The 54,518-nt window shown below is 32.7% G+C and overlaps 1 protein-coding gene across 1 annotated transcript; it reads right to left on the bottom strand.

Moving 5' to 3' along the window:
• Window positions 1-4,385: 4,385 nt before the first annotated feature.
• Window positions 4,386-7,148, bottom strand: LOC118037591 (putative receptor protein kinase ZmPK1). Its single transcript, XM_035043634.2, has one exon. The coding sequence runs from the start codon at window positions 6,968-6,970 to the stop codon at window positions 4,514-4,516; it is 2,457 nt and encodes an 818-aa protein (XP_034899525.1). The 5' UTR covers window positions 6,971-7,148; the 3' UTR covers window positions 4,386-4,513.
• Between the last annotated feature and the right edge of the window lie 47,370 nt (window positions 7,149-54,518).

The following is a 54,518-nucleotide window of genomic DNA, read 5'->3' as shown; positions in this document are numbered from 1 at the left end:
GTCTCTCTTTTCTTACCAGCTTTTCATGCATTCTTGGTTGCATTGTTACTGTTCAAGTGAAATTTAATTCAATTAAATAGTAACCAACCAAGGCAAGCGTGAGGAAAGCCACGCATGCCTTTGTGCCTAGCCAGGTCACTGGTTTGGGCTAGTGACCTGGTTAGGCATGCTGGGTTTAGCCCAGCCACATGGGCTAAGTTGGACCCAACCCCTAAAAAACGAGTAATATCATTTTTTTTTGTGTATTTACTTTGTAGTTTTTGTGTTTTTATATTGTAAAAATATAAATCTTGTATTTAGAATACTTGGTTTTCAACGCAATGAGACACACACACACACACACACACACACACACACACATATATGTTTTCATGCATACGGCCAATACCCTAACATGTTTTGAATGTGTTTTTTTTATATATAAAATATATTGGAAGTTTTTTTGAAAATGTGTTTCACATGGATTTCTTAAACACAACAAAATTATTTTCTTGCATTTCTGGATTTTACAACATGTTTGTAAAACTCCAAAGGGTATTAGCCAATATTCCAAAAGATATAAAAATCTTATTTTGTGGGGAATTCATCTATTATTCACCGTTAATGTTTAGATAAAGAAATCCCAAAAGGATGAATATCCAAAATATTATTGGGAATAATTGGTTATTATTCACTGTTAATATTTGGATAAAGAAACCATAAGTGGTAAATATCCAAAATAATTTCCTAGAAATAATAAGTCATTACACATCTTTGAAAGAAGCCTTGATTATAATCAAGGACATTTCAATTTTTTTACTCTATGGTTTAGAGCCGTGAGAGCATGAAACACTAGGGCAGAAATAGGTTTTTAAAGCGCTCTGAATTTCCTTTGATTTCTAATTTTTTATCCGTCCTCCTTGCGATTTACGAGTCACAAACTCTTGAAATACTAAGGGAAAAATGAGCTTTTAAAGCACGTGAAATCTCCTTGGATTTCTATCTTAATAAGTTTAGTCTGAATTAAACACAAATTTCAAGAGATCTGCATTGGTTCTCCTTGGTACTTTATAAACACATCTAAGGGTGTGATCCACATTGACCAAGGTTTCTTTCTTTTTAGACTTTTAGTTCGAGTTTGTTCATCATAGCAAAATGTATCCTAGGAAACTGATAAGTTTAGAAAACACCAATACCATAGCAATTATAAGGCCAACCAAACACCAAGCAACTTACTTTAGGTAGGGCGTACTAGAGGTGCTAATACCTTCCTTTTACACAACCAATCCCTTGCTTTAGAATCCCTGAAAGACCAGTTAGGTTTTCTAGTGACCAGAATACTAGGTGGCGACTCTTTTACAAAAAAAAAAAAAAAACCCGAAATCAATCGAGGATCGCCGCGCTCCACCGCAAGGGTGCGACAAGTAAAAAAAGCCTCAAATTCAAAATTCTAAAATCCCTAAAATCAGAACAGACGGGCACGTTTCTCTTCTTCTCTCTTCCTCTGCAACTAAACTTAAGGAAGGAAATAGAACAAAACTTGAAGATGCTATAATGTTATTTTGAAGTCAATGGAGTGAGAGGTCTTTTTCAATTTTGCTATAGGATACGACATTGGTAGTGGAACTTTATACATACACCCAGGGAAAGGGCGGAACAAGAAGCTTATAAATGCTTCATCCAAGAAAAATAAGAACTCAGGTAAGGCACTTTTAAGTCACTTTTTGTATTAGTGTCACTTTCTGATGGCAACAAAATTATGTTCTGTAAATATGTTCAATGACTAACTCCGTTTGTTTGCTGGAAAGTAGTTTCCTTTTGGAAAGTGAATTCCAGGGAAAGTGAATTCTGAAAAAGTATTTTCTGATGTTTGGTAGTGTAATAGAAAATGAGTTGAAAAACACTTTCCAGTGTTTGGTTATGTCATGGAAAATGAGCTGGAAAATAATTTATTAATATTTTATTTTTCTCAAGTTTATTAAAATAATGAGGAACAAATCTTACAAATTAAAAAGTTGAATGAGAATGAAATTGAAAAAAAAAATATAATTTCATAAATTATCTCAAATAAAATAAATAATAATCAAACAAATAGAGATCAAATTTAAAAAATTAAAAAAAAATGAAAGATGAAGAAATTAAAATAATAATAATCAACATTTCATAAATCATTTCAAATAAAATAAGTAACAATCAAAAGAATGAGGACCAAATTTGATAGATAAAAAATTTCAATAAAAATATGATAAGGAAAAAGCAAATAGCAATTATAAAAATAAGGACCAAAGTTAATATAAAAATAAAATTTTAAGAGATAAAATTGAAAAATAAATATTCAAAACAAAATATATATAGCAATCAAAAGCTTAAGGATCAAATTTGATATAATCAGCAAATTAATGACATTTCTAAATTTTTCACAACTTCCGGAAAGTGTTTCCCCCCCAAATTTTTCAGGAAAACACTTTCCTGGAAACTAAGCCAAATTTTCCTTTTACTGGAAAATGTTTTCTATTGACCAACTTTCCTACTGGCAAACAAACACAAGAAAGTTTGGAAAGTGATTTCCCGGAAACCACTTTCCGGAAAACAAACACAGCTAAAGGGAAAACACTTTCCTGAAAATTAAGTTAAATTTTTCTTTGACTGAAATTGACCAGAAAGTGTTTTCCGTTGACCAACTTTTCTAATGACAAACAAACACATGAAAGTTTGGAAAATGGTTTCCCGGAAACTACTTTCCGGGAAACAAACATGTCCTAAAAGGAAAAAACAAAGTAATTGTTGAAATTAATGTTCTGAACACAGTATTTCTTTAGCCTGTGATTGTCTTTGTGTTTTTCAATTAGAGTGTATATGATCACTGATGTTTTTGCCCTCTGGTGCTGGAACAAATAACATCATTTAGCTTCTATATACACAAAGCGCGCGCACATATTTCAATTCAGTCTTCAAACCTCCTAACTCACTTCCAATCACGGAAAATTGAATACACTGATGGTTCGTAATATGTACAAGATCTTTGCAAGTTTTTTGTGATCGCAAGTTTTGCAAGTTTGACGACTGAATTGAATATCATAAATTAATGGATGGGGACTAAACTAGACTATTGAGTTTGACATTTCAAGGCCTGAAAATATGGTCTTGCCAGTTTTGGTCCTTTGGGTGGGTTGGATTATCAAACCCAGCTCAACCTTGACCTGGCCAAGGGCCTGGAAGGTTCACTGGGTACCATGGTCTTTCAAATGAAAATATATTATTTATTTACTTTCAAAACATTTATTGGATTATTACATGTAAAATACTAAAACAGGTCATAATAAGATGTATACAAATCATTTGGTATCATGTAACATCCTCCAAATACTAATTAGAGATGGGTTATTAAGGTATCCACAGTTTGTTTTCTCGTGCTTTTCTGGATAAAACTAACATTTCTTTATTGTCACTTGCAATACTGTGGAAAACCCTTTCTCTAATTGAACCTGAGAAGCATTTGATATTTTGATTGGTTTTTTTGTGGCGTTTGATCTTTTCCAAAGCTAGATGATTTTGATGATATTATTAAAAAACTTGTGCTCCATATGAGGTTCCAAGCGCTATTAAAGACATGATATTCATAAGTTGCCAAACACACATATGTATCTATGTGTATATGTCTTCCATATGTTCCTAGAAATGAGCCTGGTCGTATGGTCTGTTTGTATCTGTGATAAGTAATGTATATCCTGGTGTGTACATATTTCAAATCTGGAACTGAGCCAGAACTCTGTGCTCAGCCTCAGGACACCAAATCTGTTGATTTTCATGTCCGCAAATTCATCTGCTTCAATGAGTGATCTTTTTATGTTGATGATAGAAAAATTAAAATGCTTTTGCCTCTTATGATTCAGAGAAGCCAAAAAATGAATCTGCTTCAGATACGCTTGCTGATGCTGTGGATGACAAAAAGTTAAGTCAAAGTTTATCAGAACATTGCAGATAACGTTGTCCCCCGAATGTCTGTAACTGTGTCCTTTACATTGGAGAAACCTTTGCAAGATAATTTTGGCCACTGGAGCTGTTTGTTTAATTCTTTGCTGCACCAATGTGGAATTAGAGGTTAGTGTGGCAAGGAGGATAAATATCATTTTGTTTGTTCAGTCATCTTGTGGGAAGTGAGAACTATACTAATATTTTCCTTTACCATGGTAGCCACAGCTGCACTGTGTTTTTTCCTTCTTTTAGGTTCGACGCAGAGCTAAAGCCACGGTTGCCTCAAGCAAACACCAGCCCGAACTCCGTCAGTGAGTACTAAACAATTTTGTTTATTTCCGGTTGAGACATTTTCAAATTCAACAGAAAATCATAGTAATTTGAGGTTGACATTTTCAAACTAAATCATGTCAGGTGTGTGATGCTGTAGGTAAAATTTTAACAACATGAATGTTATTCGATTACAGAAGCACAAAATTACCTTAGAGCCAAAACTCCATAAGGAAACTACTTCACAAATTACAATTTGAAGCAATTACCGACTGTCCAAAAGCTGGGTTTAAGATTCATCTAGACATTCTAAGAGAGCTTGGACTACTGAATCCATTGTTGGTCTCATGCTTCTATCTTCCTCTACACAAGACATGCCAAGTTCAACAATCGTTGTTGCTTGGCTCCAGCTAAACTGACCATTCAATCTTGGATCCACTACTTCTTCTATCCACGAGGTCTCTCCGCACTGAATTTTCCTTTTCACAACTCTGACAAACCTTGTTAGAACTGATTCATCATGCTCTTCCCTGCCCTCTATGACCCAATTTGAGAGTGGGATTCCTTTCACTATCTCTAGAACCACAACTCCATAACTATAAACATCAACTTTTGCAGTGATAGGAAGATTTGTAGCCCACTCTGGAGCCATGTAACCCTTGGTTCCTCGAATCTGAGAGAAGTCGGAGCTATTATCACCCCTCTGAGACAACTTGGCAAGCCCAAAATCTGCAATCTTAGGTTCAAATTCACTGTCCAAAAGAATATTTCCTGGCTTCACATCACAATGCATGACCCATTCTAAACACTCGTGATGAAGATAAGCCAAGCCCTTAGCTATCCCTAAGGCCGCTTTAAACCTGTCTTTCCATTCAAGAAACGTTGGGGAGAAGAATAGATGCTTGTCCAGTGATTGATATTCCATGTACTCATAGACTAGGAGTCTGTGTTTGCCCTCTGAACAGAACCCCCACATTCTCACCAGGTTCATGTGATTCATTTTTCCAATTGTGCTCACTTCTGCCCAAAATACATCTTCCCCTTGGTACATGTTTTCTAGTCTCTTCACAGCTACAACCCTTTCATCTGTCAAATTGCCCTTATATACTGCTCCAGAACCTCCCCTTCCCAGCTCTTCCTTGAAGTTATTCGTCGCCTTCTTGAGCTCAGTGTAAGTAAACCTCCTAAATGGACTTAATACCAGATGATATCCGTCTTCCGCCAAATTTGGCGAACCACGCTTTCTGAAAAGAAACCACCAACCTGAAACTACAAAGAGAATTTCAACAAATCCAATGGCAAAAGCAAATGAGTAGAAATAAACCCATCTCGTCCTCTTGGTGTTGAATTTATACATAGAAGGAGAACCGATCGTTGTTTCTGATTCAGCAGACTGGCAAATGAGGTCAGTGCCATTAAGAATACCTAGTTGAGATGTCTCAAAACTAACTGGCAATCTCAGATATATGTTGCCTGGAAAACTTGGGGACTGGTAACCATTGAAAAGCACGCCTTTTGCGTAGCAACGTCCTAACCCATCTAGCCTATAGCTAAATGCTTTACACCGATAATCCCCCAAGCAGAGCTTCATGCAGGAGTCGAATGTAGTGGATGCACTGAAATTAAGATCAAATCCCCAGAAATCTACATGGGGCAACAGCACAAACTTCACTTGCTGAGACTGTGAAAGAGTGCTGTTGAACATAGGCTTGCAGCCTTTATTCCAATTACCAGGCTCAGTGATCTCATAGCCAGGTGGGCATGAACACTTGGGGTCTGGTGTATATACACAAATCGAGTTTATCCCACAAATTCCATGAACATTACAAAGCTGAGAAAGAGCTTGCCATGATATCACCCACAATCCAGTTTCATTGTTCAGGCTATAAAGCCTGAGATTCCCATCATGATCCATTGTTAGCCTCCTTTTGATCCTTAATAAACCCGTGTCTGGAGCGCTGAACTGGAGCTGATCACTTGATATAAAATGGCCCATTTCATCAAAAACTGCAGTTCTGCTGCTATTATAATTTGTTCTACCATTTCCGAACACATCAAAATCAGGATTAGGCCAGTATATGCTTGAAATATCAGGACCATCATATATCAACCTCAGCACATTATCATTATCAAAAAAGAAACTAAAATATCCAGAGGCATAAGACCCGCTATGCAATCTAGCAACCAGCTTTGTCCTCTTTGTAAATAACTGGTTTGGAAGAAGTGTATCCGTAGGAAAATCAAAGCTTTGCCATAGAATCTTACCACCAGGGTCTTTAAGAACAAGGTTACCAGTGTCCAGAAGCTCTGCTCTTCCAACATCAGTGGAGGTGGTGTTAGTCTCCCATATGATGGAGCCATCAACATCTGTCAAGACCATTGCACCGTCTCGTCGTAGAGAAACTCTTGAACCTCGGCCATTAGCAGGTCTGTCTCTGTTGGCCATCCAAACCACAGTCCTGTCCTTGGAATTGGTGAACCAAATAGAGAACCAATAAGCATTTTGTCCCATCCCATAGAATCCACAAGAGAATGTTTTATCTGGTGAGATAAGGATGTCTGAATCATCTTCTACTGATAGAGATGAACCACTTCGCAAAACGTTCTGGGCACTTGAAGTTGAAAGAAACAAGAACAAAACAGTGAGGAAACATTTTTTTTTTGGAGGGATTGAAGTTTGAGAACTCCCCATGAGGCCCAGGATTGGCGTGCAACTTGTATGTTGTTTGGTAAGAACAATTATCATCTATAGGCCTCCCCAGGGGGGCAAAGTCATCCTCTCTTGAATGATTTTTTTTTTTTATGAGCAATTTGACAGCTTAGAAGGCTATCATGTCTATTATGCATTGGCTGAATCATATTATTGTAAGCACATGTTCAAATATGCAGGTGGGAGCATTTAATTCCTTCCGTATTGTCTACGGGTGAGAGAAAATATGAGTCAGATATTTGTTTAGATGTGAAACATGGACCAGTTTTTCTGAGAATTACAGTGATGGTTTGTTTTTGCATTTGCACTTATTTATAATAAGTGGTTTAAAAATTTTATTTAAAAAATATTAAATTAATATTTTTAAAATTTTAAAATAATTTTAATATACTAATATAAAAAAATCAATATAAATTAAAAAATACTTTTAAAAAATCACTCTACGCTGTAATACAATAAATCTGTTTGAGAGTATAATTGCGATTGTTTTTTAAAATGATTTTTACTTAGAAATGTATTAAAATAATTTTTTTTAAAATATTATTTTTAATAATAGCGCATCAAAATGATTTAAAAATACCAAAAACAAATTAATTTAAAATAAATAAAAAATTAAAAAAATTATTATTTTTTAAAAATACTCCTAACAAATAAAAACAAACTGCCAATACATTCATGGCCACAATTCCTATTTTCACATTGAAGTTTTGTGTCCACAGAGTTCTTACAAGCTAGAAGAAGGATCCAAGTCCAAGTCGACTCTGGGTCAGGGTGGAAAAAATCTATGCGCCAAACTTTGAATGATAACATGTATTGTCTTCCCTCGACTTGTAGCCCCCTAACATATTATGTAATAAAATACAATAATGATAAAATTATTTTCTCGCGTGTTATATTGCAAGTTGTTTTTAATATATTTAGGTATTATTAATGTGTTTTTATAGTTAAAAAATAATTTTAAAATAAATAAGGATGGATTTGATATGATTTTATTGGTTTAATAAGTTTAAAAGAAACACAAATAACTAGTAAAAATATGATTTATCTCATAATAAATATTAGAACAACAAAATATTAGATCGATTCGAGTCAAGTCGGGTTATTCAGCTAATCCATATGCCAAGTCATGATATATGATAATCTCGTGAAAAACAAATCAAAACGAATTATTAAATTTAATTTCCAACAAGCTCAATATTGAACGATGAAATTAAAAAAAAAAAATCTATTAAAAATAAAATAAAAAAATAACTCTAGTCAACTCGGGTTAATCTTCCAAGCTCGTGACCTAGATCATTAGACTGTGATAACCTAATAGAAAGAAAATTAAAACAAATTATGCAGTTCAATTCTTAATCAACCTAATATTTAAAGATGAAATTGAAAAAAAAAGATTAAAAAACCAGGAAAAAAAACTCTAGTCAACCCGGTTTGACCCGCCAAATCAGTAATCTAAGTCATGAGATGACAATAACATCATAAAAAACGAAACACGAAACCTAAATCCCAATTCACTAATTGTTGAAGAATGAAATTGAGAGAAAAAAAATTAGAAAAGTGAAAAAACCTGAGTCAACCGAGTTAACTCGTCAAACTTGCGGTTCGGGTCAAAATTAAAAAAATTATTAAAAAAAAAAATACTCCAAACAAATAAAAACAAACTGCCAATACATTCATGGCCACAATTCCAATTTTCACATTGAAGTTTTGTGTCCACAGAGTTCTTACAAGCTAGAAGAAGGATCCAAGTCCAAGTCGACTCCGGGTCAGGGTGGAAAAAATCTATGCTCCAAACTTTGAATGATACCAAGGGAAGAACATTCAGGACAAAAGCTAACATGTATTGTCTTCCCTCGACTTGTAGCCCCCTAAAATATTATGTAATAAAATACAATAATGATAAAATTATTTTCTCGCGTGTTATATTGCAAGTTGATTTTAATATATTTAGGTATTATTAATGTGTTTTTGTAGTTAAAAATAATTTTAAAATAAATAAGGATGGATTTGATATGATTTTATTGATTTAACAGGTTCAAAAAGCTACGCAAATGACTAGTAAAAATATGGTTTGTCTCATAATAAATATTCAAGATGATATTTTTTATATAAATATTAAGACAACAAAATATTAGATCCATTCGAGTCAAGTCGAGTTATTAAGCTAATCCATATGCCAAGTCATGATATATGATAATCTCATGAAAAACAAATCCAAACAAATTATAAAAATTAATTTCAAACAGGCTCAATATTGAACGATGAAATTGAAAAAAAATCAATTAAAATAGAACAAAAAATAACCTCAGTCAACTCTGGTTAACGTACCAAACTTGCGACTTAGATCATTAGATTGAGATAACCTAATAGAAAGAAAATTGAAACAAATTATGAAGTTCAATTCTTAATCAACCTAATATTTAAAGATAAATTGAAAAAAAATGATTAAAAAACAGGAAAAAAACTCTAGTCAACCTAGTTTGACCCACTAAACCAGTAACCTAAGTCATGAGATGAGGATAACCTCATAAAAAAAAATCACGAAACCTAAATCCCACTTCACTCATTTTTGAAGAATGAAATCGAGAGACAAAAAAACAATTAGAAAAGTGATAAAACCTGAGTCAACCGAGTTAACTCGTCAAACCTGCGGTTCGGGTCAAGAAACTGAGATGACAACATAAAAGTATATTGAAAGAAATTATAAAGTTCAGTCCCTAATAAACATAATGTTGAATAATGAAATTAAAATTAAGAATTCTATTAAAAAAAGATACAAAAAAATAACTCGAGTCAACCTAAGTTAATTCGCCAAACTCGTGACTCGAGTCATGAGACGATGATAATGTCATTAAATTCTCAATTAACCCAAAATTGAAGAATAAAATTGAGAAAAAAAAATGTTAATTAGAAAAGTGAAAAAACCTGAGTCAACCAACTTAACTCGTCAAACCCGCGGTTTTGGGTCAAGAAACTGGGATGACCTCATAAAACGTATATTTAAAGAAATTATGAAGTTCAGTCCCAAATAAACCTAATGTTAAATGATGAAATTGAAATTAAGAATTATGTTAAAAAAGACAAAAGAATAACTCGAGTCAGCCCAAGTTAACCCACCAAACTTGTGACCCGAGTCATGAGATGAGGGTAGTCTCATTGAATTCAAACTAAAACAAATCAAGAATCCTAATTTCGAATCAACTCAATATTGAAGGATAAAATTAAAAAAAAAATCAGGAAAAGGAAGAAAAACTTGAGTAAATTAAGTCAAACTCGTGGTCCGGGTTATGAGACTGACATAACCTCATAACAAATAAATTGAAAAAAATATGAAGCTCAATAACAAAGTATAATTCCCAAGAAACTCAATATTGAAATACAAAAATGAAAAAAAAAATAAAAAGAAAAGAGAAAAATAAAAGGAAAAAAAACATGTTACTTATGAATAATAATTTTCCTTTCATTTTTTATTTAATAGTATGATAGACCATTTTTTTATTTAAAAACATGATAGGAAAAAGTAGACAATTGTGAAACAAAGCATCAACCCAATTCCAGATTTTTTTCTTCTAAGAATATGATAACTCCATACAAAGAAAACCAAAATAAAGAATAAATTTTAATTTTCAATAAACCTAATATTTAATTATGATTTAAAAAAAAAAACCATGTTACTTTTCCAACTTTCCATAGTGACAAGAAAAGCTTGTAATCTATTCATTTGGGATTGAAGGTTACTAGGTTTGCAAATCATGCTAACTATGGATTCTATAAAAATCAATTCTATAATTCACTTATAATTTGTTTTAAACAAGTTAGTATTTCAAGTTAAAGTACTTTTATTACACCATAACATTTAATAGTTTTACCAACACAATTTTTTCGTTGGTGTAAGACACATATTCCGTCGATAATTAATTTACCAACAAAATCATCGACGAAAATGCTCCATTGGTGAATCTTTCATCGGTAGTTTTTTGTCTGTTGGTATTAAAAAAATATTATTACCGATGGATTTACTAATGGAATAGACGTGTAAAAAAAAATTACCCACTTCATTCCATCGGTATATCCCTCGAAAAATACCATTGGTAATTCCGTAGGTAATTATTTAAAAACATTTTAAAAAAAATCCATTTTATAAAATTATAAAATAAATAAATTAACGTAAATCAACACTCTATAATATATACTCAAAATGTTTGGAAAAAAGAAGAATAAAATCAACTTAAACAAATTTGCAACAAAATTAAATAAAGCAAAAACATAAATTGAACTAAAAAAATTCATATGAAAAAAAGAAAAAGTTGCGATTGCTAAAAATTTAAAAATCCTATAAATAAATCAACTAAAAATTGATCTCATATGAAAAAAAATCGCAAAACAGTATTCATACAATTATTAATAACAAAAACAATTAAAAATAAAATAAAAAACAAATATATATTGAAAACAATCATGAAAAAAGAAGAAAAAAGAAAACTCTTACCTTATTGTGGTTGCAAGTGAAGCTAAAGAGAGCGAGAAAAATTTCGTAAAGCATATTAATTAAACAAACTAAGAGGATAAAAGAAGAAAGAAGAAGAGGACATCCGAGCATGGAGAGTAAGAGAAGGAGATGAGGAGATAAGAGAAGAGAAAGAAATAGATATTGATGTTTTTTACATATAGGGAAGAAGAAGAAGAAGAAGAAGAGAAGAAGAAGAAGAAATGAGTCTATCTCTTGTGAAATAAGGGTTTAGGCTTTTTATTAGGGGGCGTTAACGATGATTTTACCGACGGATAATTAAATATTAATATTTTTTAATTATTCCGTCTGTAATTCCGTCTATAATATTTAATTAAAATTTTTAATTTCATAAAAAGTTTTTAGAAACTGCCAACAATCACCGACGATTTTTCAATTCGTCGGTGATTCTGTCTGTAATATTTAAATGAAAATTTTAAATTAATTGAATTTTTTCAGAAAACCGCCAAATAACATCGATGACTTTTCAATCTGTCGGTGATTTTATCCGTAAAGAATAACAATTAAGAATGCAATTGAAAAGTGAACAGTTCTGGAGCTCTCTGGAAAATACCGACGGAATTTTCCGTAGGTGATTCCCTTTGTAATTGACATGATGAACAGTGTTCACAGTTTACCAACGAATTTACCGATGAAATTTATTCCGTCAGTATTTTCATTGGTAAAAATGATACATCATCATTTTTTTTGCTTTGTTTTATTTTTTTTCTCGCTGTAATTCTCTCGGTATATACCAAGAGAATATTTTCGTTGGTAAAATCCCTCAGAAATTTACCGAAAAAAATATTTCCTTGGTATTTCTGTTTGTATTTATTAATTTTCTGGTAGTGTTAGAGCATAACTTCCATCAAAATCTTAACCTTAAAAGTGAATAAATCCCATTTTGAATTTGACTTCAAATATGTCCATTAACCATGTATTGTTAAAATAAATTTCTAATACATTAACTATATAGATAAATACTTTTACATGGTAAAATAAGGCAAGAAACCATGAAAAAATATACAAAGCATGGATTGTGGTGCGCATTATTGATCCACACAAACATCATTCTCACAAATAGAGTCAGTGTGGTGTTTTGCTATGTGTTGTGTTAACATTTTTGTTGTGTGAGAAAAAAAAACTGACCATACCATTGTATTCGAGCACATAATTCTTGATTCCATTTGTGCTCATGGTCATAGTAGGTTTCTTTTCTTTCAAATAGCATGAGCAACTACCTTCTATATTTAGATTGAAATGATTTTTTTTTCTATCTTTTAATCTATAAGTTTTGCCCTTTAATTTAAATGATTTTTCCTATTAGAAGTACTAAGTCAATATGGGAACTAAATATTTTTTTGATGATCCATTATATGTGCTCATGTTTGCATGTTAAATAAAATCTAAATACTTAATAAAAAATAACGTGAAAAAAATTGTAATTTTTGTTTCAAATATGTTAAGTTTCATGGTAATATATATTAATGGTAAAACATATATTTTTGTATTTTGAAGTTACTATCTTAAATTACTTCAAATAGAATGTTAATGTTCAATATAGGTTAAAGTGAAAAAAATCCGTAATTGTTGCTCCAAACATGTTAAGTTTCTCACACACACACACACACACACTACAAGATTTCACAGTTTTACCGACATAAATATTATGTTTGTGTCTGATTACGAGTTTTTCAATAATTTATTTACCGATGTCGTCACCAACAGAATATGTCCGTCGGATTTCCTTTCGTCGGTAATTTCATATTCTGTTGCTATATCGGTTGGAAACACGAAAAACCAGTTGCCGATGGTTTTTTAGACGGAATTTGCATGCGAAAATTTTTTTTTTCCACTTGAAATATACTAATGGACTTTATTCCGTCGGTGATAGCGTGATTTACTAACAACCATATACCGTTGGTAAATTTGTCGGTGAGTGTTTGAAATATCGACCGAAGATATCCGTTTGTAAATTCGTCGGTACTTGTGGCAGCTATTGTCAAATGCCAACAGATTCATTCCGTCGATAAAGCTGTCGTGAGTGTATGAAATACCGACCAAATATATACGTCCGTAAATTCGTCGGTGAATGTTGCAGCTACTATCAAATGCCGACGGATTCATTCCATCGGTAAAACCCTTTGTAATATTTTTTTTAATTTTTTTTTAAAATGATTTAGAATACATAATATAAAATTATATAAATTTATGGTAATAAAAACCAATTATGCAAATAAAATTTCTATTAAACATAAAAAAAAAGTTAAATAATATTTATTACAAACTGAATGTGTTTCAAAAAAAATATTAAATGAAATTTTAAAGGTAAATAATATTTATTACAAATTAATATAATGGTGGAGCTGGAGGAGGAGGAGGAGGCTGGTGGTTATATGGCTAAAAAGGATTAGGCGCACATGTTCCACTCTGTGATGCCATGTTCATGACCATTTCGTGAAGCTGTTCATGATCCGTTTTTTTTTGTGCATACTCTGCTCTTTTTATGCATGAGCCATTTTGAGTTATGCGTACTCCGCTAATAGGTGGTTGTATTTTTCAGTGAGTTGAGCCTTGTGTTGCTGCAAGGCCACAAACTCTTTAGATTGGGAACTCGATATTGATTGGGAGCTCTCAACGATTGAAACACTACGGGCCGACCACAAGTTGTCGGCCGTAGTGTTGGAGAGCCCGTAAACCTAATTTTTATCGGGTCCACTAGACGATCCAACCTCCATCCATAAATCCGGATCGAATTTTGGATGGGTTAAAGGATCGTCCCCGTATCTCTCCCTCAACCGATTATTATAGGTCTCTTGAAAATAAAAAAAGTAATCATCATATTCAATTTAATAAACATAATAACTTAAAAATAAAATGGTTGAACAAACATACCACGAAATGTTGAGCACGGTTGTCAACGAACTATTGCACCCCTTTTTGGTGGTCTTGAATCCGCACGTGCGTCTCCACAAACAGCTCCATCAGGCTCGGCTCACGTCCAAGAGACATAGCCTATAATAAAAAAATATTTATTAATAATAAATTAATTTAACGATATATTTCATTTAAATTAATCTTACCATCCGTTTTGCATGTGCAGAAAATAGAACAGAGCTGCCGGTGTGTGTTGTCACCGAGCCATGAATTGGCTGATTCCGGTTGCCAGCACCAGATTATGAGCGTCGTGTGAACCGCTCAGACATTACGTGCTCAAGATAGTGCGGGCATATATCTTTCGGGATGTATATCGGTTTGAAATCCCTCCAAACCGCAACATCGTTCCAGCCTTGGAAACCCTTATCTCGCGGTTTTTTTTGCCCTCTTTTGTGCTTCATACCAAAAATCACGCAACCAAAAATTACATTTTGAAACATAAATTTTTGTTCTAAAAAAAATCTTGTATTGTTTTCAATGTTACCTAGTTGCTGCGTGATTTTCCCACACCCTCCTCACAATAGTGTTATGCTCACTGTCCCTAGCAGAATTTGTCCCATGTATAAATAATTAATTTTAAATAAAAATAATAATTTATTTACAATTATATTAATAATTTATTAGAAATAAGCTGAAAATTATAAATTAACACCAACCTCAAAGCTGTCAAATCGTGCATTGATTTGAGGCATCCATTCAGGATGGTTGGATATCTGACTCCATTGAAACAATGGAATCTCTATCGACGATTTAAACGCCGATGATATTACTCGGGCGGCCTCAATGTTTGTGAACCTGAAAATAGTGATTACTTCATAAATTATGTTATAATTTTTTTTTTAAAAAAACTTAAACCTTAACAAACTTACATTGAAAAGTCGTCCTTCCACTGTGCCTCGTACTTGTGGGTAAATTGATTCCGCTGCGAAGGCACGCCGCCTCTACGCTGTGAACTAGCGCTGAAAGAGGCAACATTGGTTGATGGCGCAGGTGGTGTAGGTGCCTCTTCTTGAGAGGCACCTAAGGAAATATCATCCTCGCTGCTAGACAAACTAGCTGCGACCATACGTGAGCGACCAACTCTGGTTTTCATTCTACGCATCTACACAATTTTATACAAATAATTATATAATTAAATTCAAATGTTAAAAAAAAAATTAACAGCACCTCCCCTATACTAGATAGTACCCAAATCCACAAACCTGCAAATATTCACAATTGACCCAATCTATACTAATTATTCCAACATATTCAATTACTAATTCTAAGGTAAATTCAACGTTAACAATTACAATTCAACAAATTATTCAATAATTATGCCAATGCAACAATAAAATATATTCAATAAATTCAAAAAACAAAACTATAGAACAATTAAAATAAATAGAAAAACTTAAACACAAATCATGCAATAATAGAGTAAAATTACTAATTATTCCAACATATTCAATTACTAATACTAAGGTAAATTCAACATTAACAATTACAATTCAACAATTATTCAATAATTATGCTAATGCAACAATAAAATATATTCAATAATTCAAAAAAAACTCTAGACTAACAATTAAAATCAATGGAAATAATTAAACATAAGGTAAATTCAACATTAATAATTACAATTCAACAAATTATTCAATAATTATGCTAATACAACAATAAAACATATTCAATAAATTCAAAAAAAAAAAACTATAGACTTTAGGAATGAAATATGCTTACCTTAATAATATGTTTATTTCAAGACTTTATCTACATTACAAAAATACACCAAAACAAAAGGCATAACAACAATAAAATAGCTAAAATAAAATAAAATAAAAAAAATCCTTAAAGTAAAATGAAATAGAGGAAACACATACCTTTTCAGATTGATGAAGATTAAAAAAAAGACAAGTAACCTTTGCCAGAAATATTAAGGAAATGATAGGAAAAAAATCAAAGAGAGGGGATGGGAAATTAAGAACCGAGAGGAGAGGAAAAAAATGAACTGAAGGGGTGGTCACTGGGATTTATAGTGCAATTTTACCAACGGAATAAAAAATAATTATTAATTTTAATTTATTCTGTCGGTGAAGTGTCAAAAATCCGTTGGTGATTTTTGAATTTCGCACCAAAAGTTTTAATCACCCTCCATATTTTACGCGGTCCTTCGGTAATTCCGTTGGCAAACTGACGAGGTCAGAGATGTATTTAATGCATAGCCCTTTGGAATTCGCACCGTCCGTCAGTGAATTTGTCGGTAATATTGACCCGCCGACAACTTATCGATGGACTTGAATCCCTCGGTATGGTTATCGATGATTGTGGCATTTCAAGTAATTATTTTCAAACTCTCTATGAAATGCTGATGGGATGAATTCTATCGGTATGGTCGTCGGTGATTGTGGCATTTCAAGTAATTATTCAATGTGAAATGCAGGCGGGATGAATTATGTCGGTATTAGTGTTGGTGATTGTGGCATTTCAAGTAATTATTTTTGAAATTTCTGTGAAATATCGACGAAAATTATTCTATCAGTATTGACGTCGGTGATTGTGGCATTTCAAGTAATTATTTTCAAACTCTCCGTAAAATGCCGATGGACCTTATTCTGTCAGTATGGCCATCGGTGATTGTGGCCTTGTACAAGAAAGGTTGTATTTGTATTGCCTATTTACCTTCCTGCAAAAACTTAAATGATAAACTGTCCATCGCACAAAACAATAACAACAATGCTTAAACAATAAATATTTCGTGTTACAAAATATGGATAGTTAGTCATTCCATAATCTAAATTACATGAAAAAAAGGGTTTTACATAAAGCTTCATTTTGATAGTTAGTCAACATTTTCTTCTTCTTCGTCATCAATTGAATGGTCATCACCTTCATCGCAATCTTCAATATGGATATCATCATCTTCATCGATATTTGCTTGTCCACTAGAGCACAAAACAACATTCAATTCCTCTGTGTCAACAGTAACAAGACTATCATCGAAAACACGCAAATTTGAATTTTCTTCCAATTCAATTGAAGGAGCAACTCGATATGGTTCAACCAACTCACTAACTTGAAAGACTTCATCTCGCACACTTGTGTCTTCATTCTCATCTTGAACAACCTCGACACGACCCCGAGGTTTTGATTTTAAAAAGGACAACAAATCCACTCTTGATCGATCATTTCTAAATGAAGGGGTGTATGTTTAATAAACTTGTTGACATTGCTTTGCAAAAACAAAGACATCGTTTATGTTGCGTGTAACACCCTCAAATCATAATGTCATGAAATCTCCAAACATCTCTTTACTAATGTCAAGTATTAGGTAATATGTCTAAATTTATGGGATTTTTTTTAAAAAAATTTCAGCAGAGTTTCCTCTATTTTTGTTCATACCAAGTTATTGACAACACTTCTATTATATGTCATTACAACTTCCATCTTGATCCAATTATCCTGGATCACATTCCAGTCATCAAACAATAATGCAATACTTGTACCTATCAATTAGTAAATCAACATAAATGTACTCCCAAAACAACTCAAAAGATAAACAAATTCATCACAAACATAATAAATGCTAACTAACTACATATATGCCTTTAAACTACATAAATACAACATTAAGATTAAGAGTCATATTATGTTTATAATAAATCTTATCTTATCATTTTGAAAATGATTTGGTCATACTAACAACTATACATATATATAATACATCCACTACCTATTACACCTTCTACTTGATTTTTGCAACACAAAAAGATTTACACTGAAAGTAAAGACATGAATATTACATTCCAAAATGGTAATTCATAAATAGGAGAATTCCTACATCTAACGATCTGCATCACCTCGTAGTGTACCTGTTTCAACAACAACCATATTAATTAACTTTCTCACTATATTAATCTAATATTAATTAATTACTCTTAACCTTTGAAATTTAGTACTTCTACTTCAATCTAACTTAATCCCATAATTTACATAATCTTTTTAAGACTTAAAAATCCAGCTAACTCATCTTAATTATCAAATAAATCTAACACTTCCATATAATTACTCAGAAATTCAGTTTTCCTTCCTCGGTTACCAATAGACCCAGTAATTCCATTCGAATTACCTATCATCCATCTAACCTCTTTTGTTAGCCAATCAATCCAGTAATTCCATATGAATTACTCCTTATCCGGTTAACCTCTTTGTTAACCAATAAACCCGGTAATTCTCCTTAATACCCAAAATCCGGCTAACCCATTTCGGTTAGCAAAATCAATCCAGTAATTTCATATGAATTACTCATTATCCGGCTAATCTCTTTTGTTAGCCAATCAATCCAGTAATTCCATTCGAATTACCCAGCATCCAGCTAATATCCAGTAATTCCATTCAAATTACCCAGCATCCGGCTAATCTCTTTTATTAGCCAAACAATCTAGTAATTCCATACGAATTACCCCATATCCGGTTAACCTCTTTGTTAACCAATAAAACTGGTAATTTCACATAATCATAACTGAAATTATTCATTTGCTCCATTCATTTAATATCAATTAAATAAGCAACATAGATAATTAGGGAAACTAAAAATTACAAAATGAGGTGACGAATCACCTACCTTCTGCTCGAGATGACCCAGCTCCTCCTGTCTGATAACCAGCTCCAGACACAGCTCCTGAATTAATCAAGTGTCATTATATCATTAGTCCATTAATATTTTTCTTACGTGTCGAAACACAAAGCACATAATATTTTTATTTGTAATTAGTTTTACTAAAAATTCATTCTCAAATATAACATCATTATTTTACATACAACCTCATATTTAACTCAAGTTACTTCTTTGCTTACTCTATGTTCATAATTCCTCCATCAAATAATTCTTCTATTCTTTATACCCTCACATCATATTATTTATTTTATCTAAATACTATATTCAAACACAATCTAGGCATCTTGTCTTCATATTTTCTTTTAACTAGTTTATTTCTCTTTTAATTTGAATTTACTTATTATTATTGTTATTATTATTATTATTATTATTATTTTTCTCAACTTAAATGCTATCTCTTCATTTAGTCTTTCTTACATTTTATTTATCATGATTAAACATGGTTTGTTTTCTAAACATTAACATCAAAACTCATTCTCCCATTTTTTCCCTTCATTGGCCGAATATGATGTTTCTTTTCCCTTCCCCAAATCTTTCTTCATTTACTTGTTATATCAACTTGTTTTCATTCTATTCCATTTCAATTTCATCATTTTCCCTTCCCCTCCTAATTCCCCCAAATTCACATAAGAACCCTAAGTTCAAAAATCTAGGATTTAAGGGAAACTAAGGTAAAGTTCCATGAAATTACTTCCTAACTTAATCGAATAAGCTTAGGAAAACATCTAAATCAACACTAAATCCAAACTTCTCATGCTTACCTATTGCTTTTCTTCCAATTTCTCTTCTCTTCCAAGGTTAGCTAAATTCCCCTTCTCAAATCCTCATTCCTTCACTTGATTTAGTGTTTTATAGGTTGAACTTGCAAGTTTATAAAGTTATTCTCTCAATTTCTTTATTGTTTTTCCTTACTTTTCTCTCTTTCTCTCACGTTATGCTCTGTTTTTCTTTTCATCATTTTGTTTCTGCCCATTCGGCAGTTAATAAAAGAGAAGGAGGGCTTATATATTTTCTTTTCAATGGCAAATAAACTATTCTACCCTTAATGAGTAAATTGTCTCTATTTGACAATCCTTATTTTTTTGCTAGCACTTCCGAGCTCCATTCATCTTAAAATTTTAACCAGATTTTATTCAATATATTTTAAGGTTCCTCATAAAATTTTGGCTTAATCCGATGATCGGATTGAAAATTACATCCAATAACGTAAAACTAGTCGAATTGTGATTTTTCGTCAAATTTATGAATTTCTCGAAAAATTCTGAAATTTTAACCCAAGCTAAGGCATGATATTAGAAGGCTCCACGCCAATTTTTAGAATTTTCTGATAACCCAATCAAGAGTTATGATTTTTTTTGTTTTACCTAAAACTAGTCAATTTATGATTTTTCCCCAGGAGGTTTTACATTGCAGAGTCTAGCTTTGAAGTTGATTTCGACCAGACCATAGTGCGGATCAACTCTGATTCCTTTTTCATTCATGTCATACCAATAGCATTTGAATAAAAACACTCTATTCTGCTCGCTATGATATTGCAGTTTGACGATCGCTTCTAATCTACCATAGTAGTCAACTTCTAACTCACTACTAGTGGATCCCTTAACACAAACACGGTTGTTGTATGTCTTCCTTCCATGCCTGTATTCTTCCGTATGGAAAATATATCCATTGAAAAAATACCCATTGTAGTACTTAACTTTTCTTTTAGGCCCCAGGCTTAGTGGAGACAATGACTTAGGCACACTCCTTCCCATTTGATAAACCTTGTATGTAATGTACATCAATAAACAGTAAATGAACGAGAATCTCGTAATGACATGCATACATACAGTAATTTTGCAAGTTAGAATGAGTTTGTGATAATGCTTACATGTGTTCTGAACAATGTGGCATCTTGTAATTGAAAGATTTGGGATTCGGTCAGCTGTGAGTTATTGGAGAGCAAATATTATCGATGTTGCCTGCAAGTGATAATGAGTGTATGTTATTACAATATATAATTAACAATATATTACTGACAAAGTGATTAGTACTTAAAAGTGCATATTTATCAAGGTTTTATATCATCATTTTGCACTTAAAGTATCAATAACTACTTAACTAAAGCATGTTTTATAATAACAAGTCTAATACTATAAAATGCCTTAATATATGGTAAATGTTCATCTTAAATGGAGGCCTATCACATAAATCAAAGGATTGATTGATGAGTTCAAGTATGGAAATTGAAGGGACAAAGAGAGGGATAAACTTAGAAAAGAGATGTTGGTGCAATCCAAATTGGAACATTGTTCCGTAATTGGGTCATATCTCGAGTTCTAGATGTCAAAATGATCTCAAATGTTTACACAAATTCAGTAAGACATAGGCCTACAACTTTCATGTGGACACCAAGATCTAAGAAGGCCGTTTATAAGTCCAAATTATAGCAACAACGGAGAAGTCCGAATCTATCCTGCAGCCCGAACACTGTTCAGTGTTTGGCCTATATCTGGGGTTCTAGAAGTCCAAATGACCTCCATTTTTTTTTCCAAGAAAGTTGAGTCAATTTCCTACAACTTTCATGTTTTCAAGTGGTCCCATTTCGGATGCTAGAAATTTTGTTTTATTCAGACAAGAAGATAAGGATTTTCACAAAGTCAAGAGTTGGCCACCCACTCAACAATTAGTCATCGAATCAATAATTCTGTATTTTGGCCTATAAAAGGAGGCATTTGCCATGTATTTAGGGGCTTGGTTGTTCAGATCAAGAGCTTGCTCTTCCTTTCTTTCTTTATATTTGTTTTGTAATTTTTAAGTTTTGTTTTCATTAATATCTTGTTTATGCTTTTCATTTCCTCTCCTTTACTTAGTTAACTTGTATTTTTTTTATGTTCTTGTTTTGTTTATTTATGTTTCTCTTCTTCATTATGTTTAGCTAAGTTTATTATGTCAAGGTGAAAAGGTTACACTAATGGTGTAAGAATAAGTATAGTGTAAACTCAACATGGACCTTAATGTTTAATATTAACATGTCTTATCTTTTTATCTTACAAATTCTTAATACCTTGCTTGTTAAATGGTTAATCTAGATTTGTGTTGTATAACACTTGGTACAATAAATGCTTGGCACTCTCATAGCCCAACCGTATGGTATTACCTACACTTGTGCTATGAAAGGAACTTTATTTGTTGTCAACATAAGTTAACATCATGAATTCCTGACAATATTTAAAAGTTTGGTGTTATGTAAATAAGATAATTAATATGATCATGTTAACAATTTATAATGAGCTATTAATGACAAATCATTCGATTGGAACCTCCTTCGTGTGTGGTTTCCAGTTGAGTAATAAGAGTTTATACTATACTTGTTTGAAATACCATTAGTGGATCCTCTAACCTTGACATTTGTTTTTATCATTGTTTAATCCTTACATTAATCTTCCATCTCAAAGTTCTCATTAATTTCTTCCTCCTCTTCTTTTTTATTATTATTATTATTACTATTATTATTATTTACATTCTTGTTATATTTTATGTACATTAAGTATGCTCTATGTTTGATCAAGGATCCTGACATTGTTGGTCTTGCCTTGTTCATTTGCATCAGAAATCTGTTTATATTATATAATATATCTCTTTGATCTTTTCATAAAATCAGTATATAGGCTGGAAACCTGTGACCCAATCTTTTAGATCATTCTCAGGTATAACAACGCCACGTACTAAGTATTATTGTTGTTGTTGTTGTTGTTACTATTACTATTACTATTGTTGTTGTTATTGTTGTTGTTGTTGTATTGTTATTTATAATTTATACAATTAACCTCTCTATGGTTCGACCCCTGTCTTGCCGGGTTATTTATTACTTCGACACTCCTGAACTTGGGAGAAGACATCAATCTTTTGGTTGTGTCAAGTTTTTGGCACCGTTGCTGGGGAGGTAAATTCTTGTACAAATTATAGTATTTATTTTGTTTTCTCTTTTCACTTTTCTTATATCTAACTTTGTTTCTTTTGTTTTGTTTCTTTTTTCTTTTTTGTTTTCTTCTTCCTTTTATTTTCTTTCTACACATGCATGAGTGTTTGGTCACGTACATTAAGTGGTAGACTTTGTAAGGTATCCTCATCATTTTCAGAAAATATGACCGAAGAAGATAACCAGTCACTTCATAACGAGAATAATGAGAATAACCGTGTTAGGACACTTAGAGACCACATGAATCCCACAAGAACAAGTGCACCCTCATGCATATTTTTCCCTCCTGATGCATCCCATTTTAATTTTAAGCCAGACATTATTCAACTTTTACCTTCTTTTCATGGCTTAGATTTAGAAAATCCATACTTGCATTTGAGAGAATTTGAAGAAGTTTGTAACACATATAATGACTTAAATTGTAGCATGAATACCATTAGATTAAAACTTCTTTCCTTTTTTATTAAAAGATAAAGCTAAAACATGGCTACAAAATCTTAGGTCAGGATCCATTCGTGCTTGGGATGAAATGCAACAACAATTTTTAAAGAAGTTTTTTCCATCTCACAGAACCAACTCTTTCAAAAGACAAATCACCACTTTCACTCAAAAACCAGGTGAAACATTTTACCAATGTTGGGATAGGTATCGAGACTTGCTTAATACTTGCCCTCATCATGGTTTTGAAACATGGAGATTGGTTTCACAATTTTATGAAGGGTTAACACCTAAAGATAGGCAAATGGTTGAATTAATGTGCAATGGAACTTTTGAAGATAAAGACCCTAGTGAAGCAATGGAGTGCCTAGACTTGCTAGCTGAAAATACACAAAATTAGGACACTACGGGCATTTATGAGGCACCAAGTAAAACCCAACCTTATACATCTAGTAGAGGTATGTATAACCTTAGGGAAGATCATGACCTGCAATCCAAGTTTGCATCTTTAGCTAGAAAAGTCGAGGCACTAGAATTGAAAAAGAGTGGCCAATTAAAATCTGTTCAAGACATTGTGTGTCAAATATGTGAAACAAATGAACATGCAACCAATGACTGTCCAACTTTGCCTCATTTCAAGGAATGCCTTCATGAACAAGCCCATGTTTTAAACAGTTTCCAAAGGCCCAATCATAACCCATACTCGCAAACATACAATCATGGTTGGAGAAATCACCCAAATTTTAATTGGAAGAGTGATAACAACAATGCACAAACTTCACAACCACCATTTCAAGCACACCATAATTTTCAAAATTCTCATGGATATGCACCTCCTTATGCTCCACCTCCTAGACGAATTCTTGAGGAAACATTGCATGCATTCATTGAAAAGTAAGAGACAATCAACACTCAGCTTGCTCAAGGCATGACAGATTTTAAAGATACTCTTGCAAAGTTAACATCTGCTCTTAGTTTCCAAGAGAAAGGTAAGTTTCCATCTCAACCACAGCAAAATCCAAAGGGGCAATACAATGTAAATGCAAGTAGTTCCGGAAGCCAACATGATTAGTACTTAAAAGTGCATGTTTATCAAGGTTTTATATCATCATTTTGCACTTGAAGTATCAATAACTCCTTAACTAAAGCATGTTTTATAATAACAAGTTTGATACTATAAGATACCTTAATTTATGGTAAATGCTCATCTTAAATGCAGGCCTATCACATAAATGAAAGAATTGATTGATGAGTTTAAGTATTGAAAGTGAAAGGACAAAGAGATGGCCAAACTTAGAAAAGAGATGTCGGTGCAGTCCAAACCGGAACATTGCTCGGTAATTGGATCATATATGGAGCTCTAGATCTCGGATTTAGGTCCATTTTATATGGATGGAAAGGTAAGACAAAGGCCTACAACTTTCATGAGGAGCCCAAGATTTAAAAAGGTCATTTTGAAGTTCAAATTGAAGGAACAACGAAGAAGTCCGAAGCTGTCCTGCAGCCCAGACACTATTTAGTGTTCAACCCATATCTTGAGTTCTAGAAGTCCAAATGACCTCATCTTTTTTTTGTTGGAAAGCTGAGAAAATTTCCTAGAACATTCCTGAGGATTCTGGGCAAATTATGATGTTAGCAATGACGTATTGTTCAGACAAGAAGATAAGGATTGTTATCAAGTCAAGATGTGGCCACCCACTCATCAATTAGTCAACAAATCAATAGTTCCAAATTTTGGCCTATAAAAGGAGGCACTTACCATGTATTGAGGCATCTTGGTTTCCAGATCAAGATCATGCTCTTGCTTTCTCTCTTTGTATTGCTTATGTCTTGCTTTCAATAATATCAAGTTTATGCACTTCATTTCCTTTCCTTTACTTAGTTAACTTCTTTCTCATTTATGTTCTTATCTTGTTCATTTATGTTTCTTTCTTTCATTATGTTCAGCTAAGTTAATTATGTCAAGGTGAAAAGGGTACACTAATGGTGTAAGAACAAGTATAATATAAACTTAACATGGACCTTAACGTTGGATACTAACATGTTTTATATTTGTTATCTTGTTCACTTTTAATACTTTGCTTGTTAAATGGTTAATCTAGATTTATGTTGTATAACACTTGGTACAACAAATACTTGGCACTTTCATAGCCCATACTGTATGGTTTAACCGACACCTGAGCTATGAAAGGAACTTGATTTGTTGTTAACATAAGTTATAATCATGAATGCCTGCCAACATTTACAAGTATTAGCTTTATTCGAATAAGATAACTAATGTAACCATGTTAACAATTTATAATCTGATTGGAACCTCCTTTATGTGTGGTTTCCAATTGAGTAATAAGAGTTTATACTATACTTGTTTGAAATACCATTAGTGGATCCTCTAACCTTGACATTTGTTTTTATCATTGTTTAATCCTTACGTTAATCTTTCATCTCAAAGTTCTCATTAATTTCTTCATCTTCTGCTTTTATTATTATTGTTATTGTTATTGTTATTGTTATTATTTACATTCTGTTGATATTATATAATATATATCTTTGATCTTTTCATAAACTCAGTATATAGGCTGGAAACCTGTGACCCGATCTTTTAGATCATTCTCAGGTATAACAACGCCACGTACTGAGTATAATAATAATTATTATTGTTATTATTGTTGTTATTGTTGTCTTGCTATTTATAATTTATACAATTAACCTCTCTGTGGTTCGACCCCGGTCTTGCCGGGTTATTTATTACTTCGACACTCCTGCACTTGGGAAAAGACATCAAGCTTTTGGTTGTGTCACAACACATGGATCAAGTCAAATCAGTCATCACACTTCGCAGTGGTAAGGTTATTGAAAAACCCACTCTTGAACCTTGTGAGAAAGATGATGAGTCAATCTCTGAGGGTAAGGAAGGGGTTGAATCTGAACATTGGAAAGAAAAGACTGATTCTCCGCCAGCACTTCCATTTCCTCATACCATGACCAAACAAAGGAAAGTCAATCACAATTCTGAAATCCTTGAAACTTTCAAACAGGTAAGGATCAATATACCTTTGTTTGATGCTATTAAACAGGTACCTTCCTATGCTAAATTTTTGAAAGATCTATGCACTGTGAAGAGAAAACTGAATGTGAAAAAGAAAGCATTTTTAGTCAAACAAGTAAGTGCTATTCTTCATAACAATAATGCTTTGAAATATAAAGACCCTGGTTGTCCTACAATTTCTTGCTTTATTGGAGAACATAAAATTAAAAGAGCTTTACTTGATCTTGGAGCTAGTGTGAATTTACTTCCATATTTGGTTTTTCAAAGTCTCAATCTAGGTGAGTCAAAACCAACTTTTGTAACTCTTTTACTTGCTGATAGATTTGTAAAAGTGCCTAGAGGAATAGTTGAGGATGTGTTAGTACAAGTTGATAAATTCATTTACCCTATAGATTTTGTTGTCTTGGATACACAACCTGTTGAAGCATGTAATTCAATTCCTGTCATTTTAGGACATCCATTTCTTGCCACTTCTAATGCATTAATTAATTATAAGAATGGACTGATGAAGCTATCATTTGGAAACATGTCATTGGAGATGAATATTTTCAACATTTGCAAGCAACCTGGAGATGATAATGATTTATAGGAAGTGGACTTTATTGAAAAATTAGTTCATGATCAATTTTAAACCACTTCTAGTGAAATTGAGATTGATGAACCTGAAGAGTTACAAATGGTCTATTTTCAGGAAGAAGCAAAGGCATGTAATTGGAGACCACAAATTGAAGAATTGCCACCATGGTCAATTGAGTCCATACCTTCAAGTGTTCAACCACCAAAACCTGATTTGAAGCTGTTACCATTCAATCTAAAATACTTATTTTTGGGAGAAAATGAAACCTTTCCGGTAATAATCTCTTCCAAACTTAATTCACATCAATAATGTAAGTTATTACAGACTCTGAAAATGCAAAAAAATGCATTAGGATGAACCATAGCTGATATAAAAGGAATTAGTCCTTTGATTTGCACACATAGGATTTATTTGGAGGAAAATGCTAAACCCTCTAGAGAAATGCAACGAAGACTTAATCCTAATATGAAAGAAGTAGTGAAAAATGAAGTCATTAAGCTTCTAGATAATGGAATCATTTATCCTATTTCTGACAGCAAATGGGTAAGTCCTACCCAAGTTGTACCCAAAAAGTCTGGAGTCACTGTGATAACAAATGAGAAAAATGAGTTAATTCCAACTAGGACTATTACTAGTTGGCGCATGTGCATTGACTATAGAAAACTTAATTCAATGACTAGAAAAGATCATTTCCCTTTACCTTTCATGGATCAAATCCTAGAAAGAGTTGCAGGTCATGAATTTTATTATTTTCTAGATGGCTATTCAGGTTACAATCAAATTGAAATTGCATTGGAAGATCAAGAGAAGACTAATTTCACATGTCCATTTGGTACTTTTGCATTTCGAAGAATGCCTTTTGGGTTATGTAATGCACCGGCCACATTTCAAAGATGCATGCTTAGCATATTCAGTGATATGGTTGAACGTTTTCTTGTGATTTTTATGGATGATTTTTCTGTTTTTGGTGATTTAGTTGATGATTGTTTAACTAACTTGGAAAAGGTTTTGAACAGGTGTGAAGAGAAGAATCTTGTACTGAATTGGGAAAAATGTCACTTTATGGTAACAAACGACATTGTACTTGGTCACATTGTTTCATCGAAAGGAATTGAGGTTGACAAATCTAAAATCGAGTTAATTGCCAACTTACCAACACCAAAATCTGTTAAAGATGTTAGATCATTCTTAGGACATGCTGGTTTTTACAGAAGGTTCATCAAAGATTTTAGTGTAATATCTAAACCATTGTGTAACCTTCTAACAAAAGAAAATATTTTTGAATGGAGTGAACAATGTGAAAAAGCCTTTGTTAAATTTAAAAGCTTGCTTACTGCTACTCCTGTCATTCAACCTCCTGATTGGTCACTACCTTTTGAAATAATGTGTGATGCTAGCGATTATGCCGTGGGTGTTGTCTTGGGACAAAGAAAAGATAAGAAACCTTATGTGATTTACTATGCAAGTAAAACTTTAAATAATGCTCAAATGAATTACACTACCACTGAAAAAGAATTACTTGCAGTAGTATTTGCATGTGACTAGTTCAGATCTTATCTTGTTGGCTTACCTGTTGTCGTTTTTACTGATCATGCAGCTTTGAAATATCTTCTTTCAAACAAGGATTCTAAGGCTAGATTGGTGCGGTGGATTTTGTTACTTCAAGAATTTGATATCACAATCAAAGACAAGAAAGGCACCGAAAATGTTGTCGCAGATCATTTGTCAAGATTGACAACCAATTCTAGATCTGACATCACACCAATTGATGACTACTTTCCTGATGAATCTTTATTTTATGTCTCTACAATGCCTTGGTTTGCTAATATTGTTAATTTTCTTTTTTCAGGACAATTGCCAGCTCATTGGAGTATCCAAGATAAAAGAAAGTTCTTGAACGAAGTGATGAACTTTTATTAGGATGACCCTTATTTATTCAAATATTCCTGATCAAATATTTTGAAGATGCATTCCTGACAATGAGGTAAGTAGTATCATTAAATTTTGTCATTCTGAGGCATGTGGGGGTCATTTCTCATCAAGAAAGACAACTGCAAAAATCTTACAAAGTGGATTTTACTGACCCACCATGTTCAAAGACTCACATACATTTTGGAAGACTTGTGAAAATTGTCAAAAGTTGGGATCTATTTCAAAACGTCACATGATGCCTTTAAATCCTATTCTTGTCATTGAGATCTTTCACTGTTGGGGTATAAATTTCATGGGTCCATTTCCTCCATCATTTGGTTTCTTGTACATATTGGTCGTAGTGGATTATGTTCTAAAATGGATAGAGGCAATTCCAACTCGAAACAATGATCACAAAACAATGATAAAGTTTTTGAAAGAAAACATTTTAAGTCGATTTGGAATCCCTCGAGCTATGATAAGTGATGGTGGAACACATTTCTGCAACAAGCCATTTGAGTCTTTAATGAAGAAATATGAAATCACACACAAAGTTGCCACCCCTTATCACCCTCAGACGAGTGGACAGGTAGAACTTGCTACTAGGGAGATCAAACAGATCTTGGAGAAAATGGTGAACCCTAATCGGAAAGACTCGTCTTTAAGACTTAATGATGCACTTTGGGCTTATCGAACTGCATATAAAACATCATTAGGTATGTCACCTTATAGACTAGTCTATGGAAAACCTTGTCACTTGCCTGTGGAAATTGAACATAAAGCTTATTGGGCTATTAAAGCTTTCAATTCAAACATTGATGATGCTAGTCAGCTGCGAAAATTGCAAATAAATGAGCTTGAGGAAATAAGAAATGAAGCATATGACAATTTAAGAATTCATAAAGCAAGAATTAAAGAGTTTCATGACAAGAAAATACTGAGAAAAACATTCAATGTTGGTCAAAAAGTATTGCTTTATAATTCTCGACTCCATTTATTTCCTGGAAAACTAAGATCAAGATGGAGCGGTCCTTTTATTGTGAAACATGTGTATCCATATGGGGCCTGTGATATCGAGAATCCAAAGAATGGCAATGTTTTTAAGGTAAATGGTCATCGTTTGAAAGTTTATTTTGATAATTTTTCAGTTGAAAATGACTTTATTGAATTGGGTGATCCTGTATATAAATATTGATTCTTTTTCTCACATTGTTTTTGTGTGACTTTTATTTTGCTAGTCTCTCACCCCGGTCAAATGGCGGATAACGGTACTCCGTGATTCTTAAGTCGGTTCTTTCAGTTTCTCATGATAATTGATATATGTGTATATATTTGTGCAATTCTTTACTCTTTCTCCTTTCTTTGAATCTTTCCCCAAATTCTCAGTTGAAAATGGACACCACTCTTGAAAAATTGAAAAAGTATTTTCCCGCTCGGCCTCAGAATGCGATTACAAAAATTTACCGTGCTAGTTGTGAAAGATTGAGGTTGTTAATAAACCATGGAATTCCTGAAGATATTCGTTGGCTAATTGAAGCAAAGGTCCGATTATCAGGTGAGTCCTCCAATTCTTTCATTTCATACATGCCTGGAACAGGTAAAAGCCCTTTTGCGAAGAAACGTCATGCTAGATGGACTTGTAATGCCACATGTTGTTCTTTAGGAATGGTATCTGTAAACCGTGAAGATAAAATACAATTCATTAAGGATGGCCTGAGTAAGGGGTCTTTAGATAATCTTCTATTGACTCTTGAGATGCACCCTAGTGGAGATATACATCGTGCAATTCATGATTTATGGCCACAATTCCATAAAAAACATGCTCGACTTAGTCTTGGGAATCTAACTAAAAAAAACCATATTTGCCAGTTTTTAAGAAAACTGGATAGGAAGCCTATCCCCGACCCATAAAGGGCGTTTAAGTCGTTCTTGGATGTAAAACCAAGGAAAGATATGAGCCACAATCACAACTACTTGTACATACACATACTTTTCAAAATAAATAAATAAATATATATATAGAGAGAGAGAGAGAGTGAGACTACGGTTGGCCTACATATAGGTGGTATGATTGCATTTTCAATTTCTCATCTATAAATTCTTCTCTTCCTTCCTTTCATTTATACTCAACCCACACATTCATCAAATATAGAAGTGTGTAGAAATGGCAGGTTCCTCAAGTCATCATATAAACAATATTTGTGTTTTCGGTGGATCTAGTGCTGGGAAAGAAAAAGAGTTTTTAGAATCAGCAAATCATCTTGGTCAGGTACTAGCCGAGCAAAAGATTCATTTGGTGTATGGAGGAGGCAACCTTGGGTTAATGGGGGAAGTGTCAATAGCTGCATTTTTAGGAGGTAGTCAAGTTTTGGGGGTCGTCCCCAAAGCTTTAGCACAAGGGGACATCATTGGAAACACAATTGGAGAGGAAGTACAGGTCCCCATAATGTCTGATCGACTGAATGCAATGTTTAACCATGTTGATGCCTTCATTTCCTTACCAGGTGGTTTGGAAATATTGGAAGAGATCTTTCATATTTCCTCTTGGGCCCAACTGCACATTCACCATAAACCCATAGGTTTGTTAAATGTTAATTGTTTTTATGATAAGTTGTTGTCTTTTCTTGATCATGCTGTGGAACTGGAATTTCTAACATCTTCAACACAACAAATCATAATCTCTGCTACTACTGCTGAACAATTGATTGATCAACTACAATCTTTCATCCCTGTAACTAATCCCTCCATGAATCGCATAAATTGGTCACCTAAGGAAAGCCGTAAAAAGATTAGATTGGATTTAAGCATGCGTTTGTAAATATTTGTGTCTTTTGGTTTTATTATTGTGTTTTGTTGTTTCTTATATTTGTTTAAGTGTGTTTCAGGTTTGTCAGTGTTCGCTATTTCAGGTGATGTCTTCTATACTCTATCTTTATACCTTAAGACATTGAGGACAATGTCTCATTTTGGTTGGGGGGAAAGGGTAGTAGTTGATATATTAAAAAAAAAACTGTGTTTTCTATTTCATAAACTATTTGCAAAATTATTGTTACTAGGATGGCAGAGTAAAAGGAGTTCTTTTGTTAAAGTGACTCTTGAGACGCATCTTAGTAAACATTCTTAACAAGGTCTATCAGAATACTTCTTGAAATATTCAGGTTTACAAACTCTCGTATTTGTAGCACTTGATTTTGCTCATATGCTCATTTAACAAGTATTCTTAAATCTTCATTTTCACACACACACTTTAACATATGATTGTGGGTTGCACATTGGATTATTACATTATTTATGTTCTATTGTTAAAGGTAACAACTAAGGGAAAGGGATAGTACATAATTTGCAAATAAAATAAAATAATGATAATAAAAAGGTAGATAAGTTTGGTTTCGTAGCCTCTCTAACCTAAGCAATTAAGCCCGAAGGGGTGTTTTAACACTTAATACCCTAAAGTCAACTGACTTGGGAGCTATTGGCCCAACGTTTGTTACATAGGTTAAGGAGAAGAGCTTAAGGGAATCAAACATTGCACTATCTACGTATCAGTATCTGCAACCCGAGTTACTAAGCTCGTTGGGGTGTCTCAACACCTAATGCCCTGAGACCAACTGGTCTGGGAGTCATTAGCCGAAAGCTCGTTACATGGGTTAAAGATGCATTGTGTTTTAAGTTATAAGTGTGTGTGTGTGTGTGTGTGTGTGTGTAAAGATAATAATCCTAACCCAAGGAAGTTAAACTTAAACATTAGAGCAAAAATTTGTTTTTCTTCCAAGTAAAGCCCCATAACTATATGTTGATATTTTGAGCACAAAAAGAAAGGTTTAGTAATATCTTGTTTAAGAGGTATTGAGCAGATATATGCATTTAATGAGAGTTTATTTATCTGGATAGATTAATGGAAGTTGAATGATGAATGCCTTGCTTTATGGAATTTGCAAATTATTTTTCTATTTTAACGCTTTGATTACTAGGGACTAGTAATAAGCTGGTTGGGGGGTGTGATTAGTACTTAAAAGTGCATATTTATCAAGGTTTTATATCATCATTTTGCACTTAAAGTATCAATAACACCTTAACTAAAACATGCTTTATAATAACAAGTCTAATATTATAAAATGCCTTAATATATGGTAAATGTTCATCTTAAATGCAGTCCTATCACATAAATCAAAGGATTGATTGATGACTTCAAGTATGGAAATTGAAAGGACAAAGAGAGAGCCAAACTTAGAAAAGAGATGTTGGTGCAGTCCAAACTGGAACACTATTTGGTAATTGGGTCATATCTCGAGTTCTAGATGTCAAAATGATCTCAACTTTTTACACAAATTCAGTAAGACATAGGCCTACAACTTTCATGTGGACACCAAGATCTAAGAAGGCCGTTTGCAAGTCCAAATTATAGCAACAACGGAGAAGTCCGAATCTGTCCAGCAGCCCAAACACTATTCAGTGTTTGGCCCATATCTGGGGTTCTAGAAGTCCAAATGACCTCCATTTTTTTTCCTAGAAAGCTGAGTCAATTTCTTACAACGTTCATGTTTTCAAGTGGTCCCAGTTCTGATGCTAGCAATTTCGTTTTATTCAGACAAGAAGATAAGGATTTTCACAAAGTCAAGAGTTGGCCACCCACTCAACAATTAGTTATCAAATCAATAATTTCAAAATTTGGCCTATAAAAGGAGGCATTTGTCATGTATTTATGGGCTTGATTGTTCAGATCAAGAGCTTGCTCTTCCTTTCTCTCTTTATATATTTTTTGTAATTTTTAAGTTTTGTTTTCATTAATATCTTGTTTATGCTTTTCATTTCCTCTCTTTTACTTAGTTAACTTGTATTTTGTTTATATTCTTGTTTTGTTTATTTATGTTTGTCTTCTTCATTATGTTTAGCTAAGTTTATTATGTCAAGGTGAAAATGTTACACTAATGGTGTAAGAATAAGTATAGTGTAAACTCAACATGGACTATAATGTTTAATATTAACATGTCTTATCTTTTTATCTTACTAATTCTTAATACCGTACTTGTTAAATGATTGATCTAGATTTGTGTTGTATAACACTTGGTACAACAAATGCTTGGCACTCTCATAGCCCAACCGTATGGTATTACCTACACCTGTGCTATGAAAGGAACTTGATTTGTTGTCAACATAAGTTAGCATCATGAATTCTTGACAATATTTAAAAGTTTGGTGTTATGTAAATAAGATAATTAATATGATCATGTTAACAATTTCTAATAAGCTATAAATGACAAATCATTCGATTGGAACCTCCTTCGTGTGTGGTTTCCAGTTGAGTAATAAGAGTTTATACTATACTTGTTTGAAATACCATTAGTGGATCCTCTAACCTTGACATTTGTTTTTATCATTGTTTAATCCTTACATTAATCTTCCATCTCAAAGTTCTCATTAATTTCTTCCCTTTTTTATTATTATTACTATTACTATTACTATTATTATTATTATTATTATTATTACTATTACTATTACTATTATTACTATTACTATTATTATTGTTATTATTATTATTATTATTATTATTATTTTACATTCTTGTTATATTTTATGTACATTAAGTATGCTCTGTGTTTTGATCAAGGATCCTGACATTGTTGGTCTTGCCTTGTTTATTCACATAAGAAATCTGTTTATATTATATAATATATCTCTTTGATCTTTTCATAAAATCAATATATAGGCTGGAAACATGTGACCCGATCTTTTATATCATTCTCAGGTATAACAACGCCACGTACTGAGTATTATTATTGCTGTTGTTGTTGTTACTATTACTATTACTATTATTGTTATTCTTGTTGTTGTTATTGTATTGTTATTTATAATTTATATAATTAACCTCTCTATGGTTCGACCCCGGTCTTGCCGGGTTATTTATTACTTCGACACTCTTGCACTTGGGAGAAGACATCAATCTTTTGGTCGTGTCACAAAGTTTAATTAGTATTACACATATATAAACTTACAGAATAAAAGGTCTCAGATTGTAACAGTTAAATAGAACATAGTTGTGTGCTTGTTTGAACTCATCACAACTCATCTGAACTCATCATGTTCTTAAACACGTTCTTTTCAATGTACATGACATCAAGGTTATGTCGAAGAAGATTGGTCTTCCAATAAGGAAGCTCCCAAAAGATACTTCGCTTTACCCAATTATGGGTCAAACCAAAACCAGAAAACTTTTGCTTACCTGATTGAAGGCCAAACACAATGTCACCATACTCTGATACAACATCATGCAATTCTTCACCAGAAAGACCCGGGGATGCAACATCTCTTTTAACTCTGCCAACAAAGAAATCTTTTTTGTTCTTTCTGTACTTGTGATTAAGTGGCAAGAAGCGACGGTGACAGTAAAAAAAGGAAGCTTTACCTCCGTTTGCTAGTGTGAATGCCTTGTTGTTTTCCATGCAATATGGACGTGCTAGTTTCCCATGCATGCTCCAACCAGAAAGTATTCCATAAGCTGGAAAATCATTGATAGTCCACATCAAAGCCTTCCTCATAAGGAAAATTTGTTTCCTCAATATATCATAAGTCAGAGCTTCGAAGGACCACAACTGCACCAACTCATCAATCAACGGTCAAAGACAAACATCTATATTCCGTCCCAGGCTGCTTGGACTGGGTATGACAGTAGATAAAAACATGAACTCCGGCCTCATACACATTCCTGGTGGCAAGTTATAAACTGTGAGTATGACTGGCCAATAAGAATAAGGAGCAGCAAATGACCCAAATGGGTTGAATCTGTTTGTACCAAGACACACATTCCTTGATTCAGCTGAAAAGTGAGGATGCACACTGTTAAAGCATTTCCACGCTTCGTTGTCAAAAGGATACACCATCACTCCATCAACCGCATCATGTGCTTGGTGCCATGCCATGTGCTCAGCAGTCCTCAGTGACATGAATAACCTATGCACTCTAGGTGTGATTGGGAAGTATCTAAGTTTTTTATATGCCATTAGAGTCTTTCCCCTGCCAGTTCTAGGTTTGTAACAGGAATGCCTGTATGTCATGCACTTGGTGATCTCAGCATTTTCAAGGTAGTATAACATGCAGAAGTTAGGGCACATGTCAATTTTCTGGTATCCTAAACCGAGGGGTTTCATTGTGGACTTCGCAGTATAGAAGTTCTCTTTCAGCCTATTCCCTTCAGGTAAAAAGCTTTTGGCCCATTCAATAATTTTTTCATACCCAGCCTCACTCAACCCGTGATCTGACTTGATGGTGAACACCTGTGCTACAACTGATAATTTAATGTGGTTTGTGTAGCCATCCTATAATGGTTCGTCAGAATCTTTCAACAAATAAAAAAACCTAGGTGCATCTGCATTAGGTTCTTCTTCTATGATTGAACATTGATTGATATTACCTTGATTCATTCTCATTGCATCCATAACCATATTTTTGTAAGGATTAGTGTTGTCATTTGCCGCTTTATGCATGTTGCTAGCACTAGAAGTTGACCCAACCACCGTTTCTCCCATTCTTCACTTACTAACAAATACTTCTCCATGTGCATACCAACACTGGTAATTCTCCATAAACCCTTTGTGTAGAAGATGCATCATTACAACATCTAGATGCAGATACTTTTTATTTTGACACTTCCTGCATGGACACCTAATACCGCCTCCAGTCAAATTTCTAGGAATAAATGTTGCGAAATTAATAAAACCCTAAACCCCGTTACAATAATCCATCCTTTGCAATCATTAGGGTGAATCTCGATACATCTATGAACGATCATCCATGACTTATATCGAACCTCTATAAAATTATGATGACATCATGTATTAATTAACTAAGTTAGGTAAATAAACTTGCAAAAATATTAATTTATCTCGAGATAATCCAACAAACCAATCACAACTTCTCATAAATATTAAATATTCATTATCATTTATCAATGTCCATACAAATTAATATATATAAATTTACAAAAATTACCACTCTGCAATACCAATGATAAAACTTAAAACGGACCCATTAAGCAAGCTATTAATTATTTCATAACAGCACATGTAATTCGGTAACTCCATAAAGTTTTAACAATTTACAAACAAATACAATCTTACAAAATCTAAAACAAACCATAACAGTTATAAAATTATACATTCATATACTACAAGTTTGTTTGAGAAATAACAATAAAACATGTACATCTACTAACAAAAATACATATACTAAAAAAACAATAAAATTGACATTTAAATGTTAAAATTTAAAAAGATAGAATTACTTATAAAAATTGATAAAATCCGTCAGTAAATCAGAACACAAATGTTGTGACCGCAAAATTTCAAGATATATAACTTGTTGTGCTGAGATAAGGGAGATTTTTGTTTGGGGGGAGGGGGCTGGTTGTTTGCAGATGGGGAGAGTTGGGGTTAGGAAGAAGAAGGAGAAATAGGAGAGGAGAGGGTCGGCAAAGAGGGCATATATTAACTTTTTCTGACAGTTTAATCAATGGAATAATTCGTCGGCTATTCTGATAGAAAAATCAACACGTCACCGTATGGATCTGTCATTTCGAATCCCTCGGTGATTTAGTCAGCATTTTAAACGGTGAATCGTTCACGTCACTGTACGGAGCTGTTGTTTTGAATCCGTTGGTGAAAATCACCCGCAAAAATCTCCACGTCAGCGAACCGCCTTTTTTAAAAAAAAATTCTAAACTTTCCATCCGTAATTCAGACAGTGTCGGTTTTTAGTTACCGATTGAATTTCAGACGGAAAAAGTTATGTCGGTAAGTTCGACTTCAAATTACCGATAGAAATATTCCATCGGTAAATTCGTTGCTATTAAGCGAATTTCTGGTGTGTGTGTATATATATATACCTTGTATTTTGTTTAGTCTTGTCCACTTTTAATTAAATAAAATACAGAGACAACTATCCTGTCTTATACTTTATTATCAAACAAAGTTTTTTCTACGTTTTTTGTATCATCTTGTCTTTTTTGTCCCAAATATCTCCATCTTTTTGTTATTATACTTTATTATCAAACAAAGTTTTTTCTACGTTTTTTGTATCATCTTGTCTTTTTTGTCCCAAATATCTCCATCTTTTTGGTATGTGATAATAATCAAACTTTACCTAAAAAAATCTATATGATTTTGTAAGAGAAAATAGAAGGTTGGGATTTGTAATACCCCAACTTCAATAATATTGGCCTAGAAAGAAAATATTATCTCATTCTTATATCATATAACTCTTCATTATGGAGAAAGTCCTGTGAATCCCATGGACTTAGATTATAATATTCTCAACACATATTTATACCAATATAATTTATGTATAATTATACATATTTAATAGGATAACAATATTATTGATACTTTTACATGAAAATTTTTTATGATACTCTTGATATAACTATAACTAGTTAAATCTTATAAGTTAAAGCTTTGCCCTATAAAAAAGGTATGGGTGTTTTGATTTGATGTACAAACCGTAGAAAGATGGGAATAACCATAAATAAATTAGAAAGAGCAAATAAATGAAGTGTAATCGATTTGGTCTTTTAAACACTTTTATTTACAATAGATTATTAACCAAATGAATTCCTTGTTAATAATCCCATTACCACTTTCAAGATAAAGAGGCGTGACTCTTCAATATCTTCAAAACATTTTCTACCACTTATTTGAAATTCGATGCGTCATTTCTTCATTTTAAAAAAATCAATCGAATCCACCATTTTGACTTTTTTTTTTCTAGATGTTAGTAAATTACCTGAATTATTTAAAATATTCATAAAAGTTGAGTTTAAATGGTTTTCCAATTATTTTAAAAATTCAATTTAGTTCAGTTTCAGTTTTAGATTTTTAAAAATCTTTTATTATTTCATAAACTTTCTACTTTTATAACTTTTAAAGAGTTATAATATAACACTACCAGAAAATTAACAATTACAAACGTATATACCGACATAAATATTCCTTTGGTAAATTACGGTGAATTTTTTTGACTAAATATGCCCTCACAGTAGGCATCTATAAATACCGATGAAAATATTCCTTTGGTATATACCAAGAGAATTATAGTGGGAAAAGAAGGAATGAAAAAAAATCCAAAACGTAAGATGACGTGTTGTTTATACAGACATAATTATCAATGGATTTAAATCCATGGATTAAATCCGTCAAGTATATTATAATATTTAATTTATAACTGACGAGCGATGAACTTAGATGAACTATGATGAACTAGTATTTTTATTCAGTATGTATAATACTCCATATGTTGTTACTTTCAAAACAATTTATCTCTTATACTATCATAAATTGTTGGATTGATGAATTCCTTGTAGGTAACATTGTTAATTTTGATTGTTCAAAAACTCACAGCTACTAAATCACAAATTTTTCGACTATACGATGAACAATTTTCATTGGTTCAGAACACATGTAAGACTACTTATTCTTATATCTGCATGATACTTCATTTCATTATATATTTCTCATTAACTATGATGGAGATGTAATTAATGTATTGAGTTTATCATTGGGAGGGATGCTAATATTCTTTGAATTTACGTAAGTTTTTGGTCCTAAAAGAAAGGTGAAGTGCTCTATAAATAGGTATTTTCATCAATGGATGTGTTTAATAACTAAAGAGTATAGTCAGGGTAGAAAGACATTTAACAATGAGGTATGTGTTAAGGGATCGACTTCTAATAAGCTTGAAGTTGATTACCACGAGAAGTGAGAAGAGGACAATGAATTGTAATATCATAGCAAGAAAAATTATTTATATCTTTTATTCAAATGCTATTAGTATGATACCATTGATAGAGAAATTAGAGTAGATCTCCATCATGGTTGGTTGAAATTAATACAAAGGTTAGACTTCGCAATGCCGAAATGTTTTTGTTTTTCGCCAAGCAATAACAAAAAATTATTATTACACATACACCTTTTCATTTAAAAAGGATCGTTCAAGCACAGTTGATTGGTTATCCGTAATGAAGCCAAACCTAAGGTCATGTCCAAGTTGTTCAGGATGGCAGACGATGAATTATAATTGTAGGAGATGATGTCTTTCCACTTGACGAGTTTGTTGATTCATATCGAGTTGCTTTTGTTTAAATGATTTAGAAGAAAATTTAAAATTTCAAAATCGCTGAGAATACTTTTGTTGATGTTGATGTTGATGTTGAGGAGTTAAATGGTGTTTTGAGAACCAGTGGACATACACAAGTCAATGAAGATAATGAGAGTAATGAAATCAACGTAGAAGATTGTGATGGATATGACGATGATAAAATTAAAAAAGAAGATTCTTAGTAATTTGCACAACACGAATGTATAATGCCATAAACTGTAATGTAATATTTCTAAATGAAATTAACTTTAATGTAATGACAATGATGTTTATTTATTATTAAATCACAAAGAAACGTTTATTTTATGTATTTTTATTATTATACATAGAACTAGTGTTATTGTGCTGTGTGTTGTAGTGATTTTAAGTATTTGCAGGATAGATACATAAAGAATCTAGATACAATTATGTAATAGAAACTATTTTTCACCGATGAAAATATCGATGGACCTGTAAAATACAAAAGATACACCGATGAACTAAAGTCTATCAGTATATTCCAGAGAGCATTAGAATTGTTCCATTCTCACCAACATTGTTCATTGTGTTCAATACATAAGGGATCACCAACAAGTAATGTTAGTCAATATTTTTCCGAGAGCTAAGATACCATTCACTTTTCACTTGCACTGTTTATTGTTCAGTACATACAGAATCACTAACGGTTAATGTATGTCGGTATTTTTCTGAGAGTTGAGATACTATTCATTTCTTATTTGAACTATTGATTATTGATCAATATATACGAAATCACTGATTGTAAATGTATGTCAATATTTTCCCGAGATCTAAGGTACTGTTCATATCTCACTTACATTGTTTATTACTGATTAGTACATATGAAATCATTAGTAGAAGAAAAAAAGTAGTTAGTGATAGTTGGCAGGATTCTAAATTTTTTTTATTAAATTGAAAATTTCAATTAGACTTTTGATTAGTACTTAAAAGTGCATTTTTATCAAGGTTTTATATCATTATTTTGCACTTGAAGTATCAATAATAACTCTTTAACTAAATCATGTTTTATAATAACATACCTAATAATATAAGATACCTTTAATTTATGGTAAATGTTCATCTTAAATGCAGGCTTATCACATAAATGAAAGGATTGATTGATGAGTTCAAGCATTGAAATTGAAAGGACAAAGAGAGGGCCAAACTTAGAAAAGAGATGTTGGTGCAATCCAAACTGGAACACTATTTGGTAATTGGGTCATATCTCGAGTTCTAGATGTCCAAATGATTTCAAAGTTTTACATAGATTCAGTAAGACATAGGCCTACAACTTTCATGTGAAATCTAAGATTTAAAAAGGCAATTTTCAAGTCCAAATTATAACAACAACGGAGAAGTCCGAATCTGTTCTGCAGCCCAGACACTGTTCAGTGTTCAGTCCATATCTCGAGTTCTAGAAGTCCAAATGACCTCAATTTTTTTTCCTAGAAAGCTAAGACAAATTCCTATAAATTTCATAAGTATACATGGATCCAGTTCTGATGCTAGCAATGATATTTTATTCAGACAAAAAGATAAGGATTTTCACCAAGTCAAGAGTTGGCCACCCACTCAACAATTAGTCATCAAATCAATAGTTCTAAATTTTGGCCTATAAAAGGAGGCATTTGCCATGCATTTAGGGGCTTGGTTCTTCAGATCAAGAACTTGCTCTTTCTCTCTCTCTTTATATTTTTTTTGTAATTCTTAAGTTTTGCTTTCATTAATATCTTGTTTATGCTTTTCATTTCCTTTCCTTTACTTACTTAACTTGATCTTATTTATGTTCTTGTTTTGTTTTGTTTATGTTTTCTCTTCTTCATTATGTTTAGCTAAGTTTGTTATGTCAAGGTTAAAAGGTTACACTAATGGTGTAAGAATAAGTATAGTGTAAACTCAACATGGACCTTAATGTTTAATATTAACATGTCTTATCTTTTTATTTTACTAATTCTTAATACCTTTCTTGTTAAATGGTTAATCTATATTTGTGTTGTATACAAATGCTTGGCACTCTCATAGCCCAACCGTATGGTATTACCTACACATGTGTTATGAAAGGAACTTGATTTGTTGTTAATATAAGTTAGCATCATGAATTCCTGACAATATTTAAAAGTTTGGTGTTACTTAAATAAGATAATTAATATGATCATGTTAATAATTTATAATGAGCTATTAATGATAAACCATCTGATTGGAACCTCCTTTGTGTGTGGTTTCCAGTTGAATAATAAAAGTTTATACTATACTTGTTTGAAATACCATTAGTAGATCCTCTAACCTTGATATTTGTTTTTATCATTGTTTAATCCTTACATTAATCTTCCATCTCAAAGTTGTCATCAACTTCTTCTTCATCTTATTATTATTGTTGTTGTTGTTATTGTTGTATTATTGTTGTCTATAATTCATACAATAAATCTCCCTATGGTTCGACCCCGGTCTTGCCGAGTTATTTATTACTTCGACACTCTTACACTTGGGAAAAGACATCAATCTTTTGGTCGTGTCAAGTTTTTGGCGTCGTTACCGGGGAGGTAAATTCTTGTACAAATTATAGTATTTATTTTATTTTCTTTTTTCACTTTTCTTATATCTAACTTTGTTTCTTTTGTTTTCTTCTTCCTTTTATTCTCTTTCTACATGTCCATAAGTGTTTGGTCATGTACATTAAGTGTAGACTTTGTAGGTATCCTCAATCATTTTCAAAAAATATGACCGAAGAAGATAACCCGTCACCTTATAATGAGAATAATAAGAATAACCGTGTTAGAACACTTAGAGACCACATGAATCCCACAAGGACAAGTGCACCTTCATTCATAGTTTTTCCTTCTGATGCATCTCATTTTAATTTTAAGCTAGACATTATTCAACTTTTACCTTCTTTTCACGGCTTAGATCTAGAAAATCCATACTTGCATTTGAGAGAATTTGAAGAAGTTTGTAACACCTATAATGACTTGAATTGTAGCATGAATAGCCATTAGATTAAAGCTTTTTTCCTTTTTCATTAAAAGATAAGCTAAAACATGGCTACAAAAATTCTTATGTCAGGATCCATTCCTGCTTGGGATGAAATGCAACAACAATTTTTAAAGAAATTTTTTTCATCTCACAGAACCAACTCTTTTCAAAAGACAAAATCATCACTTTCACTCAAAAAACTAGGTGAAACATTTTACCAATGTGTGGGATATAGGTATCGAGACTTGCTTAATGCCTTATCATGGTTTTGAAACATGGAAATTGGTTTCACAATTTTATAAAGGGTTAACACCTAAAGATAGGCAAATGGTTGAATTGATGTGCAATGGAACTTTTAAGATAAGACCTAATGAACAATGGAGTACCCTAGACTTGCTAGCTGAAAATGCTTAAAATTGGGACACTACAGGCACTTATGAGGCACCAAGTAAAACCCAACCTCATATATCTAGTGGAGGTATGTATAACCTTAGGGAAGATCATGACCTCCAATCCAAGTTTGAATCTTTAGCTAAAAAAGTCGAGGCACTAGAATTGAAAAAGAGTGGTCAATTAAAATCTATTCAAGACATTGTTTGTCAAATCTGTGAAACAAATGAACATGTAAGCAATGATTGTCCAACTTTGCCTTCTTTCAAGGAATGCCTCTATGAACAAGCCTATGCTTTAAACAGTTTCCAAATGCCCAATCATAACCCATACTCGCAAACATACAACCCTGGTTGGAGAAATCACCCAAATTTCAGTTGGAAGAGTGATAACAATAATGCACAAACTTCACAACCACCGTTTCAAGCACACCATAATTTCCAAAATTCTCATGGATATGCACCTCTTTATGCTCCACCTCCTAGAAGAAATCTTAAGGAAACATTGCATGCATTCATTGAAAAGCAAGAGACAATCAACACTTAACTTGCTCAAAGCATGACAAATTTTAAAGATGCTTTTGCAAAATTCACATATGCTCTCAGTTTCTAAGAGAAAGGTAAGTTTCCATCTTAACCACAACAAAATCCAAAGGGGCAATACAATGCAAATGCAAGTAGTTCTGGAAGTCAACACATGAATCAAGTCAAATCAGTCATCACTCTTCGCAGTGGTAAGGTTATTGAAAAACCCTCTCTTGAACCTTGTGAGAAAGATGATGAGTCAATCTCTGAGGGTAAGGAAGGGGTTGAATCTGAACATTGTAAAGAAAAGACTGAATTCTCTGCCAACATTCCATTTCCTCATGCCATGCCAACAAAGAAAAGTCAATATACCTTTATTGGATGCTATTAAACATGTATCTTCCTATGCTAAATTTTTGAAAGATCTATGCATTGTGAAGAGAAAACTGAATGTGAAAAAGAAAGCATTTTTAGCCAAACAAGTAAGTGCTATTCTTCAGAACAATAATGCTTTGGAAATATAAAGGCCCTAATTGTCCTACAATTTCTTGCTTATTGAGAACATAAAATTGAAAAGAGCTTTACTTGATCTTGGAGCTAGTGTGAATTTACTTCCATATTCAATTTTTCAAAGTCTCAATCTAGGTGAGTTAAAACCAACTTCTGTAACTCTTTTACTTGCTGATAGATCTATAAAAGTGCCTAGAGGAATAGTTGAGGATGTGTTAGTACAAGTTGATAAATTCATTTACCTTGTAGATTTTGTTGTCTTGGATACACAACCTGTTAAAGCATGCAATTAAATTCCTATTATTTTATGACGTCAATTTCTTCCAACTTCTAATGCGTTGATTAATTGTAGGAATGGACTAATGAAGCTATCATTTGAAAACATGACATTGGAGATGAATATTTTTAACATTTACAAGCAAAACCTTGGAGATGATAATGATTTACAGGCAAATGGAACTTTATTGAAAAATTAGTTTCATGATCAATTTCAAACCACTTTCAGTGAAATCGAGATTGATGAACCTGACGATTTGCATATGGTCTATTTTCAGGAAGAAGCAAAGGCATGTAATTGGAGACCACAAATTGAAGAATTGCCACCAATTGAGTCCATACCTTCAAGTGTTCAACCACTAAAACATGATTTGAAGCCATTACCATTCAATCTCAAATACTCATTTTTGGGAGAAAATGAAACTTTCCGGTAATAATCTCTTCCAAATTAATGCTCATCAAGAAGGTAAAGTTATTACAAACTTTGAAAATGCACAAAAATGCATTAGGATGGACATAGTTATCCGTAACATAAAAGGAATTAGCCCTTTATTTGGATGAAAATGCTAAAACCCTCTAGAGAAATGCAACGAAGACTTAATCCTAATATGAAAGAAAGTAAGTGAAAAAATGAAGTCATTAAGCTTTCTAGATAATGGAATCATTTATCCTATTTCTGACAGCAAATGGGTAAGTCCTACCTAAGTTGTACCCAAAAAGTCTGGAGTCATTGTGATAACAAATGAAAAAAATGAGTTAATTCCAACTTGGACTATTACTGGTTGGCACATGTGCATTGAATATAGGAAACTTAATTTAATAATTAGAAAAGATCATTTCCCTTTACCTTTCATGGATGAAATCCTAGAAAGAGTTGCAGGTTCATGAATTTTATTGTTTCCTAGATGGCTCAAAATTCAGGTTATAAACCAAATTGAAATTGCATTAGAAGATCAAGAGAACACTACTTTCACATGTCCATTTGGTTCTTTTGCATATCAAAGAATGCCTTTTGGATTATGTAATGCACCGGCCACATTTCAAAGATTCATGCTTAGCATATTCAGTGATATGGTTTGAACGTTTTCCTTGAGATTTTTATGGATGATTTTTCTGTTTTTGGTGCCAATTCATTTGATGATTGTTTTAACTAACTTGGAAAAGGTTTTGAACATGTGTGTGAAGAAAGAATCTTGTATTGAATTGGGAAAAATGTCATTTTATAGTAACAAACGACATTGTACTTGGTCACATTGTTTCATCGAAAGGAATTGAGGTTGACAAATCTAAAATCGAGTTAATTGCCAACTTACCAACACCAAAATCTGTTAAAGATGTTAGATCATTCTTAGGACATGCTGGTTTTTACAGAAGGTTCATCAAAGATTTTAGTGTAATATCTAAACCATTTTGTAACCTTCTAACAAAGGAAAACATTTATGAATGGACTAAACAATATGAAAAAGCCTTTGTTAAACTTAAAAGCTTGCTTACTTCTGCTACTGTCATTCAACCTCTTGATTGGTCACTACCTTTTGAAATAATGTGTGATGCTAGTGATTATGTCGTGGGTGCTATCTTGGGACAAAGAAAAGATAAGAAACCTTATGTAATTTACTACGTAAGTAAACTTTAAATAGTGCTCAAATGAATTACACTACCACTAAAAAAGAATTACTTGCAGTAGTATTTGCTTGTGACAAGTTCAGATCTTATCTTGTTGGCTCACTTGTTATCGTTTTTAGTGATCACGCAGCTTTGAAATATCTTCTCTCCAAGAAATATTCTAAGGCTAGATTGGTGTGTTGGATTTTGTTACTTTAAGAATTTGATATCACAATCAAAGACCAGAAAGGCACTGAAAATGTTGTCGCAGATCATTTGTCAAGATTGACAACCGATTCGAGATCTAACATTACACCAATCGATGACTACTTTCCTAATGAATCTTTATTTTTTGTCTCTACAATGCCTTGGTTTACTAATATTGTTAATTTTCTTGTTTCAGGACAATTGTCAGCTCATTGGAGTACCCAAGACAAAAAAAAGTTCTTGAACAAAGTGAAGAACTTTTATTGGGATGACCCTTATTTATTCAAATATTGTCCTGATCAAATATTTTGAAGATGCATTCTTGACAATGTGGTAAGTAGTGTCATTAAATTTTATCATTCTGAGGCACTTGTGGGGGGTCATTTCTCATCAAAAGAAAAAAACCATTGCAAAATCTTACTCAAAGTGATTTTGCTGGCCCACCATGTTTAAGGAATTACTCACATGCATTCTGCGACTTGTGAAAATTGTCAAAAGTTGGGATCTATTTTAAAAACGTCACCATGATGCCTTTTAAATCCTATTCTTGTCATTGAGATCTTTGACTATTGGGGTATAGAATTCATAGGTCCATTTCCTCCATCAATTGGTTTCTTGTACATATTATTCGCAGTAGATTATGTTTCAAAATGGATAGAGGCAATTCCAAGTCAAAACAATAATCATAAAACAGTGATAAAGTTTTTGAAAGAAAACATTTTAAGTCGATTTGGAATCCCTCGAGCCATGATAAGTGATGGTGGAACACATTTATGCAACAAGCCATTTGAGTCTTCAATGAAGAAATATGGAATCACACACAAAGTTACCACCTTTTATCACCCTCTGACGAGTGGACAGGTAGAACTTGCTAATAGGGAGATCAAACAGATCTTGGAGAAAACAGTTGAACCCTAATCGGAAAGAGTGGTCTTTTAAGGACTTAATGAATGCACTTTGGGCTTATCATAATTGCTTATAAAACATCATTAGGTATAGGATGTCGCCTTTAGACTAGTCCTACTGAAAACCTTTGTTCACTGTGCCTGTGGAAATGAACATAAAGCTTATTGGGGCTATTAAAGCTTTCAATTCAAACCTAGATTGTGTTGAAGATGATTTAGTCAGCTATGAAATTGCATAACTAAATGAGCCTTGAGGAAAATAAGAAATGATGCAACATATAATTCAAGAATTCATAAAGCAAGAATAAAGAGTTTCAATAACAAAAAATACTGAGAAAAAAACATTCAAATTGGTAAAAAAAAAAAAAAAGTCTTGCTTTTATAATTTCGACTCCATTTATTTCTTGGAAAACTAAGATCAAGATGGAGCCGGGGCACGGTCCTTTTATTGTGAAACATGTGTATCCTCCATATAGGGCCTGTGATATTGAGAATCCAAAGAATGGTTAATGTTTTCAAGGTAAATGGTCCATCGAGCCTGTTTAAAAGTTTATTTTTGATAATTTTTTCAGTTGAAAATGACTCTATTGAATTGTGCGATCCTATATTATAAAGATTGTTTTTTTTTCTCACATTGTTTTTGTGAGACTTTGTTTTGCTAGTCTCTCACCCCGGTCAAATGACGGATAACGGTACTCTATGACTCTTAAGTTAGTTCTTTCAATTTCCCATGATAACTGATATTTGTGTATATCTTTGGTGCAATTCTTAGCTCTTTCTCCCTTTCTTTGAATCTCTACAACATCCAATTTCTCATTTGAAATGGACACCACTCTTGAAAAATTGAAAAAGTCATTTTCCCGCTCTGGCCTCAGAATGCGATTACAAAAATTTATCGTGCTAGATGTGCAAGATTGAGGTTGTTAATGAATCATGGGAATTCCTGAAGATATTTGTTGTTGATTGATTGAAGCAAAGGTTTTGATTATCAGGTGAGTCCTACCAATTTCTTTCATTTCACACATGCCTGGAAAAGGTAAAAAGCACTTTTGGCGAAGAAACGTCATGTGCAAAACGACTGAAAGTCTATCACAGATGTGGCCTAGATGGACTTGTAATGCGACATGTTGTTTTTTAGGAATGGTATCTGTAAATCATGAAGATAAAATACAATTCATTAAGGATGGCCTAATAAGGGGTCTTTAGATAATCTTCTGATTTCTTGAGACGCACCCTAAGTTGGAGATGTGCAATCGTGCAATTCATGATTTATGGCCACAATTCCATAAAGAACATGCTCGATCTTAAGTCTTGGAGAATCTGACTCTAAAAAAGACCCTGTTTGCACAGTTTTTAAGAAAATTGGATGGGAAGCCTATCCCCGACCCATAGAAGGCGTTTAAGTCGTTCTTAGACGTAAAACCAAGGAAAGATGTGAGCCACAATCACAACTACCTGTTACATACACATGCTTTTCAAAATTAAATAAAATAAATAGAGAGAGAGTGAGAGACTATAAGTGGCTTACATATAGGTGATATGATTGCATTTTTCAATTTTTTCATCTATAAATTCTTCTCTCATATTTAATTAAACTTCCCTTTCATTTCTACTCAACCCATACATTCATCAAATATAGAAGTGTTGTAGAAATAACAGGTTCCTCAAATATCACATAAACAATATTTTGTGTTTTTAGTGGATCTAGTCCTGGGAAAGAAAAAGAGTTTTTAGAATCAACAAATCATCTTGGTCAGGTACTAGCTGGGAGAAAGATTCATTTAGTGTATGGGGGAGGCAACCTTGGGTTAATGGGAGGTGTGTCAATGGTTGCATTTCTAGGAGGCGGTCAAGTTTTGGGGGTTATCCCCAAAGCTTTAGCAAATAGGGACATCATTGGAAAAACAATTGGAGAGGAACTACAGGTCCCTACAATGTCTGATCGACTGAATGCCATGTTTAACCAAGTTGATGCCTTCATTGCCTTACCAGGTGGTCTAGGCACATTGTAAGAGATCTTTCATATTTCCTCTTGGGCCCAACTGCAACATTCACCATAAACCCATAGGTGTGTTAAATGTTAATGGTTTTTTTTTATGATAAGTTATTGTCTTTTCTTGATCATGATGTGGAATAGGAATTTCTAACATCTTCGGCATGACAAATCATAATCCCTGCTATTACTGTTGAACAATTGATTGACCAACTACAATCTTCATCCTATATTGATCCCTCCATGAGTCATATAAATTGGTCAACTAAGGAAAGCCGTAAAAAGATTAGATTGGATTTGAGCTTGTGTTTGTAAAAACTCTGTGTCTTTTAGTTTATTATTGTGTTTTGATTTTATATTGTTTAAGTGTGTTTTCAGGTTTGTCAGTGTTTGCTATTTCAGGTGATGTCTTTTATTATCTATCTTTTTACCTTAAGACATTGAGGACAATGTTCTCATAAAAAACACATTTGCGTTGGGGGGAAAGGGTAGTAGTTGATATATTAAAAAAAAAAACTGTGTTTTTTTTCTATTGTTTCATAAACTATTTGCAAAACTGTTGTTTTACTATGGATTGATGCAGAGTAAAAGGAGTTCTTTTTGTCCTTTAAAGTGACGCTTGAGACGTATATCTTAGTAAATATTCTTAACAAGGTCTATCATAATACTTCTTGAAATATTCAGGTTTACAAACTCTCGTATTGTTATCACTTGATTTTGCTCATATGCTCATTTTAACAAGTATTCTTAAATCTTAAGGTGTCGTTTTTACACACAACAAGTGTTTTAACATATAATTGTGGGTTGCACATTGGATTATTATATTATTTATGTTCTTTTTGCTAAAGGTAACAACTAAGGGAAAGGGATTACTATTATAATTTGGCAAAAAAAAAAAAACATTTAAACAAAAACAAAAAAAAGTAATGATAATAAAAACGTAGATAAATTTGGTTTCGTAGCCCCCTACCTAGAGTAATTAAAGCCTGAAGGGGTGTTTTAACACCTAATACCCTAATGTCAACTGACTTGGGAGCTTTTGCCCAAAGCTTGTTACATGGGCTAAGGAGAAAAGCTAAGAGAATCAAACATTTTTGCACTATCTATGTATCAGTATCTGCAACCCGAGTTACTAAGCTCGTAGGGGTGTTTCAACACCTAATGCCCTTAAGGACCCACTGGTCTGGGAAGTCATTAGCGAAAACTCATTACATGGGTTAAAAATGCATTGTGTTGTATGTGTATATATAAATAAAAAGAAAGAAAAAAAAGAAAGGAAAAAAAAAAAAAAAGAGATAAATAAATAAATAATAATCCACCCAAAAAAGTTAACTTAACATTAAAACATAATATTGTTTTCTTCCAACAAAGCCCCATCATTATGTTTTCATACATTGAGCATCATAAAAACAAGGTTTATTAATATCTTGTTTAAGATATATGAAGCAGGAATATAAATTTAATGAGAGTTTGTTTATCTGGATAGATTAATAGAAGTTGAATGATGAATGCCTTTGCTTTGTGAAACTTGCAAATTGTTTTTCTATTTTAACCTTTGATTGCTAGTGGACTGGTAATAAGCTGGTTGGGGGGTGTGATTAGTACTTAAAATGTATTTTTATCAAGGTTTTATATCATTATTTTGGCACTTGATAGTATCAATAACTCATTAACTAAATCATGTTTTATAATAACATATCTTAATAATATAAGATACCTTAAATTTTATGATAAATGTTTCATCTTAAATGTAGGCCTACCACATAATGAAAGTTTATTGATGATGAGTTCAAGTATTGAAATTGGAAGGACAAAGAGACGGCCCAAACTTAGAAAAGAGATGTTGGTGGCAGTACAAACTAGAACATTGTTCGGTAATTGGGTCATATCTCAGGAGTTTTAGATCGGATTCAAATATCTCATGTTTACATAGATTCAGTAAGACATAGGCCTACAAATTTCATGTGAAATCCAAGATTTAAAAAGGCCGTTTTCAAGTCCAAATTATAGCAACAACGAAGAAGTCCGAATCTGTCCTGCAGCCCAGACATTGTTCAGTGTTCAGCCCATATCTCGAGTTCTAGAAGTCCAAATGACCTCAATGTTTTTCCTGGAAAGCTAGACAATTTCCTATAACTTTCATAATATACGTGGATCCAGTTATGCTAGCAATGACGTTTTATCAAACAAGAAGATAAGGATTTTTCACAAAGTCAAGAGTTGACCACCCACTCAACAATTAGTCATCAAATCAATAGTTCCAATTTTGGCCTATAAAAGGAGGCATTTGTATGCATTAGGGGCTTTGGTGTTCAGATCAAGAGCTTGCTCTTGATCTCTCTCTTTATATTTTTTTTTCTAATTCTTAAGTTTTGCTTTTCATTAATATCTTGTTATGCTTTTTCATTTCCTTTCTTTACTTACTTAACTTGTATCTTATTTATGTTCTTGTTGTGTTTGTTTATGTTTCTTCTTCTTCATTATGTTAGCTAAGTTTATTATGTCAAGGTGAAAATGTACACTAATGGTGTAAGAATAAGTATAGTGTAAACTCAACATGGACCTTAATGTTTAATATATAACATGTTTATCTTTTTATCTTACTTATTTTAATACTTGCTTGTTAAATGGTTAATCTAGATTTGCCCATATGTTGTATAACACTTGGTAAACAAATGCTTGGCACTCTCATAGTCCAACCATATGGTATTACCTATGACACGACTAAAAGATTGATATCTTCTCCCAAGTGCAGGAGTGTCGAAGTAATAAATAACCCGGCAAGACCGGGGTCGAACCATAGGGAGGTTAATTATATAAATTATAAATAACACACGATAACAACAACAATAATAAACAACAATAGTAATAGTAATATTAAGAGTAATAAAAATACTTAGTACGTGGCGTTGTTATACCTGAGAATGATCTAAAAGATCGGGTCACAGGTTTCCAGCCTATATATTGAGTTTATGAAAATATTAAAGAGATATATTATAATTATATAAACAGATTTTCTGATGCGAATGAACAAGGCAAGACCAACAATGTCAGGATCCTTGATCAAAACACAGAGCATACTTAACGTACATATAATATAACAAGAATGTAAATTATAGTAGTAGTAATAATAAAGAGAGCTTTGAGAGGTAAGGTTGATGTAAGGATTAAACAATAATAAAAGATAAATGTCAAGGTTAGAGGATTACTAATGGTATTTCAAATAAAATAATAATTATAAACTCTTTTTATTACTCAACTTTTGAAACCACACACAAAGGAGGTTCCAATCGGATGATTTATCGTTATTAGGCTCATTATAAATTGTTAACATGAATCATATTAATTATCTTATCTAAGTAACACCCATACTTTTAAAATATCATCAGGCATTCATGTTGCAGCTTAGTTAACAACAAATCAAGTTCCTATCATATAATGATATCGGCGAAAACTATGATGGATCAAACATTTGATGTACCAAGTGTTATAATAACACAAATCTAGATTAAACATTAAGCAAGGTATTAAGAATTAGTAGATAAAAAGATAAACATATTAAAACAAATCTTTCTGGATATAAACATTAAAGTCCATGTTGAGTTTATATTATATCTATTCTAACACCACTAGTGGAAACCTTTTCACCTTGACACAATTAACTTAGCTAAACATAATGAAGAAGAAAAACATAAATAAACATATAAAAACATAAACATGAGTATAAGTTCACTAAGTATAGGAAAGGAAATGAAAAAAGCATAAACAAGAGATTATATAGCATGAAAGAAAACTTGAACATTGCAAAGAGAGAAAGCAAGAAGATGATTTTGATCTGAAAAATAATATGTCTAAATACATGGAAAATGCCTCCTTTTATAGGCTAAAAATTAAAACTAATGATTGGTTGACAAACTATTTAGTTTGCTGGCCAACATTGATTTGGTGGCTGGCTTTGACATTGTTGGCTGTGGTTTCTTGACATTGTTGGCTGGTTCTTGATATTGTTGGCTACTAGTTCTTGACATTGTTTGCTGGTTATTGATATTGTTGTCTGGTCAAAACGTCATTGCTAACATCAGAATTAGAGCCCTTTGTTCCATGAAAGCTGTGGGCAATTGTCTTAGCTTTCCAACAAAAAAAACTAGAGTCATTTGGACTTCTAGAACTCAAGATATGAGCTGAAAAACCAAACAGTGTCGAGCTGCGGACAGGTTCCGACTTCTCCGTTGTTCCTAAGAATTTGAACCAGATTGAGGTCTTGGACTCTTCATGAAAGTTGTTAGGTCTAAATGTCTTAGCTTCTCCATCCATATAAAGTAGACCTAAATCCGAGTTCTACAACTCAGTTTGATCCAATAACGAATAGGTGTTCCAATTTGGAATTGAACCCAGCATCTCTTCTTTTAGCCTAGTCCTCTTTTTGTCTCTTCCCTTTCAATAGTTAATCACATCAATAAATCCTTTGAATTGTGAGATATACCTACATTCAAAATAAGCATTTACCATAAATTAAAGATATATTATATTATCAGACTTGTTATTATAAAAACTTTTAAGTTTGTACTTAGGGAATTTAATGTACTTAATGCAATACGATGATATTATAAACCCTTAATGAGAATGCAATTTTATTATTATTATTTTTTGGTATATATACATATAACTTAAAACATAATGCATCATTAACCCATATAGCGAGCTTTAGGCTTATGACTTCCAGACTAGTTGGTCTTAGGGCAAATTTCCAAGGGGGTGGGGGTTGAGAAAACCCCCCCTAACGAGGCTTAGTAACTCGAGTTGCAGATACCTGATATGTGAATAGTGCTAATGTTTTGATTCCCTTAAGTTCTTCCTCAACCCATATAACAAGCTTGGGCAATACTCCCAAGTCAGTTGACTTTAGGGTATAGGTGTTATACACCACCTTCGGCTTAATTGCTAATAAAGGGGAGGGCTAACGAAAACCAAACTTATCTACTTTTTTTTTTTAATTCAATTGTTGTTTTTGTTTTTGTTTTTTTTTTT

This window comes from Populus alba, chromosome 16, assembly GCF_005239225.2.
Source record: "Populus alba chromosome 16, ASM523922v2, whole genome shotgun sequence".
In the NCBI taxonomy this organism is placed as follows: domain Eukaryota; kingdom Viridiplantae; phylum Streptophyta; class Magnoliopsida; order Malpighiales; family Salicaceae; genus Populus; species Populus alba.
This window is presented reverse-complemented; position numbering and strand designations above follow the sequence as displayed.

Bases quoted from the DNA above. Each gene is read 5' to 3' on its own strand.
- LOC118037591 (XM_035043634.2), bottom strand. From the start codon at position 6,970: ATGATAATTGTTCTTACCAAACAACATACAAGTTGCACGCCAATCCTG.